The sequence below is a fragment of the Dryas octopetala genome, chromosome 1 (genome assembly GCF_963921425.1).
Source record: "Dryas octopetala chromosome 1, drDryOcto1.1, whole genome shotgun sequence".
In the NCBI taxonomy this organism is placed as follows: domain Eukaryota; kingdom Viridiplantae; phylum Streptophyta; class Magnoliopsida; order Rosales; family Rosaceae; genus Dryas; species Dryas octopetala.
The window spans coordinates 28,960,743-29,032,831 of record NC_141366.1 but is presented as its reverse complement, the minus strand read 5'-3'; the positions used below and the strand labels follow the sequence as shown (position 1 = coordinate 29,032,831).

General features: G+C 35.8%; 2 protein-coding genes across 3 annotated transcripts; one reads left to right on the top strand and one right to left on the bottom strand.

The window, feature by feature from the left end:
• Positions 1-24,810: 24,810 nt before the first annotated feature.
• Positions 24,811-25,398, bottom strand: LOC147299569 (secreted RxLR effector protein 161-like). Its single transcript, XM_086231164.1, has 2 exons — positions 25,089-25,398; positions 24,811-24,998 (listed from the first exon to the last, which is right to left on the bottom strand). Exons 1-2 carry the CDS (start codon positions 25,396-25,398, stop codon positions 24,811-24,813), a joined length of 498 nt encoding a protein of 165 aa, XP_086087290.1.
• A 21,277-nt stretch (positions 25,399-46,675) lies between these two features.
• LOC147299568 (myosin-like protein) lies at positions 46,676-50,348 on the top strand. Of its 2 annotated transcripts, none has more exons than XM_086229791.1 (5): positions 46,676-47,152; positions 48,190-48,486; positions 48,821-49,000; positions 49,244-49,462; positions 49,865-50,348. In XM_086229791.1, exons 1-5 carry the CDS (start codon positions 46,676-46,678, stop codon positions 50,267-50,269), a joined length of 1,578 nt encoding a protein of 525 aa, XP_086085917.1. In that variant the 3' UTR covers positions 50,270-50,348. The 2 variants fall into 2 exon arrangements, with proteins under 2 accessions (XP_086085917.1, XP_086085916.1); XM_086229790.1 differs by having other exon boundaries at positions 48,812-48,982.
• The last annotated feature ends 21,741 nt before the right edge of the window (positions 50,349-72,089 follow it).

Genomic DNA, 72,089 nt, shown 5'->3' with positions numbered 1-72,089 from the left:
GACCCATCCCAAAACCCAGCCATAACCACATTCAGACCCAAAATGGATGTGGGAAATTCTTAGAAATTAAAAAAATTAAAAGCTTAAAATCAAAGTACATCAAATAAATTTGAAACCCTAAATGAACAGATTTGGAAGACAGAAGAATTGAAGACAGAGAAGGATGGAAGACAGAGAATGCAGGGAAGCCCACATACCTTTCGAACTGGAAGTCGACGCCGCAACCCTAAGCCTGAAATTTGGAGAAGCTTTTCTGGCGACCAACGACAGTCGCTGGTAGATCGAGCAGGAGTAGGGAGGCGTACTGGGTGCGAATGTGCGACTCTGAGTGTGGTGCGTTTGAGTGAGGTGTTGTGCCCGCGTGTGTGCTCCTAATTTTCCTTTTAGGTCAACTTTTTTTTTTTTGGTCAAAGGTCAACTTATGTAGTTAAGATATCAGTTGACTTTTAATTAAACTGATATGTTAATAATATAAAAAAAAACAAAAACATTTTATATCAGGTTTGTTTAGGTGTGTTTGGGTGGCAGAAGGATACGTAAACTTATAATATCAGTTGACAGTTTAAACTGATGTCTTTATAAATTCTAGAAAAAAGAAAAATATTATATATCAGTTGAAAAAGATCATGTGATTTCTAATAAAGTTTAGAAATCAGCTAAAAAATTATCTGATATTATAATTTTTATAATATCAGTCGCTTTCAAATCTGATATAAAATGGGTGATATCTATTGACAGTTTTCTTGTAGTGACTGTATAGTTGTTTTGTGGGTAAAATGTTGTTAGTCTTGTTTATTTCTATTTATTTATTATCCTCCGTCACATTATGGTTATAGAAGTTAATTCTATAATTAGTGTGTGATTCATACCTTAATCTGATATTAAATCTTAATTCCGGATTGGGGCATGACAGAGTTATCTTCTCTTTCATTCTTGTAAAGAGTTTTATATTTATTTCAGCTCATTAATGTTTGAAAAACAGTTGTACAAGGTTACTATTTATTTACGTAATCTTGGAGGTTGGTTTGAAATCAAAGTATTTTATTTATTTATTTCATTGTGTAATTTATATTATGATCCAACCAGGTATTTTGTTTTTAAATTCAGTCTTACGTTGATTGTTTGGTTTTAGATGCGAGTTGTCGAGTTTAGTAGTTCCATCTAGGGCTGAATGGTTAGTGGCGTGTTACACATCCAAATATTCCAGCCCGGGGGTTTAGGGCGTCACACCTTTTATTTCTTTTAAGCTTTGTATCTAAGTCTATATAATTCTGAAACCTATTGTCACTTTGCTCTTTGTATAGTTTCTCTGTTCTTTTAGGCATGCTCTATCATATTGTTATATTCTCTTTATCTTAAAATTTTTTCTAATCCAAAATCTAAAATAAATTTCTTAAGCTCTTCTACTATTTTGTCATAAAATCCTAATTTAAATGTACCATATTTGACTAAATTTTTTTCACTAAATAAGGTATCTATATCTATTATTAGTGCATCTATAACTTCATCATAATGATATTCCATTAATTGCTTGTCCAACTCATCTATTGCCATATGTATCTGTTCTGCTTCACTTTATAAATCATCATTTTCTTCTATTTGCTTATAATTAGAAAAATTAACACATGCATCACCTGAATAATTTCCAAATATATGTGCTTTGTCTGGATTTCTACCTCCTGAAGGGAAAACATAGTCTAGGTTTCAAAAACTTTTCAAGATTCCTTTTTAAAACCAAGATCACAGTTGTGTAGACCATGAAAAAACTAATCATAAAAGAGAGAGACGTGCATAATTTACCCTTGAAGACCGAAAGGGGCTAGCCCTTGTGTCACATGTGGGGGGTATCATCTCCTTGTGATTTCGGCCAAGGTGGGAAACTCTCCTTCTCCTCCTCTTGTTGCAGCAACTTGGTTCCTATTTCTCTAGTGAGACCACACAAAGGACTTACACACTAAGGGCTCGTTTATTAGACTGGACTATTGTTAGAGACTATGTTGGATACTGCTGGACTAGAGTAAGGGGATTAACTGAAATCCTATATTTGGTGTTCTGTCGGATTAAGAAGTTGGATAATCAAAATAACATTGTCCTGTGTTTGGTGCATCAGCAAACTGGGCTATAATTATTTTAATTTAAGCTAATTAGAAATACATCCATTTCGGGAAACCTTGTTTGATATTATCCAATTTTTTTTAGAAATTAGATATACACCCATTTTTGAATTTGCCACGTAAAATTATCCATTTTCTGCAAAAAAATTATTTTGTGATTTTCTTTTTTACCCTTTTGAGTTGAAAAAAGGTAAATTTTAATATTGTCAATTAATGTCTTATTTCAATGTATTATTATTTTTTATTTTGGTAATTAAATGTCATTAATTTCTAAAGTTGAATATTAAGATTTTTTTTTTTTCAAATGTCAAAGAGAGCAAATTTGCCACTAATTTGTCACTTCTTTCCAAAGAAGCCAAATGTTATATTTACTAACCAAGGCCACCTTCACCCCACCCCTATTTCCGTTGTGCATCAAAGCCCACCACCAATGTGTTAAATTCCTAGTTTATATGGGTTTTCTTGTAATTATAGGAATAGATGTATTTGCTATTTAGACCCTCACTTGTATAGGTATAAATACCTTTTTTATATGATTAATGAAATATGCTGAAATTATTAAACCCTAAACACATTATTTGACATGGTATCAGAGCCACCCAAACTCCTATTCGTCAGACTTAGGTTTTTGGTGGTGTGTTAGGGTTGATCTTGATCTGTTTTTTATTGCTCTTTGCGTGAGAATCTCTGTGTAAATCCTTGTTGCTGTGTGCATGGGATTAATTTTGCTCTGTTTTTTGTTCCTTGCGTGACTTCTCCATATTTGCTGAGAAAACACAAATATTGGTATTTTATATACCTATCTGCTGCTGGCCCAGACGACGACGACGCTGCTGCTGCCCAGACGACGTCGACGCCGCCGTTTGTTCCACTGTGCGCCGACCACCCTGTCTGTATTTGCTCCAGTCAACCAGCAGCGACGCCAGCGACCGCCAGACGCTGCTGCTGCCCAGACGACGTCGACGCCGCCGTCTGTTCCACTGCGCGCCGACCACCTCGTCTGTTTTTGCTCTAGTCAACCAGCAGCGACGTCGCCGTTTGCCGACGCGACGCTGACCTGCTTGCCCGACGACGCCAACCTGCTGCCCCGACCACTGGCCGCTTGCCCGACGACGCCAACCTGCTGTGCGACGACCGTGCGCGGCTCCTGCGACGTTGACTGAACGACGACCGTCGTTCTTTCCTGCTTGCATCCAGGGACGACGACGCCGCCCAGATAACGACGTCGCCGCCATCCAGGGACGCCGTTAATCTTTCCTGCTGCTGTGTGCGTCGATTCTTACTCCTTGCTGCTGCTGTGTGACTTGCTTTCTGACTTGTTCCGCTGCTACAAATCAGTTTTTTTGACTGAAGGCATGAAGGCATCTCCAGGGGACTCTCCTTTTAAGGCTACCCAACCGGCTCCTAAGGGAAATTTGGTCAATACTTCTATTTTTGCTGCTAAGTCAGGTATATCTTATTGTGCTTTGCGTACTCCTGCTAATTCTTGTACAAATACATGGATAATTGACACAGGTGCCACTGATCATATGACTTGTGATAGATATGCATTCCAATCCTTGTCATCTAGTAGTCCTAAACCATTCATTACTAATGCCAATGGTGTGTCTTCTCCAGTCCTTGGCATTGGAACTGTGTCTATTTCGTCCCTTACCTTGCTTAATACCTTGTTTGTTCCGTCCTTAAACTGCAATTTATTGTCTGTTAGTCAACTAACTGCATCTCGTGGTTGTGTTGTTGTTTTCTTTCCTACTCACTGTATTTTTCAGGATATTCATACCAAGGAGAGGATTGGCAGTGGTAGGAGAGATGGGGACTTGTACTATCTGGATGGTGATACTTTGGGTCTGGATGGTGTAAGTCAGGCTCATCATGTTAGTGGTGCTCAGTTAGTTGCGAATAAGAAGAGGATCTGGCTCTGGCATCAGCGGTTGGGTCATCCTTCGTTTAGTTATCTAAGGCGGTTATTTCCCTCATTGTTTCGTGGTTGTAATTTCCAGGATTTCCAATGTGAAACTTGTGTGTTGGCTAAGAGTCACCGAATAGTGTTTTCTTCTAATGATAATAAATGTGGAATTCCTTTTGGTTTGGTTCACTCTGATGTTTGGGGACCTGCCCCTCTTTCTACTTGTAATGGCGTTCGATGGTTTGTCACGTTCATAGATGATTGCACGCGTATGACCTGGATTTATTTTCTTCATAATAAGAGTGATGTATGTGAAGTCTTCCAATTGTTCCATAAGATGGTGAACACTCAGTTCAATCATTCGATTCGTATTCTCCGCTCGGATAATGGCGGCGAATATGTTAACAAAGGATTGACAGATTACTTTGGTTTACATGGCATTATCCATCAGACATCTTGTTCTTATTCTCCCCAACAGAATGGGGTGGCTGAACGGAAGAATAGACACTTACTAGAGATTGCTCGATCATTGTTGATTGGCGGTCGGGTACCGACCTTCTTATGGGGCGATGCCCTTAGCTCAGCCGTGTACTTAATTAACCGCACTCCATCTAGTGTTCTCGATTTTCGGCGCCCATTGGATGTCCTTGCTGATTCTTGTGAGCTTCCGTCTATTTTGCATTTAGAACCTCGAGTGTTTGGATGCGTTGTGTATGTCCATTTACATGGGCATCAACGTACCAAATTGGAGCCCCGGGCTTTGAAATGTGTTTTTGTTGGCTATGGTCGTGCTACTAAAGGATACAAGTGCTATCATCCTCCGTCTCGTCGGTTCCATGTCTCTATGGATGTTACATTTCATGAGGAACAATTTTTTTATGAGTGTTCCGCACCTTCCCTTCAGGGGGAGAACGTTGGTGAAGGGACGAATGCCATAGATATGGAGTTTTTCAATGGTTTCAGGTTACAGGACAAAAAGGACGAGCAATGCAGTATCGAGCGCTCAGTGGGTACGGTGGGTGAAATACCTCCTCTGGTAGATCAATCGTGCTTACCTACAGACTCGGCGGTGCAGTGTGACAGTGATCTTTCTGACTCTTCCGTGTTTGGAGGTTTGTTTGATGATAGTACAACTCTCAGTCCTCATACTTCACCACTGATACAATCTTCTCCAGAGTCGTCTCATGAGGTACATCCTATTTCCCCTTCTTTTTCTGATGATTTGAGTATCCAATCTGAGTCTGAGCCTGACACCTCTAGGTATAAGCTTCCACATAGGTCAACCCGAGGTATTCCACCTACATCTTATGAACCAGATCCTAACGCCAAAGCCAAATACTCTATAAATAGTCATATGTCTTCGCATAGGCTATCCGAGTCATATAAGTCATTTGTGCATCAATTATCTTCTGTATCTGTCCCAAGAAATTTGCAGGATGCTTTAGCAGATTCAAGATGGACTAAGGCAATGGCAGAAGAAATGGAGGCATTGGTGAAAAATAAGACTTGGGAGTTGGTTCAGTTACCTAAAGGGAAGAAACCTGTGGGATGCAGATGGGTCTATGCGGTTAAACATAGAGCTGATGGTTCCATAGAGAGGTATAAAGCTCGGTTGGTTGCCAAGGGGTACACTCAGTCTTATGGAGTTGACTATCAGGAGACATTTGCTCCAGTAGCGAAGTTGAATACTGTGAGGGTGTTGTTGTCTCTAGCTGCTAATCTGGAGTGGCCTCTTCTTCAGTTTGATGTCAAGAATGCATTCTTGCATGGCGACCTTGAAGAAGAGGTCTATATGGATCCTCCTCCTGGAATTCCTGAACTGGAACAGTCAGGTATGGTGTGCAGGCTAAGAAAGGCATTGTATGGCCTAAAGCAATCACCTAGAGCCTGGTTTGGACGGTTCTCCAAGTCTATGAAAGCTGCAGGCTATAAACAAAGTAATTCAGACCATACACTATTCATTAAACGAAGAGGTAACAAGCGTACTGTACTCATTATATATGTGGATGATATGGTTTTGACAGGAGATGATCAGGAGGAGATGGCCTCGCTACAAACTTACCTGGCTTCTGAGTTTGAGATGAAAGAATTAGGTGACCTGAAGTATTTCCTTGGGATTGAAGTAGCGAGATCTTCACATGGAATTTTTTTGTCCCAGAGAAAGTATGTCCTTGATCTCTTGACAGAAACAGGTATGCTTGCTTGTAAGCCTGCTGCAACTCCTATTGAGCAGAACCATAAGTTGTTTGAAAGCTACAATTCTGCTCCGACTGACAGAGGAAGATATCAGAGACTTGTGGGGAGATTAATTTATCTAGCTCACACTCGACCGGATATTGCCTATGCTGTTAATGTGGTGAGTCAGTTCATGCATGACCCACGGAAATTACATATGGATGGAGTTGAACGTATCTTGAGGTATCTGAAATCCGCACCAGGTAAAGGGTTGTTATTTAGTAAACATGACCATTTGGATGTTATTGGGTTTACAGATGCTGATTGGGCAGGATCAGCAGATGATAGAAGGTCTACAGCTGGGTATTTCACCTTTGTTGGTGGTAATTTAGTTACTTGGCGAAGTAAGAAACAACAGGTGGTGTCTAGATCCAGTGCCGAAGCGGAGTACCGAGGTATGGCAAATGGTATTTGTGAGCTCCTGTGGCTAAGGAGGTTGTTGATAGATTTGGGGTATAAACCCAAGGTCGCTATGAAGTTATTTTGTGATAATAAATCTGCGATTGAGATTGCTCATAATCCAGTTCAACACGATCGTACGAAGCACGTGGAAATTGATCGTCATTTCATTAAGGAGAAATTAGAGGCTAAGATTGTTGATTTCCCTTTTGTGAAATCTGAAGACCAGCTGGCTGATGTTCTTACCAAGGCTGTGTCGAGTAGGATATTTGATTGTTCACTTATCAAGTTGGGCATGTGTGATGTTTATGCACCAACTTGAGGGGGAGTGTTAAATTCCTAGTTTATATGGGTTTTCTTGTAATTATAGGAATAGATGTATTTGCTATTTAGACCCTCACTTGTACAGGTATAAATACCTTTTTTATATGATTAATGAAATATGCTGAAATTATTAAACCCTAAACACATTATTTGACACAATGGAGGGTTTATTAAATTAAAAAAAATATTAAAAGTCTCGGAGATCAAATGTTGATGTATCACTATTACATAAAATAGTTTAATGAAGATTGGTCTATAATCCAATACCCAAGGTTCGCAAAGGCCATCCTCCACCTCCTACGGCCTAACACAACCCATCTCCACCACCCAACTCACCTCCACACTCCCTTCATCCTATTCTTTAGGTTAACAATTTCAAAAGTTTCACACGACGGTTTTTGCAGTGTTTTTTAAACTTTCATTCATCCTTACTTATAGGTAAGTAACCTTTTGTTTTGCTTTGGACAAGTTTGTGATTTCTTCAATCTTCTTCTTTTATCTTCCTTTTTTTCATTTTTCTTCATCTTCTATCTTCACCATCATCATTATTCGTTCTTCTTCTTCTCATCTTTTTCTTCGATCTTCTTCTTTTTTTTCAACACCAAGCCCTCCATGAGTGTGGTTCTTATTTTTCTTCCACATATTTTTACCTGAGTAAGAGGTGATGAAACCCTTGATATATATACCTCATAAGGAGGTTGGATTTGGGGGGAATTTAAGTATGAATTTTAGATGGTTGTGTTAGCTAATGATGTTAGGTGCTATGAAATGTTGTTATGAATTTCTTGTTGGTTTATATACTTTACATGGAGTTTGGGAAGACAAAAGCCTGAACCAAAGGTATCTCATTATTATCCTTTATTTCTATTTTGTTCTTTCATTTTTCATGACCTGAGCGATAGGTATTTTCGATCTTTTTCTTCTTTTTTTTTATACATGAGTTCAAGGTATTGATATTTGTATTTATATATCTTAGTGATATGTTTGTATTGTGTTGGATTTGTTATATTTTTATTAGATTTTCTCTTTTTTTATTTACACAAAGTGGAGGCTTACTTAGTTCATTTTTTTTAATCTATATCATAGGTATATTGAGTGTTTAATTTTCTTTATATTTAAGTTTTTTTTATATATTTAAGTGTTTATATGTTGATGTTCATAATTGATAACATTTTTTTTTTTTTAATTGGATGCGTGAATCATGAAATTCCATCAATAAAAACATTCAAAATTAGGAGTAATCAATGCCTTAAATCATGAATTTTTAATTTGTTGCTCAAATTAGAACAATGACATCTTTTATAAATATTTACAAATTCAAGTTTAAGCTATTATCTGACGTGAAAAAAAAAAAAAAAAAAAAAAAAAAAACCGACACACACATTTGTTTACCTAATGAGCCTATTCTAAAATAGAATATTGAAAATGAAAGTATATCTAAAAGACCCTGTTAAATTTTAAATCAATAAAATATATTAATTATCAAAAGAATTTTTATTAATTTCACTGCCTAAAAATATTAATAAAATCAGATTATTTATGTATTTTATTATAAAAAATATGCTTTTGAGGTTTCAAAGCATCACTTTTCTTTGTTTTTGGATAAAATCCTTGGCTTTTAGTCTCAAACCCCCAAATATAAAATGCATGACTCTCTCCATTTTTAACCAACTCTGCTTCTCCTTCCCACCTACTTTTCTTCATTTCAAGTAGCTCTGCAATAAGTGATGTCTAGAAAATCATATTTCAACTATGTAATGATTATATCAATGCTATAGTTTACATTCCGTAATGTAACAGTTGACATCTTATATAGCAATTAGTGCGCAATCGAATGTCAATTGGAAATCAAATGCCAATTAGAAATCAAATTTCAGTTCAGATTACTTACCGTGCGGAAGTGTCTTGAATTAGTGTAACCACCTCGATGTTACGGCCTCGATGTGCAGTAATCAACCCAGCTGCTGTGGAACGCAAATCACAACTTCTGTGCACGTTCTTGTGTCTCTAAGGTAAGGGAATTGCTATGAAAGTCAGATCCCAAGATTTCCACGATCCCAAAGCTCCCAGACTCTTTTGGTGAATTGTCTAAGGTCGAGTTACTCAAGAGTATATGCACGAGTGTTTATATATAAGTCTACCATCAAACTTTCTCTTTTTCTTGTGGTTTCCTAGAGAGAGTTATCAGAAGTGTGGTGAGATTGGGTTTCTGTTTGAATTCAAATTCAAATACCACAATCCCCATCTGCCATCCTTATCTCTTAACTGAGATATGGGTTTTATCCAATCAGCTGACAGGCCAGTGTCCACCCCAAGTGGGCGAATAATTATTGAAATTACATGGAAATAATTTCAGATAATTGTAACATCTCCCACTCGCCCACACAGGGCATGAAAACCACATAAGCATTCTCAATCTCTTCAGTACTCAATCCCTTCATACAGGAGATGGGACGTGCGACCTAACGAGAAAGAACGTACAGCTACGGGAGCAAGATTATTAAGTCATCACCTGACTAACAAAAATGCTACACCCAGAAGCATCTCGTATATATATATACCCCAGATAACTTGAACTACACCAAATGAAACACTCTTAATCCCTCATAGAAGCAATGTTTCATCCCTCAGTATGTAATGTACTCATGACATACGTCGATAACTAATACAACGTATTCGCTGGCCAGCAATGAGTCATAAGACATGGTGTATTATCACAATTATCTTCCTTACGCACTCATGTCAATTCAATTAGACTTGACCACTTTCCTAGACATGCCCCTTAAGACCATATTAGTGAAGGTCCTAGTAAAACATGCTAAAGTAGCGTCATCAAGTATCCTCTGCATGACATATGCTTAAGTAACAAAGGGTAAAAATAAGATCAAAATAATGATCCAAGTGGCTCACACAGTGATGAAGCAGGGATTCATTCATCACTCCCACTATCGGTCAGCTATTGCATATACAGTATGAAATATATACTATGACATATTCTCATAAAAAGAGCATGTCACGTGTCTAGATGATAGACGTACGCCATACAAACCTTAGTCTAGTCGCTATACAAGCGTCTAACCTGAGCTTTTCAGCCCAGTCGCTCTCTAAGCGCCTGCCTGAAATCTCACGTTCGGCTCCAATAAGGCAACATAGAGTCATGGACAAGATCTCTATGATCGACCTTTGGTTAAGGTCTCATCTTAGCTCTGTCTAAGGCGACATATGATAAACATAGGTATATTATTATTGCTTGCCATCTTGGCGCCAAAAATATATACACATCCTAATGCGCTACCTCCGCGCTCAAGGACTTAGATGTCTCATCTTGCTCGCTACCTCAGCGCCAAGGCGAATCACCCGTGTGAGCAGGCTGATCCAAGCCTTGTGACATTTATATAAAGTGCGTAAAATGATTATTCAAAAACAACACAAAGTAATGAATAACTTCTTATTAACAAAAAAATAAAGTCAATTACAAAAAGGCAAATTAAAACACATCAAATCCTACGTAGTCCCATACTCCTAATATGAGAAAGGAATACATCCCTGGCAATGGGCTTAGTCAAAGGATCAGCAACCATACTACTAGTGGAGATATGTCTCAAAACTACCTCACCCTTCGCAACTTTGTCTTTAATAAAGTGATAACGGATGTCAATGTGTTTGGTTTTTCCATGATACTTAGGGTCTTTTGCGTATGCTAGAGCAGAAGTGCTATCTGAATAAACAAGCACAGGCTCCATAGCACGAGCAATAATACCTAATCGTCCAAGGAATTTCCTTAACCAAACAGCTTCTTCTACAGCAGCCGAGCAGGCGACGTACTCAACCTCCATTGTGGATAGGGCCACGCAAGTTTGTTTCTTGCTACTCCAAGAAACAGCTCCACCTCCAAGGATAAATGCATAACCTGAGGTGGACTTGCACTCATCTCTATCATTGCCCCAATCTGCATCGCCATAACCTGTAAGTCTTAGGTTCCCACCATGGTAGCAGAGAACGAGGTCAGAGGTTCCACGTAAGTATCGTAAAATCCGTTTCACTGCTTTCCAATGAGCGGGACCAGGGTCACTTTGATAACGGCTGACCATACCAACTGCGTAACAAATGTCTGAACGCGTACACAACATAGCATACATCAGACTCCCAATTGCAGATGCATAAGGCACTGTGGACATATACTCTCTTTCTTTATCATTCTTAGGACATAAATCAAGGGATAAGACGCATCCTTTCTCCATAGGAGTGTCAATGGGTTTGGATTGACTCATGCGAAAACGCTCAAGGATATTCTTAATGTAAGTCTCTTGAGACAAACCCAGAAGTTTTCTTGAGCGATCTCTCATGATCTTAACTCCCAGCACATAATTTGCTTCTCCCATGTCTTTCATTTCAAATTTAGAAGACAACCACTTCTTAGTGGCGGCAATGGAGTCCATATCGTTTCCAGCTATGAGAATGTCGTCAACATACAAGGATAGGATAACAATACTTTTCTTGCACCGTTTCAGATACACACAGTGGTCTTCTTCAATCATCTCAAAACCAAAAGAGACGATTGAATCATGAAATCTAATGTTCCACTGTCTAGACGCTTGTTTGAGGCCATAAATAGAACGTTTTAGGCGGCAAACTTTGCTCTCTTGTCCTTTGACCTCAAATCCAGTTGGTTGATCCATATAGATCTCCTCGTCTAGTTCTCCATTGAGAAATGCATTCTTTACATCCATTTGGAAAAGTTCCAAATCCAATTGTGCGACAATAGCTAGAAGAAGGCGAATAGAGACAAATCTCACCACTGGGGAGAAAGTCTCATCATAGTCTATCCCCTCTCGTTGGGTGTAGCCCTTCACCACAAGACGCGCCTTATACTTGTCAATTGAACCATCCGCCGTGCGTTTAATTTTTAAGACCCATTTGTTTCCAATGGTCTTGCGCCCAGGCGACAGGTCAACTAACTCCCAAACCTTATTCTTGTCCATTGAGCTCATCTCATCCTGCATAACAGCCATCCACTCATTACTGGCTGAGGAAGACAGCGCTTCTTTAAAAGAAGCAGGCTCATCTACGTCCATTGGCAAACATACGAAGGCAGTCCCTTCAACCTCAAAATGTCGTTTGGGAACATTTCCTCGTTTACTCCTTCGTATTTCAGGATCTTGAGAATCTAGTGGTACACTCTCACTAGGAAGAACACTCCCACTATCTTCAACGATCACAGGATTAGGAGTTAATTCCCCACCCTCGCTTGAAGATGGTAAAATGTCATTGCTTACCTCCAACTCATGGAGATCAAGATTCTTTCTAGTGTCACCAATACCAGGAAAATCATTCTCAATGAAATTCACATCACGGGACTCTATTTCAGTCATTTCTCCATCAGGATGTTCACCAAACAACACATAGCCTTTAGAGTTGTCACAATACCTTATAAAGATATGTTTCTTAGCTCTTGGGCCTAACTTCCCATATCTATGAGAAGTGTTATGAACAAAACCAGCTGAACCCCAAGGGCGCAAATGCTCCAAATTGGGCTTTTCGCCTTTCCATAATTCATATGGGGTTGAGGAAACTGACTGAGAAGGCACTCGGTTAAGGATATATGTCGCAGTCAATAAAGCATCTCCCCAAAAAGATATTGGGAGGTTTGCCTGCGCCATCATCGACCTAACCATGTCTAATAATGTTCTGTTCCTTCTCTCAGCTACACCATTTTGTTGAGGTGTATAAGGAATAGTAAGTTGTCTGCGTATCCCCTTATTTTCACAAAATTCTTTGAACTGCTCAGATAAGTATTCGCGTCCTCGGTCAGTGCGAAGAGTCTTTAAACTCTTCTCTGTCTGATTCTCAACCTCTGCTACAAAACGCTTGAAACAATTCAAGGCTTCATAGCGGTGAGCGATCAGATACACATAACCATATCGCGTATAATCATCTATAAATGTTAGAAAATAAGAGGCGCCATGACGTGCCTTCACATTCATAGGTCCGCAAATGTCAGAGTGAACTAACTCTAGCGGTTGAGATGCTCTTACAGCCTTACCAAAAGGCTTTCTGATAGCTTTACCAGCCAGACAACATTCACATATTGGTAGGTCGACCTTAGCGAGTGAGCCCAAAAGGCCTTCTCTAGCTAATCTAGTCATTCTATCACGACCTATATGCCCAAGTCTAGCATGCCAAGTAACTGAATCAATACTAGCATTAGCTACATATGATAAAGAAGAGTCGGAATTATTTAAATCCAAATAAAATAAATTATTCCTTATAAAACCATGACCAATTATTGTTTCATCTAAAGAAATAGATAAAACACTGGAAGAAAAATTGAAACAATATCCCTTATTCAAAAATGATAAAACTGAAAATAAATTATGTTGAATTCCAGGAACATATAGAACATCATGCAAAAGCAATTTGCGCCCAGTGCGCAGCTGAAGCTGATATGAACCAACTCCTAATGCCTCCAAATGATTTCCATCACCCATGAACACGCCATGGGTACCGCTTGGAACTCGACGATAATCTATGAATCCTACTCGATCTCGCGTCACATGTCTGGTTGCTCCTGTGTCTACAACCCAATCAATGGATGTATAAGCAACTAAAACATGAGAACTTACACAAATGTAGAGAGAGTTTGGATCAGAATGTACCTTCTTCGGCTCAGTACAATCACGAGCGAAGTGGCCCATTTTCTCACAGTTATAGCATTTGACTTTGGACATATCTTTCTTCCCACCACGCTTGCCTCTGCGCTGCTTGGTGCCTTTATTAACCTTAGCAGCAAGGGCCTTTGCCCCACCCTGCTGGAATGCCTTTCCTTTGTCATTTCGCCTAGACCTATTTGTCTTACGCGACCCACCTTGGGCGACAAGTACAGTAGCATTGGCAGCCTCTTGGCGCTCTGCTTCCAGCTCAACATGTCGAGAGATATCAGAAAAGTTCTTGATACTCTCATTATGGGTCATGATCTGTTTCATAGGCCCCCATGATTCAGGCAGTGATCGGATGACAGCTTGAACTTGTTGCTCATGACTGAGATTGTTTCCAGCAGCTCTGAGGTCACGAATTAGACCAGACATCACCCGAAGGTGTTCAGCCATCGAGTGCTTAGGGTCTTTTCGGTACACCTCAAATTTCAGCACTAGGCTTCTGAGCCGAGTGGTAGAAGTACCACCAAAAGCAAATCTCAGCTGGTCCCACATATCCTTGGCAGTTTGGAAGTTCTCATACTCTCCAATAAGATCATCAGACATGCTGCTCAACTTAATAAAGTGCGTGCTGCGATCTTTCTTAAACCAAGCATTGTAGGCCTCAAGTTCACGGCAGTGCTGGGCTGTTGTCCCAGTTTCAGGTTGGACAACAACATTGGTCAAGGTGTCCAGAAGCTCTTGCTCATTAAGAAGATACTGAATCTTCCTATGCCATATGTCATAGTTGGTTCCAATGAGCTTCTCACCCTTAGTGAGATCAGCAACAACATTTTTTGCAGCCATTGAATCTAGACAATATGCGAAAGATTTGACATTAGATTTGTTAAAAATACACACTTTCTATTTATTCTAAAGTTTAATTAAAACAACTTCCTTTCCTATGATTTGAGATCGAAAAATTGCTGTGCTCATAATCATCACTCAAAAAACATAGGTCCAAAAACAATTTTAATTAATCTTTGAAATAAATATATAAGCATGAGTTCTCAAAAAAAAAAACATGCTTCTGTCCATATAACTTATTTAGAAAGGATTAATACCATTTTGCTCCCCCGACTATTACACTTGTATCAGTTTGCTCCCCAGACTTCTAATTTGGAAAATTAAGGACTTTGACTTTTTCAATTTTGCCAATTGAGGTTCTTTTGTCAATTTACACATTTTTTATCCAAATCTTTGAGGGCAAAATGGTCCCTTCCAATTAGATCTTATCATTTTTTCTTCATGCATCATTTTTCCTCTTTTATTTCTTGCTAAATTTTGCTTGATCATCTCGACATTTTAGATGAAAAATGTATAAATTGACGGAATAACCTTAATTGGCAAAATTGAAAAAGTCAGGGTCCTTAATTTTCCAAATTAGAAGTCTGGGGAGCAAACTGATACATGTGTAATAGTCTGGGGAGCAAAATGACATTAATCCCTATTTAGAATGCACATTCACAATAGCATATGAGTTTAAGATGAGCCAAGCATGAGCACGACATAAAATTAAATATGGTATGTAATACATCATCAGTCAAACAGATTACTACATTTCAAGTTTTGCTCAGCACCCATCAAAAATAATTTCACAAAGACTATAAAAAGAAGCTCTTGAGGAAGTGAAATAACATATATATAAGTCAAGATCTATATATATATATATATATATATATCAAATTGCACAGAATCCTCCTATTTAATCATCAAATAGCATATTTCTAAATAGATAGCATATTTCATAACAGTTATCATATTTCATTTCAGATAGCATATATATATATATATATCACGATATGCACAAAAGAAAGACTCTCTCTGATGGTTCTTCAAAGGAGGAAAGCCAAAAACATGCATCTTATTAAAGAGGCGAATCATCGAAGATGAAGCTCTGATACCAATGTAATAATTATATCAATGCTATAGTTTACATTCCGTAATGTAACAGTTGACATCTCATATAGCAATTAGTGAGCAATCGAATGTCAATTGGAAATTAAATGCCAATTAGAAATCAAATTTCAGTTCATATTACTTACCGTGCATGCGGAAGTGTCTTGAATTAGTGTAACCACCTCGATGTTACGGCCTCAATGTGCAGTAATTAACCCAGCTGCTGTGGAACGCAAATCACAACTTCTGTGCACGTTCTTGTGTCTCCAAGGTAAGGGAATTGCTATGAAAGTCAGATCCCAAGATTTCCACGATCCCAAAGCTCCCAGACTCTTTTGGTGAATTGTCTAAGGTCGAGTTACTCAAGAGTATATGCACGAGTGTTTATATATAAGTCTACCATCAGACTTTCTCTTTTTCTTGTGGTTTCCTAGAGAGAGTTATCAGAAGTGTGGTGAGATTGGGTTTCTGTTTGAATTCAAATTCAAAGACCACAATCCCCATCTGCCATCCTTATCTCTTAACTGAGATATGGGTTTTATCCAATCAGCTGACAGGCCAGTGTCCACCCCAAGTGGGCGGATAATTATTGAAATTACATGGAAATAATTTCAGATAATTGTAACAAACTACATGTTCACACAAAATTGGTCTAATTTGATCGAACCTGCCAATTGAAAATCATTAAAACAAACCTCTCAAACTTTCCATTCAAACCCACACAATCCAAAATCCATAGGAAAAAGAAGAAGAAGAAGAAGAAGAAGAAGAGACAAAAAAACCTAGAAAAGTTGAAAAAAATAATAATAATAACCCAGAAAACAAAGAAAAAAAAAACAAACACAGAAATCCCCAAAAAAGTCCTAAGCCATAAAAGACCCAGTAAATCAATCCTAAACCACGCTAGTCCAGTAGAGAGAGAGAGAGAGAGAGAGAGAGAGAGAGAGAGAGAGAGAAATTGATATGTTGCTTTCCTCCCTTGGGACTGGCCGAGAGCTGAGAATAAATTAGGAAGCTCACCTGGGTTTGGGGAAGAAGACCATATCGCACTTAAACTAGTTGAGTTAGGGGAAGGAGCTCAGCGGGTGTTGAACGAGCATGCTTAGAGCAAGGGTTAAGGGGGTTCTTATCTAGCAAGCTACTTCTACACCGTCTTAAATTAGAAGGGCTAAGGACGAGTTTTTAGTGGAACCAAATTCCATAGTCCCACTTTAACTTAACATTGTGTCCAACCAAACGCGGGATTAATGTCTTATTTAAGACAGTCCCCCTTAATCATGTGTAACTAGCATGGCCTAAGAGACAACCTAGGATGATATCTTAGAGGAAAAATTAGCTAAAATGGTTTTTTCTCTAAGAACAATGAACCATGGGCAAGGTGACAAGAATGATGATCTCTAGGCTCAACTCATGAGCATCATTCACTAAGCTCATCAAGACTTTAGAGAAGAAATTAGTTCTCTAGGGAAAAAGAGAAGATAATGGAGGCTAGAGTTCTTGAGAGAGAGTTGGAGAGATGAGAGAGTGTTCTTGTTAGAATGAACAAAACACAAGAGAATCACTAAGCCTCTCAATGCCACACACCCCATTTAGTGAGTTCATGTGATGAGTGTGTAAGAATTAAATGGACTAATACATTGTTCTACTCGGAGTCAATATTACACTAATACTTAAGATACAAGTAATAGGTTTATTAATAAGACATAAATCAACAAATCCATCTTAAATAGATTACTTATCTGAGTTGGACTAGGAAGACTTAGTTACCTAAAGGCCTTATGTTATAAACAAGGCAATGATCCAGCAAAGTCTACATAGAGTCCTATTAGGATTGGATTATGGAGTCCTTGATGGAAGGAACTAGGAATCTATGAGTACTCTATATAAGCACAGGTCCCTGGTCACACAGCTAACACTTAGAATCAATAAGCTCTGCCCTATTGTGTGAGAGGTTAATTCATTGCTGTGATGGCTATAGAAGACTTGAGCATCTTGACTTGAGGTATTTAATTTGCTAGCAATATGTCTTCATCAGGTTAGTAGTTAATTATATATTACGGTGATATGCTTATTAGTAGAATCATATTGATGTTGAGTTATACTTGTATCTGTTGATTTGTGTATGCTACAAAATTTATGTTTGAGTTCTTACATGTGGTATATATCAGAGCCTCCATACACAAACTAGAGATCAAGATAAAGTTGTTTCAGTTTTTCGACCACATGGTTTTACTGATAAGTTCATGTAACTAAATTTATCATATATGTATAAAGCACTGAATAAATAAAGCATGCTATAATTTATTCAATATAACAAATTTTATAAAATATAATACTATACATATATATTGGTACGACTTGCATTATTGGGAATTTGGGAAACACCAAAAGGTGCACAGAGATTAAAAGGAAGCAACATGCAGTGCGTTTTGGGTTAATCAAAGAAACACTTTTAGACCCTTTCCCCATTTGTTTTCTTCCTGCGTTTCTTTTAGGGTTCTTCGAACTCATTTTGGGGGTTTTCCTCTTTTAGTGTTTCTTTTTTGGCACGATTTTGGTTGTTTTAATCAATGGGCTTTTATTTTAAGATCATTCCAGCACCTATTTCATGCTTTATTTCACCAATTTTTATGGTTTTTTCATGAAATTCGAAGGATTCATCAATGTTAGTTATTGGGTTTTTTCACGAAATTTATGGGCTGTTTGTTTTACATGAATTAATTAATGGGTTTTGATTTGCTTCGTCAATTGGAACTCAATTCTTGCTCAATAAATTGACAATTCCAGTTTTGACTCCATGGTTAATCATTGTATGGGTTTTTGATTATATGGATTCATATTCAGGTTTTCCTTTCGTTTACATGATAATAAGTCCTATTTTATTTAAAGTTATATATTTGAATGATTAATAGGTTTTCTTTCATCAGCCTTGTTGGCAAGTGCAGTTATATTGCACCTAAAGGAAAAGAAATATATACATTGTGATTATAATAAGATTGCAGGAGCATAATGCAAAAGGTATTGGTATGCAAATTTCAATTTTCTTTTTTTGCTATCAAATTATTTGGATACACCTATTATGTCCTAAAAGCTAATATTGTAGGTTAAGATTAAGACAAGCAAGATTTGCTTGACAGTACTATTTTTTCTTAATTTTTGTTTTTGCAGAATTATTTTGAGCACTCTGTTGGGCTAGATGGCATCTGGCTCATCTAGTATATGTTTTTCCTGCAATACATGTTTTATTAGAGTGTTTACATGTTTTGCTATGAACATAATAAAAGAATAGGATCAATGCTTCTGGTAAGCTCACAGCAAGTGGGCAAGTATTTTATGATCTGCACCTAAAGATTGTCTGTTGAGCATCAAGAATTATACGTGCAGTTCACAAATACATACATGAATTTTTATTTGGTACGATCCTGTGGAGTAATTAAGTTTCTTGTTTACAGACATATAACTATATAGAGTAAATTACAGATTTAGTCCAGTTATTTTATACCTAGTTCAATTTTGGTCCACAATCTTTTTTAAGTTCTGTTTTGGTCCACTAATTGTTTCACTTGTTCAATAAAGGTCCAGATTTGTTTTCTCAAATTTGGCCTGCTTTTTACCCTATCAAATCTCACCCAAATTCAGCAAATATATACTTGTTTTAAAGCTATGCATTTCTTCTTTACAACCATATAAAGATCATTCAAATTGGAGTTCTAAAACTCAAGATAATTGACCCTAAAGTAGGGTACCCAAAACTGCCAATTTTTCAAATTTCACCAAATCTCAATTCTCTTAGATTATAATACTCCAAATTTGTTTTTATGACTAAGAAATGATGAAATATAACTTATACTTCAATTATAATTGAAGAAAACACAACCCAAAAGATTTAAAGTCACAAATCTGGACCTTTATTGAACAAATGAAACAATTAGTGGATCAAAACAGAACTTAAAAAAGATCGTGGACCAAAATTGAATTAGGTATAAAATAAGTGGACCAAATCTGTAATTTCCTCTAACTATATATATTGGTTGTTCCTTTACTAGTTAATAATTCTATACATAAGTGTTTTATGTTACCTTATACATAACCATATTGGTTTTTATCTTATGGCTGAATTTTGTGCATATATACAGCCAAGGTATTTTGTATTCATCAGTTAAGTAAGCATTGGTAATTCGGTATATGCAAGGATTAACTAGGTTATGTATTATATCCGCTGCAGAATTGTAATAAGTTTAACAATTCAAATTGAGAACATAATCTGGTAGATATGATCATAGTTTTCAAGGTGTCAGATAACACAAATCCTTCTGCATCTTGGGAGTTATGATCAATAAAGTATGTTCTCAGATCCTAAGATGATAATTCTGCATTCTTTAGGTGGTTGTTGGTTCTCTTAAGAGAGGAAAAGTCATCTGAGCACTTAAAGTGCAGAATTAACATGTCACAGCTTGACTATGAGACCAGTTTCTTCTTTTGGATATAATTTCTACTAAACAAATCACAGAAAACATATTCAGAACAAGGGCACTCATTGCAGATTGGGGACATGATTCATTGCATACATATTTTCTACATGAACACAACAAATTTGATTCATGTAGCAAAAAAAAATATTCAGTTTTTGGTTTTTGGTTTTTACTAAATAAGGGTTGTTCTCCCAAATTAGACCATTTGTTCTCTTTCATGTTAATTAAATTATGTATACATACATATCTACAAATTTTTCATGAGGTTATGTGTTAATAAATTTTTCACTTTGCTACATATATTATATATCTGATACGTAACCTTATTAGGTTGTTTACTTATTGATTAATCCTATATGGTACCAATTGGTAATTCAGAACATGTAAGGATTAATAAGGCTATATAATCCACTACAGAATTGATGATAAATCTGTGATCATTTGCTTGGTTTTCGTTCACAGTTCTCATTATTTCAGAAATCACAAATCCTTCTACATATTGAGTGTTGTGATCAAGCTAACCGTACTTGACATCATCTAGATTGAAAGTCTGAGATTTTAGGTTTTTGTTAGCTCTCTTTAAAGGGATAATTAAAGCCATCTGAATACTTAAAATACAGAATTCACATATTGTTTCCTGCTTATATGATCAGTTTTCCTATATAGTAGGAAATTTTGCTAAACAAATTGCAGAAAGACCATCTAGAAGAAGGGATCTTATAATGGAATATGATACATAGTCTTAACTACATGAACAAAACAAATATGTTTCATGTGGTCAAGGACACCTATAGATTGGGGTACATATGAATATATTTTCAATGTAGATATGAAAATATATTCTTTTAAGCATATTTAATCAAATTTAAGTGTTATTTGGTTCTAACTGCAGCATCCATGAGTTTTTATAATCCAACATTGAACCTCTTAATGGTCACAATTTCAAGAAGTGGAAGCAAGACATTGAAATTGTGTTAGGCCTCAATTAGCCTTAAGAGAGGATATTGAGGGATATTGAGCAAAAGACATTGAGACTTTTTCAAAATAGGGGTCTCAAATCCGATTTTGAAAACCAATCCTAATAAATGATATTTTCAATCTGGGTTTTTGATTTTTAACTTTTCTACAAATTGAGTTGATTGGGTTTTTTTTTTTATTTTGGCTAAAGAGATTGATCTTGTTTTCATTTTGATTATAATGGTAGCCATATGAAAACAAGTTTACTCGTATTTTTTAATTTTCAGTGTTGCATTGATATCTGCAATTAAAATTCAAACAGCTTTGTTCATTGAACCTATTCTCACTTATTTGTATTCTTTTAGCTTTCAATATAATTCATGTGCACTTTTGTACAAATTTTGTTTGAACTTGTTATATTTCTTGCCCAAAAGAGTGATATAACAACGTATGAAGTTACAGTTTGAAGAACAATATTCAGTCAAGTCTGTTCTTGTCTATTTATGTTAATTAAACTGATATGACTAATGAGTTTATTGTTTACATCATTAGTTGTTAAATTTATATGAATCTTTTTATAAGTGGATTATTTGATTCATGAATGACATCAAGTTTTAATAGTTTTAATACAGGTAAGGATTTTAGATTTTGGTTCCAATTCAATTTTAGATTAATACTTTTAACTGTATGACAAATTTATTAAAAGTTTTATTATATGGCTTGGTTGATTTGTCATGCTCTATGTTTTAAGTATCAATTATGAACAATTACAAATTTCTGACCTTGTTTAAGTAGAAATTTAGAACAATTACAAATTTGTGATTTAAAATACATAGGAGATTATATTAGAGTTTTCTTTGCATGCTTAGGAAGAACAGGAAGAGCGCGCAACACATATAAATTTGTTAGATACATACATAACAAAAATAAAAGGACCAATAGGTGAGAAAATAAGGTCAGAATGGCAAAAAAATCCCAGAAAGCATAAATAACTATAGGACCTAGAGTACAACATGTATATGACATATTAAGAGCAGAATGTAGTCAAATAAAAGCTAAAAGACAAATAAGAAAGCAATTTTATATGAGTTGTAAAAATATAGATTTACTTAAGCAATATGGTTGTAATAAAAAAGATAAGCATGTAAAAGCATACAGGAAACCTTATAGAAAATTTGACAATTAGAAGCATTATAGAAAAAATAGAGATACATTTAGTATCATACCTTCTAGAACATTTAGAAAACGTAATTAAATATATCCCTAAGCAATTTAGGAAAAATCATAGCAAACCATGGATTAGAAAATATAGATACAAAGATAATAAAAAAATATATATAATGTTATCTATGTGGAGAAGTATGACACATTAGATTAAAGTGCCCAAAAATTGAGAAAAACACTTAGAGAAAAAATACAACTAATAGAGCAATTTCAATTAGAAGATGATGAAGACTTAGAGTCAGTATATAGTTTAGACAATTTAAGTAATAATGATAGTGTATATAATATTCATTTACTTAGTGAGTCAGAAGAATAATATAGCAACTCAGATAGTGAAGAAGATGATTTTTCTTGTGTGCAGTCAACATGAGCACAGAGACACAGGAAGCATTTGAGAAGCTCACGTACCACATAGCTAGAACAGCAGATACAAGAAGAAGAAGACAATGAGCATTTTTTGAATAACCTCACTGATGAGGAACTTCACAATATTGAAAACATGATAGAACCATAGCCTCAAATCATCTTCAACTTTAGTAATAATGGAGCAACTGTAACAGCAAAAACCTTATCAGGAATCTTATGTCCTTTCAATCTTTCATAATGAAGCATTTTCATCAATAAAGCATGGAATCCCTTTATCCTTTCAGCAATAATGGAAGAAGCATGACCATAAGTAATCAAAATAACATCCACTTTCGGCAAAAGCACGACCTTGATAAAGCAGAATACAACAAACTTCCAAAATTTTTACTATTCAAAAAGTAAAAAACAAGACCACATTTGTCCTTAACATATACATAATTGTCATTTCACAACCAAGGTGAGCTTGGTTATCACAAAAGAACTCCAGAATGGACTGCAAAGAAAGTATCCCAAAACAAATAGGGAGAGAAAGGTGTAAACAAGCGGAATATTGGGCCATAAGGCCCATAACAAGAGTAAGGGGATCTTGTGCTGTGGATGGTGAAGGTAAAAAGGGAAGAGTGAATAAGAAAAGCCCATGATTTAAAAAGAATTCATTTGGGTAAGCCTGATGGGCCTACTTTGTTCCACTTTTTTTATAACTTATAACTTTTCTTTTTTAGACGGGGGCTATTCCGACCACCCTAAGTTGTTTAGTTGACCACCTAACATATTTTAGCCCAATTTTTCCTATTTTACCCTTTACAATTAAAAGAAAAAATATGAAAAACAACTCAACCCAACCGAACCCATCTGATCCCACCCCTCCTCCTTTCCGGCGAACGAGCCTAGCTGAGAGAGTGCTGGTCGAACGGCGGGGCGTGGGTTTCACCGTCGTCGAGGCCCCGAGCACCGAGTCAGAGCACCCACTAGCCGCAGATCGTCTTTGCTGCCGCCGTCAAATCTCCGAGTACCTGCGAGCAGCGGATCGTCCTTGCTGCCGTCGAGGGTCTGCACGAACCGACGAGTTGACGATGGCCACTGTCTCGTCTTGGGACTCGTAGGGAGGTGGGAGGCGATGGTAGGAAGGGGGAGTAGGGTTCCTTTGAATTTACAAGTGTTCAAATGATAAGGCATCCTTTGAATTTAAACATAGGTACGTGTCCAAAGCCTCTATTTCATAAAGAGGCTTATTTATTTGAATCTATTTAAAATATATATGACACTTTAAATATATAATTATATATTTATATTGAAATCTTCAATAATCCTTCCCAATTTCAATATATATATATAGTATATAAAATTGCCATAATCTCAATTTAAATATGCCAACGATTCCCCTTTATTTTCTAGCTAGTCATAACCATACTCATATTATCATGAATACAAGAAGGTGTCTTTCGAATTAAACCTTCAATTAGTGTAAGTAATTCAAAGTTTTAACAAAGACTTTGGTGATCTTAACTTAAACCAAGTCTTCTTATATTAAAACCGGAATTACCACACACATGATTATATCATATTTCCTTAAAGAAAATTCTGAACTAGTTAAGCACTATTATGGCCTTGTGCTTCACCCTGGTTTCATGAATATTTACAAGAGAAAACCCAACTCTTGTTAGAATTGGCACCACTTCTTATGCTCATATAGGTGAGGTCCTTCCCATGTCTCTGCTACTATAGACATGAAATAAAACTGAAATTAAACCTCATTAAGAGATAATGACTCATCCTCCTAAACGTAGCAATTTTGCACTGATCATCCTGGAAAGGGCTATTATTATGAGTTTCAGTGCTTCTTACAACCACATATCAGTAACTTGTTATTACCCATTAAACTTTGAACTAGTGATGTCCTAGACAAAGTTGTGTTACCATTACTGGTGGTTTTCGGTGAAGGGTTTTAGCCCCATTCCACTAGATGTTTTAACTACCAAGTCTCTCGAGAGTGTTTTTGTAAACGGATCTGCTAAGTTATTACTTGACTTAACATAAATAATATTAGTAGTTCCATATGTTATTAATTGTCTAACATACTCATGTCTTAAACTAATATGTTTAGACTTTCCATTGTATACTTTATTATATGCTCTAGACAAAGTAGCCTCACTATCACAGTACAAAGAAATTGATGGCATTGGTTGTGGCCACAATTCTATTTCCAATAATAAATTTCTAAGTCATTCTGCTTCTTTGCCTGCTGCAGCCAATGCTATAAATTTAGATTCCATAGTTGAATGTGCTGTACAAGTATGTTTCTTAGAAGCCCAAGAAATTGCTCCACCGGCAATTGTAAAATCCCACCCTGATGTAGACTTATTATCACTAGCACTTGTTATCCAACTTGCATCTGAATATCCCTCAAGTACTGTTGGAAATTCAGAGTAAAATAAACCCATGTGAATGGTTCTTTTAAGGTAACCAAAAACTTTACTGATTGCTTTCTAGTGTGCAGTACCTGGATTACTGGTGTATCTAGAAAGCTTGCAAACTGAGAATGCAATATCTGGTCTTGTACAATGCATTGCATACATTAAGCTTTCGACTGCACTAGCATACTCAAGTTGTGCAATTGATCTACCAGAATAATTAAGTGAAGTATTATTAGACTCATATGGAGTAGCCTCTTCCTTTATTTGTAAATGCTTAAATTTGTTAAGCAGTTTCTCTATATAATGTGATTGACACAAAGCATAACCCTTATTATGCTTCTTCACTTTTATTCCTAAGATAATATCCACTTCATTCAAGTGAATCAAGTCCTTCATCTTGAACTTTGAATTGAGATACTTCTTTATTTCAAATACATCTTTCACTACAAAAAAAACATATTTGGGCGACGAAACTTTGGGAGACGAACCTAGATTCATCTCCCAAGAAACTTTGGGCGATGAACAAAAAAATTTGCCGCCTAATCTCATACAGGTTTGGGCGACGAACACTTCCGTCGCCTAAAGTGATTTTGGGCGATGAATACTATGTTTCTCGCCTAAATGTACTTTGGGCGATGACAGCATTTCGTCGCCTAAAATCACGTGCCAAAATGGTGGTTGACAAATAAATTGGGCGAGGAATATGCATGTTTCTCGCCCAAAGTGACTTTGGGCGACGAACATAGAAATTCCTCGCCCAAAGTGACTTTGGGCGACAACATGTTTCGTCACCCAAAGTGACTTTGGGCGAGGAATTTCTATGTTCCTCGCCCAAAGTCTCATTGCCTTTTTTTTTTTTGGGTACAATTATATGTAGGTTATTCATACAATGCGATCGTGTTTCCAACGACCCAAACCGTTCAATTTTTAATTCCTTATTCAAAGATTATCATTGCAAAAAATTAGCTCAATCGGAGATGTAAAAATTACGTAACGGTGCTCGAATTTATGAACGATCATGAATTTTCTAATACTAATCGATCGAGTAGATGAATTCTGATTTGACCGATTTTTTGCAGGGATGATCTTTGAGTATAAACGAATAAAATGAACGACTCCGATCGTTGAAATCACATTGTAGTCTTCACAATTGTTGAATCGACAAAGTTTCAACGAAAAAGCTATAGAATTATACTCTTCAAGTGTGTTTGTATGTAAAAGATCACTTTTCTATTGTGTTTTTAATGATCCGAACCGATCATTTCTTAGTGCCCTACTCAAAAATCATTCATACAAAAAATTATCTCAATTGGAGATGTAGAAGTTAGGTTTGACGTTTAGGGTGTATGAACGATCGTGATTCTTATTATAATAATCGAATGGGTAGATGAACTCCGATTGAGCCGATTTTTTCGAGGGTTGATCTTTGAGTATGAACATAGATGATGAATGGCTCAGATCGTGATAATCACGTTGTGGTCTTCACAATTATTGAAGCTACAAGGTTTCAACGAAATAGTTAATAGAATTTTATTCTTCAAGTGTAAAGACCATTCATTTATATGTAGAACCTCATATCTCGATCGTGTTTTCAATGATCCGAACCGTTCATTTATTAGTTTCTTACTCAAAGATTATTCCTGCAGAAAATTAGGTCAATTGGAGACGTAGAAGTTTGGTATCGAAGCTCGAATGTAGGAACGATCGTTTTGTAATAATGGTTTGGGCGAGGAACTTAAAATTTCCTCGCCCAAAGTCACTTTGGGCGACTAATTTAATGTTTCCTCGCCCAAGGTCACTTTGGACGACGAAATTTTAAGTTCCTCGTCCAAAGTTTCAATACTTTTTTGTTTACAATTTTATGTATGTAATAGCATACGATATGATCGTATTTCCAAAGATCCGAACCGTTCATTTTTTAATTCCTCACTCAAGGATCATTCATGCAAAAAATTGGCTCAATCGGAGATGTAGAAGTTAGGTAACGGTGCTTGAACTTATGAACGATCGTGAATTTTCTAATACTAATCGAAAGAGTAGATGAATTCCAATTTGGCCGATTTTTTGCATGGATGATTTTCCAGTATAAACGAATAAAATGAACGGCTCCGATCGTTGAAATCACATTGTAGTCTTCACAATTGTTGAATCGACAAAGTTTCAACGAAAAAGCTATAGAATTATACTCTTCAAGTGTATTTGTATATAGAAGATTATTTTTCTATTGTGTTTTTAACGATCCGAACCGATCATTTCTTAGTGCCCCACTCAAAGATCATTCATACAAAAAGTTATCTCAATTGGAGATGTAGAAGTTAGGTTTGACGTTTAGGGTGTATGAATGATCGTGATATAATAATAATCGAACGGGTAGATAAACTCTGATTGAGCCGATTTTTTGCAGGGTTGATATTTGAGTATGAACATAAATAATGAAAGGCTCTGATCGTGATAATCACGTTGTGGTCTTCACAATTATTGAAGCTACAAGGTTTCAACGAAATAGTTAATATAATTTTATTCTTTAAGTGTAAAATTCATTCATTTATATGTAGAACCTCATATCTCGATCGTGTTTTCAATGATCCGAACCGTTCATTTATTAGTTTCCCACTCAAAGATTATTCTTACAGAAAATTAGGTCAATTGGAGATGTAGAAGTTTGGTATCGGAGCTCGAATGTAGGAACGATCGTTTTGTAATAATGGTTTGGGCGAGGAACTTAAAATTTCCTCGCCCAAAGTCACTTTGGGCGACTAATTTAACGTTTCCTTGCCCAAGGTCACTTTGGGCGACGAAAGTTTAAGTTCCTCGCCCAAAGTTCCAATACGTTTTTGTTTACAATTTTATGTATGTAATAGCATACGATACGATCGTATTTCCAAAGATCCGAACCGTTCATTTTTTAATTCCCCACTCAAGGATCATCCCTGCAAAATTAGCTTAATCGGAGATGTAGAAGTTAAGTAACGGTGCTTGAACGTATGAACGATCGTGAATTTTCTAATACTAATCGAAAGAGTAGATGAATTCTGATTTGACCGATTTTTTGCAGGGATGATCTTCCAGTATAAACGAATAAAATGAACGGCTCCGATCGTTGAAATCACATTGTACTCTTCACAAATTGTTGAATCGACAAACTTTCAACGAAAAATTTAATAGAATTATACTCTTCAAATGTATTTATATGTAGAAGCTCACATTTCTATCATGTTTTTAACGATTCGAACCGATCATTGGCTAGTCCCCCACTCAAAGATCATCCATACAAAAAATTATCTCAATCGGAGAAGTAGAAGTTAGCTTTAACATTTAGGGTGTATGAACGATCATGGTTTTTATAATGATAATCGAACGGCTAGATGAACTCTGATTGAGCCGATTTTTTTGCATGAATGATATTTGAGTATGAACATAGATGATGAATGACTGTGATTGCTGTAATCACGTTATGGTCTTTACAATTATTGAATCGACAAGGTTTGAACGAAATAGTTAATAGAATTTTATTCTTTAAGTGTAAAATCCATTCATTTATATGTATAACCTTATATCTCGATCGTGTTTTCAATGATCTGAACAGTTCATTTATTAGTTTCCCACTCAAAGATCATTCCTCCAAAAAATTAGGTCAATTGGAAATGTAGAATTTTGGTATCGGAGCTCGAACGTATGAACGACCGTGGTTCATACATAAAATTGTGTTTAGGCGACGAAATATAGCTTCGGGCGACGAAGATTCTGTCGCCCAAAGTCTAAAATTTGGGCGGGATGAAACGGTGCCCTAAAGTTAACGACTTTGGGCGACAAACAGGATTCTGTCACCCAAATAACCTTTGGGCGACGAAATATTCCTCGCCTAAAGGTTATTTGGGCGACGGAATCATGTTCGTCGCCCAAAGTCTTTTAATTTGTTTACCCAGCAATTTGGGTTTCACTGTCACTTATCTCTCTCAACTCTCGCTTCTCCCTCCAGCTGCTCCCTCCTCTCTCCTCCCGAAAACCCACACCGTCCTCCTCCCTCCTCCCTCCTTCCTTATCCCGAAACCCACCCCTTCCATCGAAAACCCACCCCCTCCACCGAAACCCACCCCCCCAGTACATTGAAACTTACCCTCCCCACCAAAACCCACCCCCCAGTACACCGAAACCCACTCCCTCACCGAAAACCCAACCCCCCCACCTAAACCCATCCCTCCCCTCACTCTCCCAGCTCACCGAAACCCCCCCCCCCACGGGTAAAGTTTTTTTTTTCAATTTCTGTCAATTTCTGTTTTTTTAATTATTGATTGTTATTTTCTGTTTTTTTTTCTAATATTATAGATTTTACATTTGTAGGATTGGACAGTTTGCACTTGTTGTGGGTTTTGCATAAATTTGTTGTGGAATTTCTGATTTTTTGTGGTAATTAATTTATGTTGTGGATTTTTTAATTTGGTGGTTTGGTTGTGAAATCTGAATTTAGATTGAGTTTGGGCTAATATTTGACAATGATTTATTTTTTTGGTGAAGGATAGTTGCATTTTTGGTGAGGTATGTGTTTAATCTATCTCTTAGTTAAGTTTTTGTATGATTTAGTATTTAATGTTTCATATATAATTGTATTAACCTTTTTTAGTGAATTAGTTTGTATGTTAAAATTAATTATAAAATTGATTAGTTAGTTTGTATGTTTTTAAATGCTAAAATTTATTTGTTTGTTTGTTTGTATGCTTGTATGTATATTGTTAGATTAATTATAGTTTAGTTTGTATGTTACATTTAATTTAGTTATAATTGCAAAATTTTCGATGACGTAGTCCAGCACTCCACGAGTACTGGGTTGAGTCATGTGGCACGAAGCGCCTGTGCGAAGTTATCAGTCGATAACTTTGTACATTCAACTTAAATTTACCTTAGACCCGTTCGAGAGTCTGTTGGACGCGCACATGGACGCTAGGCGTGACTGTGCTCCAATATGATTCTTGAATTGTCCAAATTACCCATGGACAGTTTGGGGGTGCACAATTATGTGTTATGGTTAGCGGTTCATGTGATGTGGTTTCGATATGGGAAAATTACGGCAACATCTCCCTATGTGTTATTTGAGTGCATAATAGATATTTGTTTTTAATATCTACGTCGTGCACTTGGAGAACCATAGGAAGATGCTGCCGAAATTTTCCTAGATCAAAACTACGTCGTGAGAGCCAACAATCACGACACATATGTGCATTCTCGAATGGGATAGGGCCCTTACCGGAGGCATAAGGAGATGAAGAAGGGTGACGAATCTTTTTCTAATTATCGTGTAATATGGAAACAGGCATCATGGCCCGACAGTGGATACGTAATACGAATCGTGTTAGTGATGAATATTTATATGGGATCGAGTCATTTATCCAAGTTGCACAGGAACATGTTAATGCTCAGAATAATATAAAGTGTCCGTACCAGAATTGTAACAACATTTTATGGAAGATAGTGTGTGAAGTCATAATTCATTTGGTGAAATATAGGATGTCACACAACTATACGACATGGTATTATCATGGTGAACCGAGAGTTTATGCTTCGACTTTCTCAAATGCTCGAACAATTCTGCAGCCTACTGAATCTGTTGGTGATGATAATGACCAAGTGATGGGCATAATAAACGATGTTTATCCATATGCATCGCTTGATCACGAAGTCAATCAAGATGATACAGAGAGCGATAATATGGATGAAGATGATGGGTTGCCCGAAGTCTAAAGAGAAGAGTTTGATAAGTATGAAAGATTGTTGAATCAAGCTCAGCGAGAATTGTACTCTGGTTGTGAAGAGTTCTTAGTATTAACTGCTGTTGTGGAGTTAATGCATTGGAAAGTACTTAATCAACATTCGAATCGAAGTTATGATCAGTTGATGAGGATTTTGAAACAAATTCTTCCAAAGAACAATCATATACCTGAAACCCATTATCAGGCGAATAAGGTGTTGAAAGATCTCGGTTTGGGATATGAAAAAATTCATGCATGCAAGAATGATTGTGTATTGTTTTACAAAGAACACCAAGGGAATGATAAATGCCCTGTGTGCAATGAGCCGAGATATAAGAACAAATCTGTAGAGAGAAAGAAACAGATTCCGCAAAAGGTGTTGCGTTATTTCCCATTTAAGCCAAGATTGCAACGATTGTACATGTCAACACATACTACAAGTGACATAATGTCGACACATACTACAAGTGACATGAGATGACACAAAGATAAGCGGGTTGAGGACGATGTGATAAGACATTCTGCAGATGGAAGCGCATGGAAAGAAATTGACAAGATATATCATGATTTTACAGCGGATCCACGAAATGTCAGATTAGGACTTGCTACTGATGGATTTAATTCATTCGGGAATATGAGCACATCTCACAGCACTTGGCCAGTGATCGTGGTTCCTTATAATTTGTCTCCCTGGAAATGCATGAAAAAAGAATTCACAATTATGACGCTATTAATTCCGGGACCGTAATCCCCTGGTAAGAAGATCGATGTATATTTGCAGTTGTTAATTGATGAGTTAAAAGAATTGTGGCAAAATGGTGTGCCGACATATGATAAGTCCACCGAAACAATGTTTTCCTTGCATGCAGCAGTCATGTAGACAATAAATGATTTCCCAGCTTATGGGAATCTATCAGGTTGGAGCACCAAGGGTTATATGGTATGTCCTATTTGTAATAAGGATATAACTTCCGCTTGGCACAGTGGTAAAGTATGTTATATAGGCCACCGAAGATGGTTGTCGAGGGATCATAAATGGCGTCACAACAAAGAGGCCTTTGACGAAAAAAAAGAGATGGGCATAAAACCTAAAGAATTATCTGGCGATGACATCTTGAGGCAGTTGAATAACTTAGAATTTGGCCGGATTGGTAAACATCTCTCTAACAAAGAACGAAATATGTCAAGGTCACCTGCACATCTAAATTGGACGAACAAGTCGATATTCTTCGAGTTGGAGTACTGGTCCAAGTTGAAAATCAGGCACAATCATAACGTGTGCGAAAGTTTGGTGGGGACAATTTTGGGCATTGAGGGAAAATCAAAGGACATAATTAAGGCTAAGACAAGATTTGCAAGAAATGGGCATTAGGAAACATTTGTGGTTAACGACGAATGGTGAAAAAATGATAAAGAAGCATCCATTTTATACAGTGAAGCCTAAGAATTCTTAAAGTTTCTTGCATTGGTCAAATTTCCAGATGGATACGCGGTCAATATCTCACGAAATGTGAAAATCGACTCTGGAAAAATTTTTGGCTTGAAGAGTCATGATTGTCATGTTTTATTGCAACGGCTGCTTCCGGTGGGTATTCGAAAATTTTTGTCCGAAGATGTGGTTGAACCGATTGTTGGGTTGTTGAGGTTCTTTCAGCATATATGCGCTAAGACGTTGCGTGTTTCGGACATGTCAAAATTGAAAGATGAGATTATGTACATCCTATGCAAATTTGTACAAATATTTTCGCCGGTCTTTTTTGATATAATGATTCACTTGATGATACATTTACCGTAAGAGGCAATTCTTGCTGAGCCGGTCAGTTATTGGTGGATGTACCCAATAAAAAGGTAACAATTCCTAAACTTTTTTGTTACTATTCTCCAAATTTAGCTCTATGTTACTCATAAAAGTTTTCTCACTATGTACTTACATTTGCAGAATGTTAGGTAATTACAAAAAGTACGTCCGAAACAGGGCACGTCCCAAAGGCTCCATAGCGGAGGCATACATTGCAAATGAATCCATCACCTACTATCTTTTCTCAAATTACACGACCATTTGGCGAAGTCCCTAAAACTAGCTGTTGAATTATCGAAACACGACATGGAGGTAGCTCATTGGTTCATACTCAATAATTGTGAATAAGTTGATTCCTTGCGCATTGAGCATGAAAAACTAATGAATCGCAACTATCCAGGATGGGACAAGGAACGTGTAGAGAAAAAGCATCAGGAATTGTTTCCTAAATTGTTTAAGGAACATGTAAGTGATTACTGACAATAATGATAAGTTCGTTCATGTGTTTGTATATTTTTTGTAATATAGTAATTACATTGTCTTTTAACATATGAAAAAACTGACTGATGATAATTCGCCCCAACCGAACCCATCTGATCCCACCCCTCCTCTTTTCCGGCGAACGAGCCTAGCTGAGAGAGTGCTGGTCGAACGGCGGGGCGTGGGTTTCACCGTCGTCGAGGCCCCGAGCACCGAGTCAGAGCACCCACTAGCCGCAGATCGTCTTTGCTGCCGCCGTCAAATCTCCGAGTACCTGCGAGCAGCGGATCGTCCTTGCTGCCGTCGAGGGTCTGCACGAACCGACGAGTTGACGATGGCCACTGTCTCGTCTTGGGACTCGTAGGGAGGTGGGAGGCGATGGTAGGAAGGGGGAGTAGGGTTCGAGTTCTGGGTTTTGGGTTTCTTGCAGGGGGTCTGATTGGAGAGGGACGATGGAGTCAGGGTGGTTCTGGGTTTGTTTGCAGAGTCGTGGGGAATATGAATGGGGTGATGGGGAATGGGAAGGGGGTGGCGGTGGCGGTGGCGGTGAAGGTGGCTTGGTTGGCACAGAGGGTGGGGATCGGGTAGGGAGTTGCTGTTGGGTATTTTGATTTTTTTTATTTGTTAATTTTAGTAAGGGCAAAATTGGAATTATAACAAAATATTGATTTAGGGTAAAATGGAGTGGTCTGCGTAGCCTCCCCTTTTTTTTTTTTTTTATTGGAACACTGTTGGACCGAGTCACATAAAGCCATCGTGCATGTGGTTGACTTTGAGTTCATGGTTGGTGTTGGTCCATCAAGTTCATCTTCTATGTAGCTGAACAAATATCTCAGCTGCCATACGCTTGAATTTTAGGCAATTAGACAATTATTACATATGTTTTGGTCATGATTTAAATTTCGTATTTTTTCATGATTTAATTTGGCTGCATAGCAAGGAATAAAATTTCGAGTTTCGAGGAAATTTCGATGAAAATTTCGACTGAAATTTCGAAGATTTTTAAATTTCAACAAAAATTAGACGGAAACGATGGAAATTGCTATCAAAATACGGAAATTTTGAATGAAATTTTACCATATATTTATTTAACATATTATCTACTATATTGATAAAAAACATTGAAGAAACCAAATTATATGGTAGATTTCATGTGATATGTGATGAATATAATGCGCATTGGAGGTAAATACTGTTAAATAAAATTAATATAATGAATAAATAAAATTATTATATTTTTTATACTCTATAATCTATACACTAAACCCAATACTTTATATGTCATAATATTATATTAAACCTCATACACTCTATATTTTTTAAGATATGATATAAAATGTTAAGATTTATGCCCTTTAGAGTTTTTAATTATTTTTTATATAGAAATGTATTATGATTTAGGGTTTAAAGATAACTAAACGAAATCCCAAAACAATCAAACGAAACTCCAAATTTTTTTTTTTTTCCAATTGCCCAAAGATCTTAAATCCTAATTGACCCTAAACTTTTTTTTTTCTCTTTTTTTTTTCTTTTTTTTTTCTTTTCTTTTTCTTTTCTTTTTCTTTTCTTTTTTTTCTTTTCTTTTTTTTTTCTTTTTCTTTCCTTTTTTTTCCTTTTCTTTTTCTTTTCTTTTTTTTCTTTTCTTTTTTTTTTCTTTTTCTTTCCTTTTTTTTTCCTTTTCTTTTTTTCTTCTTTCCTTCCTAATCCTACTTCCACTTCTCCACGTGATGGATGGCGTGAGCATTGAGCAGAAGTTGTGCAGAACCTTTCTTCTTCCTTTTTGACTTTTTCTTCCTTCTTCTTTTCTTTTCTTTCCCTCCTGGCTTCCATCTCGTGACCTTCAGTTCTTCACTTCTTCCCTTCATTTCTTCTCTCCCAGCCGCCGCGACTCACTCAACAAGTCAGCATATGGTATAATATCAAACCTCCTTCTCTTCTCTCTCCTCCTGTCCTCCCTCTCCAGCGCCACTCTCTCTCTCCTAAGTCCCTCCCCGATCTCCCTCTCTCCCTCTCCTGATCTGATTTTCTTCCTCCCCACTCTCTTCTCTCTTCTTTCTCCTTCCTCCCCAATCACGCAGTGGCCGGCTGAGTTTGTAACTGGCAAGGAGAAGACAGACATAAAAATGGTGGGTTTGTTGCTCGGAACGAAATTTCACCAAATTTCGGCGAACTATTGGCGAAAAATTCATGAACTAGTGTTAAAATTTCCATACTCTCAAAAAACGAAATTTTCGATGAAATTTCGCCGAAAATTTCGAAATTTAACTCCTTGCTGCATAGAAAGTAAGGAAATTGAAAGAAAAGTTGTTTTGAATATTAAGGTTGGAAACTTGGAATAAAAGTAGTTTTATACTGAGCATATTCACCTTGACATAAATAATATAATCATGTAAAAAGACCAATATGCAAATCCACCATAAGCGACAAAACAGTCCTTTCCTAGCTGCATTTATTATTTATTTATCTTTTTTTGTCAGAATTTGTTTATTTATTTTGCTTCTATTTGAATTATTTTCTTTTCTTTTTAGAAACCATAAGTACATAGAAATTAGTACACTTTACAACAGTACGCTCATGGAAATGCGAGAAAACATTTGAGAGGACATAGTTATTAACTTAAGAGCTTATATAGTTTAATCTTCTTAAGAAAAAAGAATCTTCTTTTTTTTTTTTTTTGCCACTTAAGAAAAAAGAATCTTGATAACAAAACTTTTTAGCCACTTGTTCATATAATATTTAAGGGGTTTTTTAAAAATCATAGTCAAGCATTGAAATTTTAGGCTTAATCTTAAACCCTAAATCTTAGGCTTAATCTAAAAAAAAAAAAAAAAAAAAAAAAACCTATGATATAAGGATAATACTCTTTAACCCAACACTTTTACCAATTTCAATCACTAACATTTTATTTTTCTATTTTTGATATTTTTCCGAAATAAGTACTTATTTTATGATGTAAGATTGACTATTTTGCATATTTATTACCTAGACTTTGAACCATGTACCTAAATATCACCCAAACTTTTCAATTAATGCTAATGTGTAGCACCTGCCAAATGGAATGTAACGGGCGATGAGGGAGAAATACACTAACAGAGAGAGAGAGACAGACAGAGAGAGACAGAGAGAGAGAAAATAAAAAATAAAATAAATAAAATAAAAAAAAGGGAGGGGGAACAGGGGTTAGGCGGTGCAAATGGTGATGAGAGGGAGGGGAGAGTGGTGAGCGAGTGGGTTGTAGATGGTGGAGACTAGAGAGAGGTTTGAGTGTTTCTTTTTTGTAATTTTTTATTGAATTTTGATTTATTTTAATTTTTTAAAATATCAAAAATTTTAAATAATATTTAATTAATTTTCAAGCACACATGGACACCATATCAGCACTTCTAATGATGGATATTGACGGATTTAACAAAGCTGGGTTAAGTGAGACACGAGATATAACATCAAGGGGTAATATGAGACAAAACAAAATCGGGGTAATGTGAGAATTTGACATACTTTCAGAGGGCAAACCAAATAATAAGCCATTTTTTTATGGATGATATTTATGCATGCGGTGCAAAATCTGGATTGTAAATGTGCGACATAGCCTTTTTTTCGGTGAACATTTCAGATCATGAGCCGCATAATGAACCCAAGATCGTAGACTCAAATTTCTTAGATTTGCAACTCAAATCTTAGTTGGGAGTGAGAGAAAAACTAGGATGAGAGGAAGGTTGAGAGAGGAGGAACATGTTGGGCTGGCCATGGAGAAGAAGATCCAGATATGGGCTTCTAACTATGAGATTGGGAGAGAGAGAGAGAGAGGAGCTGGGTTGGGTGGGAGAAAGCTATAATAATATATTTGGGCATTTAGTAAGTGTATTTATATCAGGAGTATAATGGACATTTTTCATACAAAATATGTCATAATTGTGAGCTTTGAGAACTGAAAGTTAAAAAAGATTAACTCGAATTTGACTAGGTCATTTCGCAAAATTTTTAAACTTATAAAACATAGTACTATACTGCTAAGGGCCAGTTTGGTATTGCTGTAAGGAAAAACAGCTGTGAAGTAAAGTCAGCTATAAAGTAAAGCAGTTGAGTGTTTGGTAAACTATGTTTTCAAAAGTGCTGTAAGTACAAAAAAATAGTATCAAAGTGTTTGGTAAATGTTAATTTAAAAGTGTTGTAACTGTGTATAATTATTAAAATGGACATGATGCTGAAAGTGTCTTTCACTTATTTATTTGGTAAAAATAAAATGTTTTTTTACTTGTTTTTGAAATTTTTGGCTACAAATTTTTATTAGCATTAATTTTTCTAAGAACAACATTATTAAATAAGTATGCCTATTATTTTTTAGGTATATTATAATTTTAATCGTACAAATAAAATATCATAATTAATTATCACAATATAAAATATAACTAACAATGAACATATTTTTTAATTTAAAATAAACAAATAAAAATTATAAAAATCAATGAGGGTATTATGGATAAAATAAAATATTCATTATTGTTGTGATTCACTGCAGGTTTCAAAAGCACCTAGAAACCTACTTTCTGTTTTTGTTGTGGGGAGTTGAGAATTGTGAGGAAAAATAATTTTTAATTTTTTTACCAAAAATCAAAATTGATGTAGGTGATTGATAATTATCATCCACAGCAGCTTTTAGGTCATCCACCGTAATCTAAGTCTATCACACTGGTTTCAATCGATTTCATCCCTATATTTATTAGGCAATATGCATGATCTACATGGAGCTCACCCATTGTGATTTGGGAACCTGTTTCCAATAAGGTAGTGGGTGCAATATTCAATTCTCCCCAAAAACAACACCAGAAAAAGGAAAAAAAAATTTTATCTATTATATAAAAAAAAAAAAAAAAAAAAAAAAAAAAAAAAAAGCTTATTGGTTGTGCTTAAAATTTGTAACTAATTGCTTCTATTTTAAGTAACTGGTCCTGGAAAAATCGGCAATGTTTGATTTGAACACGGTGCATGTTTCACTCCAGTACTTGCAGCCTTGCAGGCACAGGCATTTAAAGTGTCTACCAATTAATTTATTAAATAATTAATGCTTCAGCTTCTGTGTGTTTTGGGGTTTGGTTTCAGTGACTGTCACAGTCACCCAGACTACTGCAGACTGCAGAAGAAGAGACCTTAGGAATGAAGTTGTCAGTCTCAGACTCTGATTACCGTTGAAAATAAACACAAACAAAGAATTCAATAATAATATTGCTATTAATAAATTAATTAAGCCATTGATTAATTAATAAATAACACCTTCAACGGCACGCACGGACCACTTCAAGTAATTCAATGATTCATTAATCATTTATTCATATTTTCGCTGAGAACTGAAATTTGTACACCTTTTTTTTTGTACACTTTAAAAAAAAAAAAAAAAAAAAAAATCCAAGTAAAAAGACCACCTTAGCCCTCCTCTTTTTGCCTCTCTTTCTCCTTTCCTCACCCACACACCCCATCCCCATCCCCATCCCCATCCCCATCTCTTTTTTTTTTTTTTTTCTTCTTCACCGTCGAAGCCCACCCCCACCCTTTCTCTTCTCCTTCTTCCCTCCACCCCAACCACCTCCCCCCGAGCCCTTCCCTCCTCTCCGACTCCTCTCTCCCCGCCTCCTAACCCCTCCTCCCCCTCCTCATTCTCTCTATCCCTCTTTCTCTTTCTCTTTCTCTTTCTCCTTCTCCTTTTTCTCTCTCCCTGAAAGCCAACCGAGCCCCTCCTCTCTCTCTATCTCTCTCCTTCATTCTCTTCTCTTGCCCCGCAGACAACCACAACTTTCAAAAAAAAAAAATTACAGGGAGAGCTGTTTGTACAGACACATAAAGGATGAGAGGAGAGGGGGAAGAGATAAAGAGAGAGAAAGAGAGAGAAAGAGAGAGAGGAGAGAGGGGCAGGGAGGTGGTGGGCTGCTCGGCTTGGTCAGGGAGGGGGTGTGTGCCGGAGAGAGGAGAGGAGAGGTGGGGAGGGAGGTGGTCGGGGATGGGTGTGTGACTGTATGTGTTTTTTTTTTTTTTTTCTGTTTAGGAAGGGTGTGCAAAAGAAAAAGGGATGGGGTATAAGGTCTTTTCTTTTGAATTTTTCCGTTTTTTTTTTAGAAGGGATGTGCAAAAAGAAAAAAAATGGTGTGTAAATAGCAACCATCTTTTCTTTTTCCGGTGCGAGGCAGAAACAGACAGTGATAGTGCGACAAAACCCCCCCACCTTGGTATATATGCAATTGCCTTCAAACATTATAACTAAATTTTTTAAAAAAATTACCAAGGGGACGTTGTCTGTCTTTGTATTACAAATATATTTTTAATCGTTAGATGTTGCTAAATTCGTATTTTCTCTATTAAAATATAATTTTTATCATAAATTTGAATGTATTGGGTGAAAGAGTTCTTTATTAATACTACCTAGGAGTAAAATTTCGATTTCAAGAAAATTCGATGGAAATTTCGACGGAAATTTTTGCAAAAATTTCGATTAAAATTTCGATTTCGACAAAATTAGACAAAAACGACGGAAATTGCTATCAAAATACGGAAATTTTGAATGAAACTTAACCATATGTTTATTTAACATATTATCTACTATATTGATAAAAAAACATTGAAAAAACCAAATTATATAATAGGTTTCATGTGATATAAGATAAATATAATGCGCGATGGAGACAAATACTGTTAAATAAAATTAGTATAATAAATAAATAAAATTAGTATATTCTTTATACTCTATAATCTATACACTAACCCTAATTTCGATTTCGACAAAATTAGACAAAAACAACGAAAATTGCTATCAAAATACGAAAAATTTTGAATAAAACTTGACCATATGTTTATTTAACATATTATCTACTATATTGATAAAAAACATTGAAGAACCAAATTATATAATAGGTTTCATGTGATATAAGATAAATATAATGCGCGCTGGATGCAAATACTGTTAAATAAAATTAGTATAATGAATAAATGAAATTAGTATATTCTTTATACTCTATAATCTATACACTAACCTTAATATTAAACCATGTATATTCTATATACCTAATACTCTTTATATTCTATAATTTATGCACTAAACCCTATATATTCTATATTCTTTAGGATATAGACCATATGATATAAGATATTAGAGTTTAGGCCCTTTAGGTTATTTTTAATTATTTTTTATATAGAAATATATTAGGGTTTAAGGTTTAAAAACAACTAAACAAAACCCCAAAAGAGTCAAACCAAACCCCAAACGAAACTCCAAACCCTTTTTTTTATTTTTAATTACCCAAAGGCCCCAAACCCTGATCAACCCTAAAGCCTTTTTTTTTTTTTTTTTTTCTTTCCTTTCTTTTCCTTTTAACCTTGAACATCATATATTAATATAACAATCCAAGTTTTCCTTCCTTCGTGTTCGTTACCCAGACAAGCTCACGAGAAGTCTGTAAGTTTTCCCTTTTTTTTTTTTTTTTTTTCTTTTCTCTTTCCTTCCTTTTCCTCCTTGCCCGTGACTCTCTCTTTTCCTCTTCCTCTTCACAATCTTCTCTCTCACACCCCTTTATCTTCTTCCCCACCCAGCACCACCCCCCCGGCTGTCTACCCCCAACCTAGCCCATCCCCGACACACCCCCCCTCACCCAGCCCCTCCCCGCCCCTCTCCCCTTAAACCCAGCCCCTCCCTGCTCCTTTCCCCCCAAAACCCAACCCCTCCTTGCCCCTCTCCTCCTAAACACTGTAAATAACATTGCCAAATTCGCCGAAATTTTGTGAAATTTTTGATATTTTGCCTAAACAATTACGAAAATAAGTTGGGTATTTGATAAAATCTCGGTGACCCAAAAAAATGAAATTTTCAGCGAAATTTCATTCCTTGAATACCACAACATGCAATCTTTTTTAGTTATAAACTCAAACGTCTAATCTATTTATTTATAAGTCACAAAAAAATTTCTAAAGCACAATTTCAAAAATATCAAGTATGCAACATTTAATACTATTCAAACTCAAGCATACCCAAGTAAGGTATTCAAGCATATACTCAAGTTTTAGTTTAATTTTTTTGAATTCTTTTGAGAGTTTAGTGTTTATAATATAGTCTTTAGAATTTAAGGCTAAAGTTCTAAAACCCTAAATATGAAGTCATAAAATTTACACTCTAAATCGTTAAACCTTAAAACAATATTACATCATTCAAAAAAGTGTAATTTTATGAAATTATAAAGTATAACTCTACAAGAGTTACATTCCGCATCATAACAAAATAAAGTGTAACTCTATGAGGGTTACATACGGCGTCAAGAAAAAAATTTATTTTTAAACATAAATAGATCTTTTATATGAGTTTATGAGTAAAACTTATAATTTTTTTGTGATTTTTTGCTAATTTACTTTAGGTGGAATAACTATACCACAAAAATCTTTAGAAAAAAAAATAAAATTTTAAATTCAAATCATAGTTTGAGTTATATTATTATTTTATTTTTAAAAGAACGACATTAACACTCAAAAAGTGGCTTCAAGTGCACTCCTTTACATTAAATTATTGTTTGTTTCACACTTTCACTTTACATTCCTATTCGTTTGAATATTTTTTTTTTCCATTTTGTTGATCTTAAAATCTAAATAAAAATAAAAGAATGAAATGAGTATGAGATTCACTTCTCTTGTTTGCGAAGTGCATTTGGAAATGACATAACTTTAATATTCAAAATCCCCAAAAGAATACTTACATTTGCCAAAAAAAAAAAAATCGTGATTTTCATTCCTTTGCTTGAGTTTAACTTCATTTAACAATGATTATATTCTTATAGAGGAAATTACAGATTTAGTCTACTTATTGTATAGCTAGTTCAATTTTGGTCTACAATCGTTTTTAAGTTCTGTTTTGGTCCATTAATTATTTCACTTGTTCAATAAATGTCTAGATTTGTTTTCTCAAATTTGGCCCACATTTTACCCTATCAAATCTTATCCAAATTTAGCAAACATATACTTGTTTTAAAGCCATGCATCTCCTCTTTACACCCATATAAAGATCATTCAAATTGGAGTTCTAAAACTCAAGATAATTAACCTCAAAGTATAGTTTCCGAAACAACTAATTTTTCCCATAAAATTTTCAGATTTTCAAACTTACCCAACTTCAATTCTCTTCGATTCTAATACTCCAAATTGGTTCCTATGACTAAGAAATGATGAAATATAACTTATACTTCAATTATAATTGAAGAAAACACAACCCAAAGGATTTAAAATCATAAACCCCAAAACTAAAATTTCAGACTGGACCTTTATTGAACAAGTGGAACAATTAGTAGAGCAAACATAATTTTAAAAAAAAATCGTGGACCAAAATTGAACTAGGTATAAAATAAGTGGACCAAATTTGTAATTTCCTCTATTCTTATATTATTTATGTCTCTAAAAATTAAATAAAACCTTTAATGATAAACAAACCCACTTAAAAAGTTGCAATGATAAATAAATCTACTTTGTACAAATAAAGCCCACGTTATGTCTGTTCCGTGTTTTTGGCGTCGAGCGCTCAATGGAGTTTTTTTTTTTTTTTTGAACTGAGCAAATTACCACTGTTGCATAGTGACAATTATTAAGACTATACAACAAATGTTTTTTGCAATTCAAATTGTTACTGTCGCACAATGACAATTGTTGAGCGCTCGGTGACTTTCGTGTCGCACGCTTCTCATTAAAGTGGATCGAGCTGAAATTTTCTTTAACAAGTGGGCTGAGTTATCAGCTTAATTTCTAAATTGAACTAAAAAAAAAAAACCCTTTTAATTACATTCCTAGGGTTTTCAAAAAATGAAATAGGAATGCTGTATTCTTTGAGTTTCTTACAATTTCTTTATGTGAAAAAACACTTATACGATGAAATGTATGAAACTACTTAAAGTGTAATATATAATCACTTTTCCTTCGTAGAAAAAAAAAAAAAAAATCACTTTCCCTTAGTTTGTGGTCAATTGGTCATGAAACTTTTAGGCACTTATTTGCACTAGCATGGTACCGTTGGAGGCTTGGAGCTATACTATGAAAAAGTAATCTAATATTTAATGTAAAAGTACATTTTTTTTACATGGCATTTATACTATGAGTAGGAGGCTAATACCTCTTTTATTTTGGAGTTATAAAAGTTATACGAGGCTAGTAGTTTTAGTAGTCGAAAGCATTAACCTTTATACCGAAGATCATAATTCGAATTCCCTCTCCCTCTTTAGCCTTTCCTTATAACAAAATAAAAAATATATAAGTCACCATAGGCATGTATAAATTAAAAAACTTATATTGATAAGTAAATGCTTTGAAATGCTTGGTTTTAGTCTAGTCCCTTTTATCTAGTAGGCATTCATTAATTTATGATTCTAAATTTAGGTTAAACTCATTTAGATCGAGGAGAAATGGTTCCAGATTCGCCACATCCACTATTTAATGATGGCAATCAACTTGTTTAGAGAGAGAGAGAGAGAGATAATCAACTTATTTAATGATGGCAATTAACATTTAGTGGGCTTGCTATTTTCAAATTAAGCCTGATTTTGCACGTTTGTCTCCTCTTTTTTTCCTTGAAGGAGAGAGAGAGAGAGAGAGAGAGAGAGAGAGAGAGAGAGAGAGAGAGAGAGAGAGAGAGAGAGAGAGGCTTTTCAATATTAATTGAGTGATTTTTTTTTTTTTTGGTTAACAATATTAATTCAGTGATAGATGCCTTTCCCCTTGAAATCTGAGATTATGAGTGTTCCTAGTCGTACCTACAACAACAGATTTATTGAGATATCATATTCTAATTGAATGGTCCTCTTCACAATTGTATTCTACATCTTTCTCTCTTCAGAAGGCACTTGTACTATTTAAATCCTGATTGATGAAGTGGGCTGCTTCATCAAATTATACTTTCTTTTTTTCATAACAGTCGAGCGCTTCAACAAGCGCTCGACATCGCTTCCTTTGTTGATTTTTTAGGGTACTTCTTCGACGGTTTATCTCATACCTTTTTAGGATGTAGAATGAGGCTTGTGAAGACTGCATGTTATGTTTTAACACTGAGATTTTTGCAGACTAGAGAAGACGTCCTCTATATATAACTGTTTTCAAATAAACAAATAACTGTTTATTTCATAACAATTATATATCCAGATGGTTTCCGATTTAGTTAATTTTTTATAAAGATGATCTGTAATGAGAATAGTAAGAGAGAAGGTCAAAGAAAATATAGTATAGAGAAAGTAGCTAGCATTCCTCTTAGAGAATTAATCGTAGACGACAAATATATATATATATATATAGAGCAGTGCTCTAAAACTAACTAGTTAGCAAGTTAATACGAAGCTAACCATGCTTTTGGGTCCACCACATAACTAATCTCATAATCTGAACCGTCAATTATTTTACTTCAAAGATCATCATTACAAAAAATCAACTAAATCGGAAATCATTTAGTCATCTAATTGAGATCAAATAAATAGATGATCAGTGTTTTTGATAAAAGCATATAAATAGTTGTTGTTATAAACTTATAATCAAATGACTAAATGATTTCCGAATTTGGAGATTTTTTTCAGGGATGATCTTTGAAGTAGGGCCTAAAAAATAAACGGTTCGAATTTTGAGATTACATTGTGTGGTGGGCCCAACATGGTGGTTAGCTTTGTATTAACTTACTAACTAGTTAGTTTTAGAGCATTCTTGTATATATATATAAAATATACATTCCTTCTCTAGAGAGGACACCCGCAATTTTTTTTTCAATGATTTCCAGTGTCGAGCGCTTGGTACCGCTGTTGAGTGCTCGACAATGCCTTTTGATTTTTCTCTCAAGAGCTAGGCACTGGTTTGTTAGCTTTATGTAAGGTTTTAACTTCAGGATTTTGGGCGGCCCCAGTCTACACCCTAAGAGGGTATGAGGTGAATCGTCGGAGAAGTACCCTAAAAAATCGGAGGAGGAAGCAGTGCCGAGCGTTTGTTGCAGCACTTGGATGTTATGAAAAAATCACTACCGAGCGCTCGGTACAATTATCGAGTGCTCAGTGACGAGATTTCGCAAAAAAAAAAAAAAAAAGCGTACACATCCGTCCTAGAAAAAATTGAATATATATATATATATATACAATCCTTCTTTAGAAAGGACGCCTGCAATTTTTTTTTCATGGTTTTCCAGCTCTGAACACTAGGTCCGCTGCCGAGTGCTCGACAATTCCTTTTTCTTCTTTTCCCAAGAGCTCGGCACTGGTTTGTCTGCTTTATGTTAGGTTTTAACTCCGAGATTTTGAGCGGAGTTAAAACTTAACATGCAGCCTCCACAAACCCTATTTTACACCTTAGGAGGGTATGAGGTGAACCGTCAGAAAAGTACCTCCAAAATTGGTGGAGGAAGCGGTGTCGAGTGCTTGTTGCAGCGCTCGGATTTTATGAAAAAATCATTGCCGAGCGCTCGATATAATCACCGAGTGCTCGGTAACGAGAATTCACCAAAAAAAAAAAAAGGCAAAAGTGTCTACCTTAGAGAAAAACTGTATATATATATATATATTTGAAACAAAGAAGAAGATTTAAATTTGAAACCTCTTTAATATTATTATAGAGAGAAATACTTTTAAACCAATCATTAATTAATTAAATTTGAAAAGCACGTTAGTGAATGATTGCTTATATTATTAACATTTTTGTGAGTATTGATTTTTCATATATCATAACTAAAAAATTCCAGAAAACAAACTGTGTTCCAGGAAACAAACTTTGTTTGTTGACAAGCAAGGACAAGCTAGTCATAACATAAGGTACAAACTAACAAAGTACAAACATTAAATATGGCTATGAAATCCTTTTCAACTTCCTATGAAAAAAAAATAAGAGAAAAATTTATAAACAGGACACGTATTTTGATGATTGTTTCATTTTAGGACATTAATTTTGTTTTGTGCTAATGAATGACACGTACTTTTATCTTTACAACTTCAGATAATCGGCTCCAAAGTAGGGTACCCGAAACTGTCTAATTTTCTAAATTTTTTTCCAGAAGTCTGATTGGACAATTTCAGGTACTCTACTTTTGAGCCAATCATCTAGTGTTGTAGATGTCCGATTTGAGTGATCTTTATATGGTTGTAAAGAAGAGATGCATAACTTTAAACCAAATATAAGTTTGTTAAATTTGGTGGAGTTATGATGGGTCTAATGTCGGGCTAAAGTTGAGATAAAATAAGGTCCTTAATTGACACAAAATAAAAGTATGTGTCCTTCATTAATACGAATCAAAATTAATATCCTGAAATAAAACAACTATTAAAATATATGTCATGTTTATAAATTTTTCTCAAAAAATAAATAAAAAGAAAATAAGGTCCAATAGAAAGTAGACCAAATAAATTTGCCCAGACAAAATGAACACCAAACCGCAGCTTTCATTTGAAATCCCTGTTTCTTGCCCTTTACGAGGTTGCACGCTCTCTTTCTCTCTCTCTCTCTCAGACACAAACTCACTCAGTCACACTCTCTCTCTTCCAAACCAAACCCCACAAAGGCACAAACGAAGCCAAACGTCTAGCTTTCATTTTCAAACCCAAAAAGAAACACAAAGTTAGTGTCTTTACTCTTTAGTTTGGTTCTTCATAAGACAAGCTGAGAAAGGGAGTGAGAGGCAATGCCATCTACCACAACAGTAACAGCAACAAGGAGACCCAAATGGCAGTACCCACCACCACCACCAACCCCAAGAATCCTCCACCTGCCACGCAGGCCTCGCCGGAGAGCTCCCAAGAGCCTTCTCGGAAAACCCACTTTAGGAGACCCCAACAACAAGGACAACAAGGGCAAGCTGGAGACCCTCTTTCACCAAGAACGAGCCTTTTTAAGAGCCAGTAGTATTCCCTTGGTGCTTTTGGAGTATGGTGGGGAAGGTGAGAGAAGGAGAGAGAGAGTTAGAGAGGGAGACAATGACGGTGGTGGTGATGAGGTGGCGGTGGCGGTGGAAGAGGAGAAGTGGAGGTTTCAGGCTGAGATGTTGAGGGCAGAGTGCAATTTGTTGAGAATGGAGAAGGAGATTGCGGTTAAGAAGATGGAGAGGACCAAAGTCAAGATGGAGAAGACTCTTAAATCAGCTGTGCAAACTCTTGTTTATGTTAGTATTCTCTCTCTCTCTCTCTCTCTCTCTCTCTATATATATATATCAATCTATCTCTCTTTTGGTTTTTTCATTGATTTTGAGTGGTCTGTTTTTCTGATGAGGAAACGCAAGAAAGTGAAGCTGAGAAGGAGATAATGTTTTGAATGATCATGTTTGGAACTAAAGAGAAAGGCAGTACTAGCTGTGAAATGTGTTTAGGATAGGTGTTCAATTATGTGAGGGTACAATACTTGTAACAAATCAAACAGGGTGTTCTATTTGTTTGCTCAGAAAATGGAGAAGGAAAGGAAGGAATTATAAGGGGGGAGTTTTTGAAATTCTTTTCTTGATAATAACTTATCTGATGTTCAGGCTCGATTTATTTCTTTGACATAATGTAGATTAAACTTTAAAGAGATACTTGAAGTTTTAAAACTCATTTGGAAATGATGGTAACCTCAAATTCAAATTGCTGTGCCTGGTACAAGTTTGTGGATTCGTGAAGTATATATATTAGGTTTCAAGAGCAGAACTATTTTATCGTCTCTTATGTTTCATTAGCAGTAAAAAGAGTAGAAAACAAACATTTATCTGGTTTAAATATTACAGCTTCTTTGTTTCAAGCCGATGTTTTTGTTGCTCTTCTTTTCAAAAACTGTCAACATCTGAACTTTTGTGCTGTTTCAGTTTCTTGGACCACTTGGTGATATTGTCTCCATTTGCTTAATAAGAAATATAGGGAAAGAAAAGCATGCAAATATTGAATCTTTAGCCATCTTGTTCTTCTATTATTGGTTATTCTACTAATATGTGCTTAAAATATTTTTTTCTTTGGAATGAGTAACAATGGGGATTTTTTTTTTTAATCTTTTCTTTTTAAGAATATAACTTTGTGAGGCTCGCCCTTGGCTTCTTGCCCAGTTAAACAGTGATTGTAACCCTTCTGCTTAGTTTTTCATTCAATAAAGTTTACTCAATCCCAAAAAAAAAAAAAGAATATAACTTTGTATGGTTTGTCTGTGACAAAGTTTGATGGTGTGATTGGTTTTCAGGGGAGAAGGAAGATTTGCGAAGGAAAGAATGTAAGTGTGGTATTGGAGGAAGGGATTCAACAATTGGCAGAGAAACTAGAGAAGTTGCAAAGGAATTTAGGAGTCAAGGATTTGGAGGCTCAAAGCACTAGTAATTTTGATAAAGAAACATATCTTCTTCAAAGAAAGCTTGAGAAGTTTAGAGGAACATCAGATGAGATATGCGTGAAGGAGATCCGAGAGATGGCAGAAGCAAGCTTGTCGATCAAAACTAGCTATAGGGAAAATGAGAAGTTAGTTTCAAGTGGCAAAAGCAATGTAAGAATTATCCGTCCTTCCTGCAAACTAGTTTCATTGATCTTGCTATTGATACACAAAACTGCTCTTCAAGTTCTTAACTCTATATTTGGTTTCCAAGATATTTTGAAAAAATAACAAAAGAGAAAAGAAACCATGACTTTGATGTGTGTGTGCGTGTGTGCATGCTTGTGTCAACTAGGCGATTTAAATTTGTTCTTTAATTTGAAAAAGAGACTGTAGTCTTAGATTTGTCAAATGATGGAAGTTCTCAACAACCAAGCTGTGCATTGTTTTATTTCACTGTTTGCATCACTATACTGCCTAATCTAGTTCTTTTAAAAAGACTCTGCAGGTGGAGATTCTGAGAAGGAAAATGGAGGGATTGTCAAGTGGGATGCTGTTAGAGAGGATGAAGGAGGAGTATGGTTCTATACTGTCTACAGCCAACAATTCTGTTGCCAGTTCTGCCTCGTCTTCGCAAAGAATTGAATTCAGCGATTTGTCTTCTTCCTTGGTACAACAATTTTACAAGGCAAATCCTTGCTTCTTCTCTTTTTATTATTATTTTTTAGTTCATTGCCTAGTCTAATGCAAGGAATTAGACTTATTTAGAAAGCAAAAGGGAAAAGAATTTTTCTTATTTGTGTTTGAGGTGAAATTCACTCTATTTCTGTAAGATATTCAACTGCTCCATGTGTGCTTTTGGTTGATTCATCAAAAAAAAAAAAAAAGCAGAGATGGGATTGTGTTAAAAGTCAGACAATTTGTTCTGCAGGAGAAAGAGTCTCATAAAGAGAATGTGTGCTCAGGACGTTGCAAGGCAATAGTTCGAAGAATTGTAGAGCAAGTACGAGCTGAGACAGAGCAATGGTCTCAGATGCAGGAGATGCTGGGGCAGGTGAGGGAGGAGATGGAAGAATTGCAGGCATCTCGGGACTTTTGGGAAGATCGAGCGCTGGATTCTGATTATCAGATCCAATCCTTACACTCTTCTGTAAGATTCCATACCTGATTATCTTTGTTTTAATAATAGTGTACATCTATCTAGATCAAGCTGCTACTTAAAGAGGCTATCCTCTTAGCTTTTCGGGCAGGCACTATATGACAGCCACATTGCTCTGGCAAGTCTTTCTCTGCTGACGTTAAGAGAATCTATTTCTGAAAAAGTAATAAGTTTGAATTGTTGCACCTATGACAACCATCATTGTGTCTTTTTCGTTTTGATTTTTTGTTTTCTTGGACCTGCTGAGTCTTGGAAGAGGCATGATTCGGAAAAAGGATTGAAAGGCTTTTTCAATTTCATGATGCTTGGAAGGCCTCAAACGTACTTTATATAATCACTTTGAGTATCTTCTCAAATAATTCAGTAACTGAAGATTTCATATTTCTTCTCTAGGTGCAAGAATGGAGACAGAAAGCTGTTTCATCTGAAAGCAAAGCAAGGGAGTTAGAAGCACAAGTGTCTATGCTCCATGGAGAGCTTGATAGGTTGAGGAAGGAAGAAAGCACAAGAGTAATGAGGGCAAATGGCTCACCACTTAATCCCCGAGATCCACAAAACGAAATGGAAAAGCGGGTCCTGATTTGCCACATGAAGGAAAATCATTGTACCAAAGAATATGGCAGCAAGGAAAGGGAGGTTTTGCTTCATGGAAGAAACAAACCAGGCACATGCACCAACAGAACACCTATAGCTCCGAAAAGATCACCCTTTCAAGACATCGGAAACTCCTCGTTGTTGGTGAGGCAGAACAGTAAAGCAGTTTTCCCTCTGCATAGCCCTCTATCTTCCAAGACATAAAAAAGCTTTTGAGATACAGTACCTGGATTCAGCTTGGGACTCTTCCTCTTTCTTAACCAAGTATTAACAGTAGGGGCTCTTACTTTTCTCTAACCATGTTAACTGTAGGCACATTGGAGGATCTGTGTTCTAATTTCAATAGGAGAGGGTTGATGAGTTTGAATCTGGGTTTTGAATGTTTGTTGTGGGTTTTCACTTGTTGCATCAATCAGATATTCCCAAAAGCCAAGGTCGCCTATAAGGCTATAAGTAGGATTACTGCTGATGAGCTTGATGGGTATAAAATCCATAAAAAAATGGAAAAGCTTAACCTTATTCAAATTATTGATTAAAAAAAAACTCTTCAAATTAAGGCTACTTTGAGTGATTGTCACCTTTGTTGGTGATAAATTATTGGGTTTCTTAAGAAGATATAAAGATGAGTAACTTCAGCTTCTTATTTGTATATATTTAAAGACTTATATAAACGTAAGGTAATTACCAATGGGATTGTGAACCAAAATAGAGGACCAAAACAAAACTTTAATTGATAAAACAAAAATTAGAAGAATGCATTCAAAGTCACAGTTTTTAAACACACCTCGCGATTTGTTACTTCTATCTATAATCCTGCTATCAATGCTTCATCAGCTAAGTGAATCATTGTGAAGTCCTAGTTCTAGAGTATCACAGCGGCATCCATTGTAAAATTTCTAGAAATATAATACTTATATCGCAAGCATTATATTCCCAAGTTCTTTAGAATGAGTTAAACCTTGTTTGATAGAATACAGGTTGGATTAGAGTTAAAGTGCACACAAGATCTAGTATAAACACACTTCGAAAGATATATAGCTTTAAATAAAACCAATCCATTAGTATAAGAAGTTTACAAAAACAACCCTAACAAACATAATGTCCTTAAAAATCATGTTTAAAAAATATAACACAAAAAAGATACCTACCGACTAGCAGAAAGATGTTCTTAATATTTACAAATTTGAGTAAAAACAAAGAAAGATATTAAACTAGACAAAAGACCGAGTATAGAAACATAAGAAGTATAGTGTAGAAGACCTGAGGATGCCCAACAAGATATATAAGTGCCTCGACCAACAGATTAGTCGAGGTCGTCAACCTTTGGAAGATTTACAAAAGCAGTGTACGTAGGGGGCAAGTATCACATACATTCATAGCTTTACCTTGGGGGACTTTGTCTAGGTTTGAAAATAGTAGGTAAAATATTTATTACATATACAGTTAGTAATAAAACAGTTCGAAAATAATCACTAACAAACCAAAATCTACGAAATACTTGATGATGAGCATGCAACTTGTTAAAACGTAACGGGTACCCAAATTTAAATTTTACCTGATAATCGAATACAAAAATTCAAAATGGCTAGCTACGTACACATACCGAAGCAAAAGCTTGACACTGTAGTGAGAGTATCCATTACCTAGTAATTACCCCATAAGCTAACCTCCCCAGAATGACAAATTAACTAGCTTGTCCATACTATCCCTTTCGGAAGTTAGGGGATCGAAACTCAAGGTCGTCACAACTGTGACTCTTTACTCTTAGATCATCCACATCAAATGATAGTAAAACCATACAACATGGCATACAAAAACGATGCAAAGTTTGCAGCAAAAATATTAAATATCATACATACACACATTAAAATGTCCTAATAGTCAAGCTGTGAGAATCCCCCTACATGGTGTCTAACCCTAATATTTGTGCACTTCCATGACACCACTGTCCTTAACCTCTTCTTTGGGTAACTGGAAATCTAAATCCAACAAGAATACCAAATTTAGTCAAAAGGTAATTTTGATTAGGGGTGGGCATTAATACTGGGATATCAAACCTATACCGGTTCCCTCTCGTCCCATCCTGGTTATGTCCCGTACCGTTTAGGTCCCGTAATTTTCGAGATGATCCTGTACCGGTCTCAAATACAATGGGATGGAAACGGTACCATCATTTCAATCTCTTCCTGTCCTGTCTCGTATATTAGGGCTGAGATTTTTTGCTGAAAAATCGAAAATTACCGACAACCGACCGAGTCCGGTCTCGAAAATTAATTACCGAAAAATTTCGATAACGGTACCGGCTTATGAAATCCAGTACTGACGATATATCAATACCGTACCTATATTAAAAAAAATTGAAATAATTCATTTTTATACATTTATTTGATTATTTCTATACTATACCCAAAATAAAAAAAAACTAAAATACCTTTCTATATAATTTATAAAATACATTTCTATACTATACCCTAAACAAATAGAGTAAAAAAATACTAAAATACCCTAAACCTTAATATTATACTAAATTATAAACTCTATAAAGTATATAGTATGTACTATAATCTATAATTATATATAGTATATAATGTATATTAGTATATCACTATATCCTATTAATAATTTAATACTATAAATAAATTCATAATTCATAGTTGGTACTTGGTACTTGACTACTTGGTACTTGGTAAGTTGGTAGACTTGGTAGTAACTTGATAACTTGGTATATAGTAATAATGTAATATACTAATATAGTATATACTAAATAGTAAATAGTAAATAATATATAGTTATATAACTTATATTATAACTTGTTAAGGTATTGTATATTTGTATGGAATTATGGATGATATATTGATATGTGAAGTAAAAATATAGAGTTGCCCAGTAAAATCAAATTTTGAATCCATTTTTGACTTTTTGTTGAAAAGCATTTTAGGCTTCAAAATTTAGCTCGATTGAAACATGTTCGGTATTACCAATACCATCCCAAACTGTATGATACCGTACCGCACCAATAATTGCGGTTATCGTATTCCGGCAGTACGACATCGGAGCCGAAAAGAAGGGTTTCGACCTCCGTCGGTCAGCAGGCGGTATTAATAGTTCGGTACTGTTACCGTACCGTTCCCACCCCTACCGTAATAATTAATTTTATTATTATTTTTTATTTTATACCTTTCCCCTTCTTTTTCCCCTAAGACTTGACCCCACTTTCATTTATGTTTTTTGCTCTTTGTTCTGTATTCTTCTTCCCGATTCTCTCAAACTCTTCCTTCTCTCAACTCTCTTCCCCTCCCCATGCACTTTCTTCTTTGTTCTATCTTCCCCCCCCCAGATTCTCTCAACTCTCTTCCCCTTCCAGTGCTTCTCCCTCTCTCTTCCCAGGTGCTACGCAGAACCCAGCCACCCACCTGCGTGTGCGTCACAACCACGACCAGAACCCAATTGGTTCCGACCTTGATTTTGATGACCCAGACCACCAGTGAGGGACCTTGCCAGCGCAGAACCTCCCCAACCTCTCACAATGGCGAGAACAACAGGGAGAAGCTCTCTCATCGCTGGCCTTCCACGGTCCCGAACCCATCCCTAACCCATCTTGTACCACATTGATTGGTTTTGACTGGTACCATGGTCATCCAATCCTGAATACATTTTCCTATATTGGGAACGGGATGAGGTCAATCTCGTCCCCCCTCATCTCGTGCCCACCCGTAATTTTGATAGAGTTTCGGCAAGACCTTTCTTTTCAGTCATATATATACTCCCAAAAACCAATCTAGCTTAGATTGAATCTCTGTATTTTTTGGACTTAGAGTTTCTACTTAAGTTTGGTTTTAATTATAAGTTTGGAAGTTAACCAATTAAAATCCAATAACATACCAAGTCAGGGCATGGAAGACTGAGTGAGCTATGGCCTAATGGCGGTTACTTTAACAAGGTGACCTCAATCTATTATTAGGTTGATTAATTTACAAGTAAGTATGTCCAACTAGGTCATGCAAGCAAAGTAAATAAATCTAACTTAAACTTTATTGGCATGCTTCCTAGCAAGTCTACTCCTTTTAGTTAATTTGTAGCAATTCTATAATTCAATTCTATAATCATGAGCCAAATAATCTTTAAAGAGAGAGTAGGGATTAAATACCTGGTTGTAGACCTCTTTAGCTTAATCTCTAACAAATAGAATTGTTGAAACATAAGATTAAAAACTAATGAGTAATTATCCTTAAAGTTAAACAACTTAACCAAGTTGAAGGTTCTAAAGTGACCTTATCGAAATACCTTACTTTGGGCGAGTGGAAAATTCAGCAGAGTTTCCCTATAATATGCTTAATTGTTATGTCCATAGTGCATAATCCTTATGGGCACTAATTAGAAAACCCAATCAAAAGTTAAACTATGAACTACTTCAAAAATGAAGCTTGTTCCACGAAGGAAGGAAAAGTTTTGAACTATAAGACTGCCACCTAGTGGTATGTCTCAATTAAGCATGAATTTGAGCATGAAAACCCTAGAGAGAGAGAGCCTCCAAAATCGAAATGGTGCAAGAATAAGAAGAGAATGGTTCGGTATTTATAGGCAAGGAGTGACCCTGTCGAGCCCTTGGCAATGTTGGGCTTGCAGCCTTCTTCATAGCAACCTGTTCGACCAATGTCACCACTAGCCAAGTGTCCTCCTTGGCTGGTTAAATCTCAGCCGTTGAATCTTGGATGGGTGAGATTTCACCACCTCAACAATCCTTGTTTTTCTAATTTCTTTTTCTTTTAATCCAAAATGTTCTTTCTCTTCGCCCTTCAGAAATTCACCGAAAATTCTCTCGTTACCCGATGAAAAATCCATATATACTTTGTCATCAATCTTGTTCAATACTATTTTTCTACAATCTCGGTTTTCCAATGATTTACATGTTTTCCTTGAAATTACGAAAATGTCCTCAAATGAGCTTGTGTACCTATTTTCCTTTTTCCTAAAAATCAAAATTCCTTAATAACCTTTAAAAATTCACGGTTCAAAACATGTGTCTCTACTTTACTAGTCCTAATTAGTTCTAACTCATGACACCGAGTAAGTTCTCCCGGTGGTTCTCAGTTAACCATCCGAGTCTTAACTTTTTTAGAAAATCCTTTAAAAAATGTGTCTAGAAATTCTAATAATTCAAAATAAATCAAAATGAATGCCTGAAAAGTACTAGAGGTTCAAATAAAAATAAAATAAAATTCTAGGGCGTCACAACTGATCACATATATGAGCAAGATACATGAAAAGGCTAATGGAGAATCCTTAAACTAAAAATTTAAATGAATGTGTTTATGAATATGTGAAAATATTTTAAACAACACTCAAACCCATTCAGATTTTAGATGAATAACAAGTTAAAAAAATCATTTCACTATTACAATAATGTTAATAGACGACATCACCTATACAACAGTTTTTTAAAAACTGTTATGTAGTTTTAACACACAACAGTTTTTAAAAAGCCGTTGTATAAATGCATGAAATCCAATAGTTTTTGGCAGAGTAGAGTTTATGAAATTGCCTAAACAACACTTACTAGTTGCGACCGTTTTGTATGTAAAAGGAAATGAAAAAAACCGGTGCTACAGTATCTTCATTAATCTCCTTTATCACACGCACAAACCTTCTTTCTCTCCCTCGATTCGCTCTCTCACTTTCTCCCTCTCCCTCTCCCTCTCCCTTTCCCTCTCACTCTCAAATCCTCTCGATCTGCCCTCTCTCTCACTATGAAACTTTCCCTTCTATTATTCTCCTCACTCTCTCTATCTCTCTCACAGCCTCCCTCTCAAACTCCCTCGCTCTCTCCCTCCATCGATCGACCTCGCCCTCGCCCTTGCCCTCTGACCTCGCCCTCGCCCTTTCACCTTAAACTCAAAATGGGGTAGAGAATCTATGTTCTCCACTTCAACTTGAAGAACTCTAAAACACTCTTTCCTGGGTTGGGTTGGATAGGACCAGACCAAAGCGACTGGATCTGTGGAATCTGATATGGTTTTAATACCCTTCCTTCTCGTGTTTGTTCTAAAGTTATGAGGTAACTCCCAATTTCTTTCTTAGGTAAATCAATGTATGAATTCATAAATTTCTCTTTGATTTCAGCAAACCCTAACTTATTTATCTCTCTCTATATCCTAAATCGAAAACAGATTTATCTACATTATGCTATAATTTATGTCAGGTACTCTTTTTCTCCTTTTTCTTTCTCTCTGTATATTTTCTTTAATTATTCTTTTAAGAAACAACCCCCAATTAGACCTCAAGCAATTCGTACAACTTTACCCTCGATCCCCTTTTGCTAAATTTTAATTCCCAATTTCTAGGGTTTATATACACTAGTTCGTGAAATTTGGGGGTTTCTTATTTTATGGTAATTTTCTGTATTTGTGGCCCTAACTTTATCTAATTTGATGTTATTTTTTAGTTGGGCTTGCATCTATCTGCTAGCCGAGGAAATATAAATTTGGGTAAAGAATCAATTCTAATGTTTATAATATATGCTATCTTTATTTATTCTTTGTAGTTTCTACTGATTTTCTTTGTTGTTAAGCTCTGTGTGCTGGTTTTCATCAAAGTACTTTTAGATATGTTCATCATGTTGATGCTGTTTGGTTTTTCTGATCTTCCTAGCTCCTGTTGATTTTGCTAGATGTGGTCTGACAATTTTCTAGCTATAAATTTATATATATATTTTATAGTTGTAAATATATATATTTATATAGCTACCCCATGTACAGTTATGTGCTAAACACACGCAATCTTCTTTAGGTTCTGTAAATGGAGCAAACTGCAAGAATTGGCAATGCAGCCAGATGTGGATGGATTTTTGGTTGGTGGAGCTTCCCTTAAGGTGATAATTCTTTTTTGCCTTGTCTCAGTTGTCTGTTTGGTTTCCCGATCTATTATCAACACATTGCGAACAAAAAATGTAATATTTCTTCCCTTTCTGCTTTTGGTGTTGTAGTGCTTTCATTGCGATTAAATTAGATTGACATGGCACTATTTTGTCTATTATGCTTTGAAACGTTAGCTTTATTGCTAGCTGTCTGGTAGTTATATGTTTAAGGTTCTGTGTACCTTTACAGGACCACTGGTTCATAGTGTTCTACTTATATTAGATTTTCTTCTAACTATGGTACTAGATAAGCTGACATATATTTGTGTTTCTTTCTCCATAAGTTTGCAAGGTAGCTGCTATTTTAGGTGAAACTAAAGTGTGGCAGTATATAGCATTCACTAAGAAGATCTTCTTGATTGATTGCCTTGGAGTTGTCCATCAAAGCAGCGACTCTGAAACAAATATTGTACTGAAGGGTGTGGTATGTCTTTTCTGCTTTTTCTAGCATGGCAGCTGATAGTGAATTTATCTATTTTCTTTGTTCTCATTAAGCTTTAAGTATTGACTATTAATATAAATAATTTGTGCAAATCATTTTTGCAATATTGATTCACTACCAATATCATCTTTAAATTGCTCATCATTTGTGGACTTCATTTTTGGTATGTAAATAAGTGAATGACAGGAGTAATCCAGTGAAGCAATGACGATCATCATGTGAGTTATATCACAATTCACCCTATAATATGCTAGCTGAACTTGTACTTTTAAGTTTATATCTTGATGCAAGTATGTGGTTTGGTCAAAGTATCTTGAATTTGAGTTGCAAATATATGAGTTTGAGTTAGTGTGGGCTCAAAAATGACATGGACTGTGCAGGCTAAAGAATATATGAGTTTGAGTTTAAGTTTGATTAATGCATTTCTCAATCTTTTACAGGGAAGAGTAAGTGTTGCTGATCATCGGTTTCAATGGTTCAAAAATGATATCTTCGAAACTAGATGGTAGGTGCATGAAATTCCATTACTTAAAGTGAAGCTTCCATTCAAATTGGCAGTACTTAGTTATATGATAGTGTTAGTAGATTAGTCTCCTTAAATCTTGATCTGGAGGGTCTATTTTAATAGTGTGGGTGGTCTTAACTATTCTATTGATAACAATAAGTTATTGTGTTATATTCAATTGAAGTATAATCTGGGAGGGTCTATTTGTGGACTTCGCTTTTGGTATGTTTCTTCTCTGGTATGTTTATTTGCTGGTTATGTGAGTAAATGTTGTGTGGCTAGGTCTATGTTTGTATCTTGCCAAGCCATAAAAAGAAAAAGACAAAAAAGAAATAATGTGATGACTGAGCAAAATTTTGTTTAAGGGATGTCTAGTTTGGTGACTCACTTGATTGAGTCTCCTAATGTTGAACTATAACAGAACAATAATTTAACGTGAAGCTACTATAAATGTTATGCCACAGTCACTTGTCTAACCTGATAGATGAAACTAATTTTCTAGACATTTTATAATTACATATACAATAAGGGCATAAACAAAACTCATCTAATCCAAACTATTATTGTACATATTCAGATGTGTGCTATGACATGGCTTGAATCTAAATAACTGCATCCCTCCTTGGTCTTTGAATGTTTTTGCCGGTATGTGTTTGCCCTTAAGCTTAGCTGAGGTCAAAGTGGGGTAAGTTGGAGTTGCAATACGTCTTGTAGTTAAGTCTCATGAAGAACAAAAAAAAAAAAAAAATTAAGTCCTTAAGTACTGTTAGAAATCTCGCCTAAATTAAAGGGTGATTTGAAGACCCGAGTTTTACCATGAATAGCAGTATTACGTAGTCAACTCTTTCTTTCCTTTCTGTGTAAATTACCTTTGATATAGGATTTTGTTTTTTTCTTTTCCTAATTGTACAAATCCTTAGTCTACGGTTTGGCTATATATTTGTAAAGTTTATACACAAATCAATATACAGAAATCATTCCCTCATATTTTCTATATGGTATCAGAGTCTAACATCTGATTCCTCTTCTTTTTGCTGTCTTCAATCTTTCATCATGGTTCTTGAAGAAATCAGCCAATCATCACAAACACCAAAAACCAACAAACAGCAAAGCAATTCAACGACTGATTATGATACCTTTTCGCCACTTGACCTGCACCATTCAGATAACATTATCGTCTCCAAACCACTTATCGGAGACAATTATCCTACCTGGAGTCGTGCAATTCGCAGAGCTCTAGAAGCCAAGAACAAACTTGGATTCATCGATGCAACTTTGACCAAACCTGCAGATACTTCTCCAGATTTCAATCAATGGATCCGTTGGAATAGTATGGTGAATTCTTAGATTGTTAACTCACTTTCCTCTGAGATCGCCAACAGCGTAATCTATACTGAAAATACGCTTGATATCTGGACCGATCTAAAGGAACGTTTTTCTCAAAAGAATGCTCCTCGGATATTTGAGATTCATCGGAGTATAGCTAATCACAGTCAAGGGACGGCCTCAGTTTCAGCCTACTACACCATCCTCAAGGGATTCTGGGATGAACTCTCATCCTACACAACTGTCACCCCTTCCACTTGTGGTGATACAAAATCCCGAAATGATATATTGGTAGAGCAAAGACTGATGCAGTTTCTTACCGGCCTAAATGATGTTTATTCCACTGTTCGAAGCAATATCTTGTTGATCGATCCATTGCCTACTGTCACTAAGGCTCATGCTCTAATTTTGCAGGATGAACGACAACGTTCATTAAGCTCTTTCATCCCACCTGTTGCAGATCATTCAGCCTTTGCTATTTCTCGACCCATGAACAAACCAAAATATCATTGTGATTTTTGTGATAAAGATGGTCACACTGAATCCCATTGCAGGAACAAGAACCCATCAAAATATCATTGTGATTTTTGTGATAAAGATGGACACTCGGACTCACTGCCGTTACAAAAAGAAGCAAGAGAACCAATCCACTCAAAATCAATCCAATACGTCTGGGAGGAACACTCCAAACAGATCCAATAGGCCAGGCTTCATTGCTGTCGTACATGCCAATCCACCAGCAGTAAAATCTAGTCTAACACTCACCCCAGAGGAATATCAACAATTCCTTTCGATAATCTCCAATGGTAAAAGTAGTCCTTTGGCAAACACTTTTGCAGGTATTACATGTGGATTAACCTCTGTTTTCAATCCTTCTACTTGGATAATTGACTCAGGAGCCACTGACCATATGGTATCAAATTCAAAATTTCTTCACACTAAATCACCTATTACTTGTGCACCAGTGAAATTACCTACTGGCCAAACTGCATCCATCACACATATAGGACAATCAAATCCGTCCCCTACATTACCCTTGCATGATGTACTTCTTGCACCTTCTTTTCAATTCAATTTAATGTCAGTTCATAAACTTACCAAGTCATTGAATTGTTCAGTCACTTTCTATCCTAATGAATGCATTTTTTAGGACCTAGCTACGAAGAGGAGGATTGGCAAGGGTAGTGTACGTGGTGGTCTTTATTATTTGGATTCAGACAATAATCCCATTATCTCCACCGTGTCCTCTCCAACTTTCAATCTATGGCACTGGCGTCTTGGCCATCCCTCAAGCATAGTACAATCCAACATTTCTCAAATTTCAGATTCTGTTTCTTGTTTCAATAAGGATAGTTGTTTAATTTGTCCACTCGCAAAGCATGCTAGAACTCATTTTCCTTTGAGTACTATTTCAACTTCTAAGTGTTTTGATTTGTTACATATTGATATTTGGGGCCCTTTTAATATTCCTTCTCTTACTGGAGCCAAGTATTTTTTAACTATTGTTGATGACTATTCTCGTTGTACATGGATATATCTCATGCATTTTAAATCTGAGACTTCCAAACTTATACAACTATTTTTTGCCATGATCAAATTGCAATTTAATTCTTCCATTTGCAAAATTCGTACTGATAATGGTTTAGAATTTCTCAATACTCATCTTCAACAGTTTTTTTCATCTATGGGTGTACAACATCAACGCACATGCGTTGGCACACCACAACAAAATGACGTTGTCGAAAGAAAACATTGCCACCTTTTAAATGTAGCACGTTCTATTCGATTTCAATCTCATTTACCTCTACAATTTTGGGGAGAATGCATCTTGATAGCCACCTACCTTATCAACCGCTTACCCAGTAAAGTTTTAAAAGGTAAAACGCCATATGGCATTTTATTTGGGAAAACACCAGTTTATTCGCACTTAAAAGTTTTTGGTTGTCTTAGTTTTGCCAACAATTTTTTCAATAAAAAACACAAGTTTGACAAACGTGCAACTCCTGGTATTTTCATCGGTTATCCTCCCAATCAAAAAGGTTATAAAATCTATGATTATGCTTCTAATAAAATTTTCATCAGTCGGGATGTTCAATTTTTTGAAACAAATTTTCCTTATGCAAAACCTCCTACATCTCTTGCTTCTCATTTTCCTACACCTCCAACTTTACCCACATTTCCCACCGATATCCCAGACACTGACCCCATCCCATTTTTTCCTTTCGTTGCACCACCAAATAACACACAACCTGATCCTACCCCCACTCCTTCCCATCCAGCTCCTCATGTTTCTGTTTCAAAACCACCAAATGTTGTCCCTGTTTTTAACACGGACACCTCCTCTCCTTACCCAAGCTCGCCTACCACACCTTACCCTACCATTCCTTCCAATTCTTCTCCTACAACACCTTCCACTACCACTCATTCCCATTCTTCGCCGACCTCTCCCGGTGACGATCTTCCACCCCGCATACGCAACCCACCAGTAAGGTTGCTCGACTACCACTGCTACAATGCCACTGTCCATTCTTCTCCTCCTGCTCTGGTTAAAAAAGGTACTCATTACCATCTTTCCAATTATCTCACTTATTCTAAAATTGCACCCTCTCACCATATTTTTCTAGCCTCTGTTTCTGGTATAGACGAACCAACTTCTTATTCCAAGGCTTCTCTTATTCCTCATTGGTGTGATGCTATGCGAGCTGAACTTCACACTCTTGTATCCAACTCCACATGGTCTCTTGTTCCTCTTCCTGATGGCAGAAGTCCTATTGGCTGTAAATGGGTATATAAAGTCAAGCGGAATTCTGATGGAACTATCGAACGTTTCAAAGCACGCCTTGTTGCTAAAGGCTGCACTCAGTTAGAAGGTATTGATTACAAAGAAACCTTCTCACCCGTCACAAAACTCGTCACTGTTCGAGTAATTCTTACCATTGCTGCCTCCAACAATTAGACGTTCATAATGCCTTTTTACATGGAGACTTACATGAGGAGATCTACATGCTTCCACCTCCTGGTTATGTCCGTAAGGGTTGCCTAAATTAAAGGGTGATTTGAAGACCCGAGTTTTACCATGAATAGCAGTATTACGTAGTCAACTCTTTCTTTCCTTTCTGTGTAAATTACCTTTGATATAGGATCTTGTTTTTTTCTTTTCCTAATTGTACAAATCCTTAGTCTACGGTTTGGCTATATATTTGTAAAGGTTATACACAAATCAATATACATAAATCATTCCCTCATATTTTCTATAAGTACCCTTGCAAACATTTTTCATGAGTTATTTCTTCTTCTCCTGCCAATTATATGCTTTCCTCATTAGCTCTATATAAAAAGTGTCATTCTGTAAGCTTCTTATTCTCAAAAGCTGCATAGGCACATGTATTGCATGTCATTTATGCTAATGTTGATAAACTTTCTCATGTTTGGTTAAAAATGGGGAAGTAAGACTCTTGTTGCAATTTTGTGGTATGTAGTGCCTTGGAAGTAGACAATAGCATATAACTTCCTTATTGGATGCTTTAGTTGTAAAAACTTATTATTTATTTTTATTATTAATTTCTTAAATGTGCTTTGGTTGTATGTCTTTTGTGTTAAAGTGGCTCTTGCTTTATGAGTAGAGTGTCAAAACTCTGTCATCCTTGAGGAACTTGTTTGTTTTCTCCATCTGTCTTTCAATGTGGGAACAAACAAAGTACTTTGTGGTTCCAATGTAGAAATATCTTCACTGTTTGCATGAATTAAATTTTGCAGCATGGCTATTAATCGGTGGGAGCTCATGATTCCTTTAGCCTTCTTTGCTGGAACAGGGTACTATTTCTTAACCTCTTTCAAATATTCTTGCTTTTATAATAAGACAAGAAAAAAGAAGTTGAAGGTAATCTGAACATAAAACTTAAAAGTACCAAATGCTTACAGATGATCTTTTTTTTTTTTTTTTTTTTTTTTTTTTTTTTTTTTTTTTCTGAAGTTGTGGCTATCACTATCACTTTCTATTCATTAATATCACTTGACTAATATATTTCAAGTCTAGATCTTCAGACCCATTTGACTAATATCCTGAGCGTAATGAGTATTCCTTGATAATGCCTCCCTGAAAAAGAAGCTCATTTGTTTTTGTAGGTCAGACACTTCAAGCTGGCCAAAGAAGAATCTATGATCTTTCTTCCAGGTCAAACACTTCAAAACATAAATAGTATAGAATATTATCTTATCGCTCTACTGTTTTAATTGCCTTTGCATTTGAAATTTACTGATGAATCTATTTGCTGGTAGTCAGCAATTCATTAATCTTTTCCTTTTTTTAAAACTCTCCTATTCGATCAGTTGAGCAATTTGCATCTTTGTAAACATTCCCTAAGGTCCATCTAAAGTTTATTAGGATCTTTTCATCCTTGAGTTACTCATTTGGTACCCAAATTAAGTTGCAGCTTCGATAAAGTACATTGACTTCCATTAGATTGTAATTAAGTTGTATGTAATTTGAATTGCAGATGAGGAGAGGAAGTACAAGGGTTGCAAAATAAGCTTTGTATTGACTAGCTCAATGTGTGGCTGTCATTTGCCTTGCTGCTAATGATAAGCTAACTAGGCTGTGTAGACATGCATTATTTTTGGTACATATATGCTAGGGGCAGTTTATTTACTAATCTTGCAAATTCAGTTATTTTGGTATGTATATGGCTGACTTTACACGATTACTTAACTTAAACCATGCCATATATGGCTTTTTATTGAGTTTAAAATATGGTTTTAATGCTGATTACAACCATAGAAGATCTGGAAGAAACTTGATTAATGATAGACATGCTTGTATGTATTTTGAATTGCAGATGAGGAGGAGAGGAAGTGCTAGTTTAGAATTGCCAAGGACACTTCAAAATGGAGTCATTTTATGATGCAAGAATAGCAGGAAAGAAGAACAAGTCAGGCAACCAATAATCTATCATTTCTTACTTTGTCTTTTTCTATCTTTAGTTTTCTTGTAGTGTTTGAGTGACATTATAGTTTGTGTAATTGTACAATTACTTTTTTTATATGTATAGCTATCAAGCTACTTTCAATTAATTTTTGGGGTGTTAATATTGGCAAGGGATGTGTGAATGAGTTTGTTATGACTTTGTAAACTCCAATTCCAATTTAATGAATTCATGGATATTTTTGAGTAGTCTATAGTTGTGGATTTAATTGGATGCAAGCAGGGATTTAGTAAGATTTAATTCCAATTGGATGCAAGCAGAGATGTTAAATTTTGAATCAAAAAAACAACAGTTGTCAATTTAAAAATATTGTGTTAGTCAAACCTAGACAATGATTTTAGTTGAACAACCATCGTGTTGGTCAAACCTAGACAACGGTTTTAGAGGAAACAAGTTGTGGATAATGAAATTACATAACAGTTTTAGGTTATAAACGGATGTGTATATGTAATTATAACAATATGTTTTAGTTAAATCTGTTGTTGGCATATAAATTACATAACGGTTTAGATTATCAACAGATGTGTATATGCTTTACTAACAACATTTTTTAGCCAAGACTGTTGTTGAGTGCCTCTACTAACAACATTCCTACCAAAATTAACCTTAATTATGTAACGGTTTTTATAAAAAATGATGTTTAAAGATACATCGGACAACGTTTATAGTATATAACTATTGTTAGACATTAGCTACTACCATAGTTTTATATCTATAAACGTTGTGTATTCTATTGCGAGACAACCGTTTTAGACGAAAATCAAGGTTTTTGATGGTTTTTATACAACAGTTTTAAATTACAACTATTGTATGTACTCACTCAGACAACAGTTAAAAACCGTTGTCTGAATAGACTATAGATGTCACACACCTAGACGACGAAATTTTGGAGGAATAGACAACGGCTAAAAACCGTTGTCTATTAACTTCATTGTAGTAGTGTTTAGTTTTTGAAAATCAAAAATATTTTCTTACTTGATAAAGGATGAGCACTCACCCAAAATAACCAAGCATAAACACACGAAAATACCCACTGAAAATATGCTCATCAACACTCGAAAAAGTCTGAACCGATACCTCATATACCCGTACACCACACACACACTCTCACTGTGTCTGCCCAAGTCACGTGGAAGCCAATCAATGGCTGTCCACAAGAGACAAATGAGGGACATATTTCTTTTGTCCTAGAGAGGTATCCTAGTATTGCTAAGGATAGGAATGAGGAGCTGTAAAATCAAATATTACTTTATTTTGCAAAAATCAGAAATGAAGAAGATGATGAATAGTGCTGAGGTGTGTGAGTGAGTGGTGTGAAAGTCATGAGATGCAATCAGATCTGATTGATTCAGTGAGGGAACCTAATCATGTGCTGTGCATATGTATGTTTAGAAAAACAGAAAATGAGCTTTCAATGAAATGAGCTTTAATAAGAAAAACCCGAAATGACCCCACTGAAGTGTCAACCACTGTACGTGAAAAACATTGTTCTTTATGTTTAGTGAATAACTAGTCAAATAGGTAAAAAACTGTTATTTTCATAAAATGAATGAAGTACAGTATACCTTGAGTCTTTGTTCATCTTCACTTCTTCAATACAACTGATCTTGTTCTTAATCTAGCATAGAGCTTGTGAGTGATTAAATAAAAATAAATACAATGATTTTTTACAAGGAAAATAGCCAATATAACAAATCCTAGAAATTAACAATCTCCCCCTTTGGCTTTCCTTGACAAAACATCAACCCATTCACCTCACAAGACTCTCAACACTCAGCCCAACACTTTGTTATATGCTGCCAAAAGGTGTACCTACAAGAAGAAGTACTTGGACAACACAAAACATGATAGACAAGAACCAATGCAGTTCAAACACAGCAAGCAATGTAGATTAAATAAATACATTCTCCCCCTTTTTGTCATGGAAAGACAAAAGGTCATACATAAAAATAGGAGTGAAGTTCAAGAGTACAGAAAGTTGGAGAAAGATGCAAGAACAAAACTTAAAACTACATGCTCAAAGAGTAACTTCCGCTAAAGACTAACTCCCTCTAAATTCTAACTCCCCCTAAGACTGATAACCGGTAGCAGCAGCAGCATCTCTATACCGGGCTTGCATGGCAATTTCAAAGTCATCTACAGGCTGAAGAGCAGTTGAGCTTGCTGCCACTAGAGAACCTGAGGGGTCCATCTTTGGAGCGTCATCTGAATGATCAGGAATGTCATCATGTGGATCACCATCCTTAGTATGGAGCCCATCGGAATAAGGAACAATGGCAAAGACAGCAAAATGGGTCGTGTGAGCTGCTAGTTGGGCCATGAGATCCGCAATAATAGCCGATTGACCTTTGACCTTTGCAAGAAGGGCAGACTGAATCGCGAGAGGGAGAGAGAGGGACTCGGCAAGAGAGGAGAAGAAGAGATGGAATTTCTAAAATTTTAGGGATTTGAAAGAGGAGAAAGAGGGGTGTGTGCACTTTAAAAGACTGCTAGAGATAAAAAAATGAGAAAAATGGCGGAAAAGCCCTTAATGAACAGTAATCCAAGGACCAGAATGGTCCTGTGAAAATGACTCTGTGTGACTATTGTAGACCAGTCAAAATGGACAAAGTTCTACATAACAGAACTGGAACATAAAACAATCATGAAATTTGACACAAAGATAAAGGAATCCTAGAAGAGTTGGCAGCAATGACAAAAAAAAAATCTATGAGTTAGATGTGCTTGAGAGATTTTATTTTGACAAAGGGATTTGATAAAAAAAAAAATGAAAAGAATTAACCACCAATGTCAACACTCTAATAGATATGGAAAATGAAAATTGCAAGTATTTTTGCAAGTAAATAAGCATATTTGGGATATAGGAAGGTCAATGCTAGCAATCAAGACTTGTTCTAGAAGTAAAACAATGTCAAAGACAGTCAACAAAGTTGAATAAGTTTCATCCAAAAAAAAATATTATAATTTGACCTCTCAAGAAAATTTCTAATTTGTGAACAAATCTTAAAACAAAATTTTTCAACTCATGACAATGGCTGTAAGAAAAATTATTTTCATATGTTGTTTAGGCACATCCAATATTAAGTGCAATGATTTGGTCCAATTTTGCCACTCTTTACCCTATAACACCATAATAACACCTTATTATTCCCTAGGGCCGTGACTTCTTTGGTCACACTTCCTTTTTTTGATTTTGTATGGTGCACATTTGTTAAAATGAGGAAAACTTAGCTTAAGATGGGTCACAAAGGAGGAATAATGTTGAAAGGCTAAATTGCATGCTCAAACAAATTGTCTTTGAAAAGTATTTAACAAGTTTGATTGACCATGACAAAGTGTTAAAAAAAAAGAGACCTCAAAGCTAACATTTGACAAAAAGAAGGGATTATGCTTATGGACATGACACAAGTTATGCAAGAATCTTTTTGAATATCAAAGAAAGTGTGACAAGTAGTGTTAAGACCTTTCAAAATGGTTATTTAGAAGCAAACGAAACTACTTAAACAAATAAAAGAAACTTAAACAATGAAGCACATTTAACTACAAATGATCATGCATGTGTACAAATGCCAATTGACTTTCGAAGACTAATGTGCTTTGGATTCTCTAAAGCTTTTGTAAAGATGTCTGCAAGTTGCTTTTGGGAAGGAACAAAAGTCAAAGTAAGAGTTCCACTCTCCACAAGATCTCTAATGAAATGATATCTTATGTCAGTATGCTTGGTTCTAGTGTGTTGAACCAGGTTCTTGGAGATGTCTATAGCTAGCACTCATTTTATCACAATAGATGAGAAAGGTTTTCTCATCAATTCCATAATCGGCTAACATTTGTCTCATCCAAATGAGTTGTGTACAACAACTCCCTGTTGCTATGTATTCAGCTTCAACAGTCGACAAAAAGACATAATTCTGCTTCTTGCTATGCCAAGACACTAAATTATTCCCAACATAAAAAGCACCATCGAAGGTGCTCTTCAAATCATCACTACACCAAGCCCAATCGAAGTCACTAAATCCAACCAATTTAGTGTTGGTATCATGGGTATACCACAACCCATAGTCAAGAGTCCCATTTATATATTTGATGATCCTCTTTGTTGCAAACAAATGAGATTCTTTGGGATCACTTTGGAACCTAGCACACACTCCTACTGCAAATGCTATGTCCAGTCTACTAGCCGTGAGGTAGAGGAGACTCCCTATCATGCTTCTATACAAGGTTTGGTCCACTTGCTTACCACTTGGATCCCTATGAAGTTTGGAGCTTTTACTCATTGGGGTAGTAGCCACTTTGGAAGACTCAAGCCCAAACTTTTTGACCAAGTTTCTAGCATACTTAGATTATGAGATAAATATCTCACAATCTTCTTGCTTAACTTGCAGCCCTAAAAAGAAATTCATTTCACCAACTAGACTCATTTCAAATTCACTAGACATTACATCAATGAATCTCTTGACATGATAATTTGAAGTTGAACCAAAGACAATATCATCCACATAAACTTGAGCAATCAAGACATCATTTTCTAACTTTTTACAAATAGGGTCTTGTCAACTGATCCTCTTTGATACCCATTGGATAGCAAATAATGAGAAAGTCTCTCATACCAAGCTCTTGGAACTTGCTTCAGCCCATACAATGCTTTCTTCAATTTATAAACACCATCTCTCATGTGAGGATCCTCAAAACCTTTTGGTTGTTCAACAAAAACTTCATCATTCAAGTAACCATTTAAAAATGCCGTTTTAACATCCATTTGATACAATTTGAACTTAAGATGACATGTAATGGCACAAAGTAACCTAATGAACTCAAGTCTAGCAACGGGTGCAAAAGTCTCATCAAAGTCAATACCCTCTGATTGAGAGTACCCTTCAGCAACAAGCCTAGCTTTGTTTCTAACTACATTCCCAAATTCATCAGATTTATTTTTAAAGATCCATTTGGTTCCAATAACATTTGTGTTGACTGGTATATCTACAAGAGTCCACACTTAGTTTCTCTCAAATTGGTTCAATTCCTCATGCATTGCACTCACCCATTCCTCATGATTGAGTGTTCCTTTGACATTTTTAGGTTCAACAATGGACACATAGCACACATGAGCAAGTTCATTGGCCATTTGTTTTCTAGTCCTAACTGGCTGGTCTAAAGAACCTAGAATTACATCTTCACCAAGGTTACACCTCACCCATCTTGGTTTTCCAGGTCTGTCACTCAGAATTTTGTCATTTTGTTCGCTCTCTGACTTATCAAACTCAACATTTTTTGAGTCATCAGTAAGTTCATCACTGCCTAACTTGGACTCTTCTTTAACCAAATTATCCTCTTTTGGATCAGATTGAGGGAACAATCCATCCCTATCTACAGCCATTTCAATAGATGCATCATGATCATCTATTCTCATATTTATGGACTCCATCATAGAACTTGTTCGCAAATTAAAAACTCTGAAAACTCTACTGTTTGATGAGTAGCCTAAAAACAGACCTTCATCACTCTTAGAACCAAATTTCCCCAAATGGACTATGTTCCTAAGGATGTAGCATGCACTCCCAAACACTCTAAAGTGTGTAACCTTGGGTTTCCTACCCTTCCACAGTTCGTAGGGAGTCTTTTTGGTTCCCGGCCTAAGGTAGACTTTATTTATGATGTAACATGCTGTGTTGACCGCCTCAGCCCAGAAATGTTTAGCAAGATTTTTGCTATTCAACATCACTCTTGCCATCTCGATCAAAACCCTATTCTTTTTCTCAACAATGCTATTTTGTTGAGGTGTTATAGGAGCTAAGTATTCATGTTTGATACCCATTTGACAACAAAACTCATCGAATTGAGAGTTTTCAAACTCAGTTCCATAGTCTGATCTAATTCTGGACAAGGTTGACAGACTTGACATACCTTCACTTTTCAGCAGTTTCACAATCTTGACAAAATGATGAAAAGTCTCCGACTTGTCCTTAAGAAATGACACCCAAGTGTACCTAGAAAAATCATCTACCATGACTAGAATGTATTTCTTTCCTCCTATTGACAAAGTTTGGACAGGACCAACTAAATCCAAGTGAATTAGTTCAAGTGTCCTAGAGGTGCCTATGTCTTTGACCCTTTTGTGTGATTCTTTGGTTTGTTTCCCCATTTGACATGAACCACAAATAAAAGTTTCGGGCTTTCCTATCTTTGGTAGACCTCTAACAACCTCATGCTTAGACAACTTGTAAAGGTCATGAACATTAATGTGTCTAAGTCTTTGATACCAAAGAGAGCTAGTGTCATCAATAGCCCTAGTGGAATTGACTTATTTTTGGGAAGTGAAGTGACAAGTAAGACAATTTGGGTTACCTCTTTGAGTAGATTGTTCACTTGCTCTTGTAGAGAAATATTTCTCTTTGGTTCACTTGAATTCTTTCCTCTAAGTTTGTTGCAATTTGGTCTAATGTGACCCTTGACATGACAATAATGACAAACCGGGACAAACTTTGTTTTTCTAAGTGAAGTAGAACAATCAATTTGTGTGACACTTGGTGTAATTTGACTTGACTTAGAGTGAGATGCATTTTGACCAATGTCAATGAAACCTAGAACCGTTTTGACACCATAATTAGATTTTGACTCGACGGAAATGATCTTTGTGTTAGATACACTAGGACAATTTTCACTAAAATCCAAACCGGTCTTGTCCCCATAATGCTTTCCCATCCTAAGCATCCTATCAACCTTTTAGACCCCAATGGTGAGCTCAACTATGTTCTCATTTGCATCATTCACTTCTTTTTGAAGTTTCTCATTCAAAGATTTAAAGTCGATGTTGCTCTCCTTGAGCACTTTGACTTGACTTTCAAGATTTTGTTTCAAGATAGCCACACTTTCTAATTCACTCTCTAATGACTCAATCTTCTCACTCAATTTCAATTTAGCATTATTTAGTTTCTTATTTTCTTCCTTTATGCTAAGAGTTTCAGTGAAAAGTAAGTCATACTTATCACAGAGTGCAGTGTAAGACTCATCATCAGGAGCAAATTCTGAGTTATATCCACCATCAACTTGTTCAATCTCCTTGATTGATGCAACAAATGCAACTTCATCACCCTCAATGTCGGAAGAAGACTCACAGTCATTTGAGTCCTCACTCTCACTATCACTCCAAGTGATCTTCATGGCTTTATTCTTACTTGAAGAATAATTCTTTTTATTATTTGCACATTCAATTGCTGTGTGACCTATTCCACCACAAGTGTAACATTTCACATCTCTCTTGGTTGTTCTTCCTTCCTTAAAGTTAGACTTCTTCTCTTGTTTGCTCTCAAATGAATTATCTCCTTGAGATTTGAATTTGAACTCCTTAAAGTTGTTACCACTAGTCCTAACTTCTCTCCCTTTATTTCTAAGAATTCGCCTAAATTTTTTGACAAAAATGGCAACCTCATCATCGGACATGGATGATTTTTTACTCAAGTTTTCACTCATTTCTTTGACACTTTGCAAAGCAATATCCTTTGACTTCTTGTTGTCCCTTTCATCTATTTCAAGCTTCATCTCAAAAGTTTTAAGCTTTCCTACCAATTCACCAATTTTGAGTTCAATCAAATTTTGGACTTCTTGTATTGCATGTTTCTTAGATTGAAATCTCTTAGGTAGATATCTAAGAACCTTTTGGACAATGGTAGACTTCTCATATGGTTTACCTAAGGACATGACTTCATTTGTGAGGGCTTCCAACCTTTCATAGAACTCGGAGAATGACTCGGACTCTTTCATCCTAATTTCTTCAGATTTGGCATGTACCATTTGAAGCTTAAGTGACCTAACTTGTTTGTCCCCTTCATGAACAACCTTAAGCTTGTTCCAAGCTTGCC

What these genes read in the sequence shown, in the direction of transcription:
- LOC147299568 (XM_086229791.1), top strand. Translation starts at nt 46,676, where the DNA reads ATGCCATCTACCACAACAGTAACAGCAACAAGGAGACCCAAATGGCAG. An exon ending in TTTCAAGTGGCAAAAGCAAT is followed by an intron (nt 48,487 to 48,820) that starts GTAAGAATTATC and finishes AAGACTCTGCAG; the next exon opens with GTGGAGATTCTGAGAAGGAA. An exon ending in TGGTACAACAATTTTACAAG is followed by an intron (nt 49,001 to 49,243) that starts GCAAATCCTTGC and finishes TTTGTTCTGCAG; the next exon opens with GAGAAAGAGTCTCATAAAGA.
- LOC147299569 (XM_086231164.1), bottom strand. Translation starts at nt 25,398, where the DNA reads ATGAAGGACTTGATTCACTTGAATGAAGTGGATATTATCTTAGGAATA. An exon ending in TAGATACACCAGTAATCCAG is followed by an intron (nt 24,999 to 25,088) that starts GTACTGCACACT and finishes AATTTCCAACAG; the next exon opens with TACTTGAGGGATATTCAGAT.